Source organism: Hakea prostrata, chromosome 5, assembly GCF_041222555.1.
Source record: "Hakea prostrata isolate BN-2017 chromosome 5, UWA_Hpros_2, whole genome shotgun sequence".
NCBI lineage: Eukaryota > Viridiplantae > Streptophyta > Magnoliopsida > Proteales > Proteaceae > Hakea > Hakea prostrata.
This window is the reverse complement of record NC_142604.1, coordinates 37,134,460-37,206,548: the sequence shown is the minus strand read 5'-3', so window position 1 is coordinate 37,206,548 and position 72,089 is coordinate 37,134,460.

Below are 72,089 nucleotides of genomic sequence, written 5' to 3'. Positions count from 1 at the left end.
AAAACAGTATTAGTACTGCTATTTATAGATAGGAATTATCAGGTTGACTAGCATTAGTTGCTTGTTTTGCAGATTCAAAAGTAAGGAAGCTACGAGAAGTATATACGCCTCCGCCTCCAACCTCTAACGCAAATCCGGGCACCGGGAGCGGTCATTAAATATGACAAAAAGAGAAGCTAGAAACTCATGAAAATGCCAATCAAAACTATTTTCAATTCACTAGAACCAAAGGGCAAGTAGAATGTTCTTTCAGAAATAACAAATGTACCTTCTGTTCATTGCTTTTATGGACTTCATCATATAGTTTCCATTACTGCGGATTCAATAGTAATTCCATCTCTCTATTTCTACTCTTACTCAAATCAACGAGCTGCATCAAAGAATATGATTAACAAAGATATCAAGCAACATCAAAGGCAAAACATGCTTTATGTTTTTGCATGTAAAATTAAATCAGATAATTACAAAATAAGAGCTGCGTATGGTTACAATCAAACGGGGTCGAGGTCGAAATCTGACGCCTCATTTTGCATATATATATATATATATATATAGGTAGTATGGTTGAAAAAAAAACATATAAAACGAGTGGTCAAGATTTCAACCTCGACCACTCATAAGCTCTATCCCTGAGTTACCCCCCCTAAAATTGATGCCACCCCATGAGTGATTTAACTTATCAATCAGGTATATCGAAGCCATCCCCCTTTTTTTAGGAAATTGCAGTCAAAGGCTTATGTAAGCAAGTTAGATACGAAAAGGAAAAGAACTACCTTAAATGAAAAACCCACGGTGGACTCATTTTTTCCGTCTCCCTCTACTATCGGCGACTTTTTCCTCCTCTAATCATAAATTCTCACAAAGTTTGGGAGTTCTGTGTCATGGAAATTGTTTTTAAACCTAGAATGTGGGAATAATGTTGGAAATGGATAAGTAAATACTAACTAACGGTGTTAGTAACAGGGATTCTGTCACTTCTCGCCCCCCTTGTTGCCAAATAAAAAAGAAAAAAGGAAAGCATAAATTGAATAACTCAGGGGATGGCACTAAAAAATTACCAAAAAAAAAACATAGGGGCCAAATTTACTGAAGCACCCTTCATGCACATTTTTCAAATCCAGTAAGGAAATTCAAGAACCTAACCAACACTAAAGATCCATCAAAGGCTCTCAAAATTCACATGCTTTGAAGAGGTAGTTCCGGATTCGGTTAATGTTACCACTCTTATGCTTTAAAGCTTTGTTCTCATGGGCTTTCGCCACTGCTACGAAATCCCTCACAACCCTAACTTGGAAATCTATATTGTAGGTTTGAAGACCCGAAGTGAAAGAAGAAGACATCTATGGGCCATTCAAATGGAACCCATTGCATCTGACTTGGAACCAATGGAAGTAGATGGTGATGATGCAAAGTCAGAAACCTTGTCTGAATTCGGAATAAGATGCAACTTGAATGATGACGGACTTGGTAGGTGGACCAAGAGTTTAGTGATGACACAATTGGAAGGTCTAGAGAAACCAGGTGGGACTCCTCCATAACTTCGAAAGGGACCCAAGATGAAGTTAGGTCCTTCGGGAGACCAAAATACACTTTTGACCAAAAAGGGTACAAGTTGGTTGATTGTGGGAAATCCCCCAGATTTCTAACCCATTAACCCATGGTTTCAATACCGCAAACCCGAAACTCGAGTCGGCGACAACTGTGGGCCATTCAAGTCGAGCTTGAAGGCTCAAAAGAGGACCCAATGTTGGTGGATGGCCCTAGTGATGGCTCGACACCTCTCCTAGAATGGGCCTAGGATTATCCTTGACACATGCCAGATCTTATATCAATGGTGATGTGAGAGATTGGTGACCTAATCCCAAACCCTGGCTTGACACGACTTTACCCAACAGACGTGCTTGAGTGCTGTGAGGGAAGAGTGACTGAGACTGCCCAAAGAAGACTAGTGTATGACTTAATGCGTGTCTGCCATGGAGACTTTTTTTTGGGTGAAATCTAGCATAGAGACTTCATGATGGAGTTAGGAGCATAATCATTCATATATCATATCATTGTTATTAATTACATTATTGATATTCATGTTATATGTGTGGTGTGGAATCTTGTGAATGAATGTATGATATGATATTGAGTTGACCTCACTGAGTTCTATGGAACTCATTCCTTTTTATATGTCTTTTCCTATTAAATTATACTGCAGGTTATGATGACTTCTTCCAAATGGAGGATTCGTTGCCCACATATCTTCTTGAAGGAGTGACCGAAGAAGAAGTGGACGCGCATTGAGCTTCATGCCAGTGTTAAGACTGTTCTTTTGGCTTGGATTCCATTAGAGAACTAGTCTAGTTTAGTTTTCCTCTATGATGAAAATTACTCTCTTTTCTTTTCAAAACTCTGATGTTATACCTTTTTGATTTGAGGTAATGGATGATTGTAACCATTATTTCGGTTATGATAATTTTATATTTGAAACTTGATTTATTCTTGTCCATTTTATTTTTCTATATCATATATTGTGTGGAATAGTCACTGAACCTAGATCTTACGTTGTATCACCCCCACGAGTATTCGGGTATGACTAGATCCAGCTTGGTTGAAGTCATCCAATACCTGCAGTAAGATCTAAGAAACGTTGTCCCCAAAGGGTTGAGTTCAAAAGCACTCAGCAAGTAGTTCATTCACAAACAACAATTACAATGATTTGTATAATAGTCATGATAGAATATAATATGAGATAATAATGCGAGTATGCTACTAACTCTATATATGTTGGTCTCTATTGATAGACATGCTTTAAGATAAAACACCATACTCCTTTAGGTAGTCTAGTCACTCTTCCCTCAACCATCTTAGTATCTTGGGTTCTCCACGGTAATTAAGGTCAAGGCATCCCTCTCAGACATTCGATGGTTGGGGTTTAGGTCAAAACTATCACTCACCACCATTGGTATGAGTCTTGGTGCATGTTAGGGTTAAACTTAACTCAATGCAAGTTTCTTGGGTCAAATCAAGAACCCATATTTTGACCATGACTTTATGATTTTACCTTCCCATATGATTCTAATACATCCTAGAAAGTTCCCCGTCAAATTTCGGATCAATCCGACTTCAAACGAAGAAGTTATGACCAAATCAATTTTTACTTTTTCGTACTGACTCGATTGGTCGACTGATTGGTTGACTGGACCACTCGACCAAGCACTCGACCCAAGGAGTCAGTAGCTTCATTTTTTCCCCGATTTGATTCGTTTGCTCTCTGATCTTTTAGTTATCTTTCCTATAGTTGTATCTATGCTTGTTAGGAGTTTATTTGCTAAGTTTGGAGTTACTCTCTTTGATCTTTGGATTATCTTCGGCAATAATCAAGGTAAGGACAGTTATTTCATAATAACATAGATCGCTTACTCTCTGGTTTCTACTTTAAGAAACTCTGAGTTTGTTTACTGTTCTTGCACTTTATATTTCTAATGTACTACTGTAAGTACAGTAGCACTTCACTTATGTTTTCTTTTTCATTATTCAAGCTTATATGAATTTGTTATTACTATATTGTTTAATGATTAGATCATGATTTTATATTCTCTTTTATATGATGAGTTGTTGATTGTGTATGACATGACTGATCTGAGAATGTGTTTGATTAGGTATGGTCTGGGATTGGGGAGTGTCCTTTTGACACTTCTGTCCTTGGACATCTGAGGGAATAGTATGGGATGTTCTCCGATGATGCCCATCGACGCTTTCCCGAATCATTGGTTGTCATACCTAGGGCTGTCTAGCAGTGTTTGGCTAGGATGTCCCCGTTATATCAGACCCGAATCGGAAGGGTATTGAGACTAAACGACCCATGGCAGCAATGTGATTCATGGGCGCTCAAGACCGGTAACCAACCCGTGAGAGGACGGGAATCATATTGTGGGGGCCATTCATTGGAGGGTTGCATATGGCTAGACTTGGGCTCATGGGCGCTTCAGACCGGTAATCAACTCGTGAGAGGACATGAGAGCTTCCCGTTTACCATATGTGGATAACCAATATGGTTGATGAGTCCGTAGTCTGGGACTATTAGTGTCACACCCCGCCCGCCGGCCTCGGTTACCCACCCGACAACCCGTGGGTGCGATCCGTCACAGGATCCATGGTTTTAGTCTATCAATAATAATAAATACAAATACATGCAATCAAGAGCAAGAAAAGTGCAATAATTAATAAAAATGTTACAAGAGTCCAAATACTCCAATAAATATCCAAGAAATAATCAAAGGAAAGAATCAAGAATTAAATGTAATATCGAGATCAGCGAAAGCAAAATAAATAATTAAATAATCTTCTTTCTGGTTTTCTTTTCTAAATCTAAAAACGGGTTTTCTAAATTAAAAAGTAAAGATGTCCTCCAATCTATCTCCATACGATCATCAAAATCCTGACAATCTGCCTCTGTCGGCCGTCAATGGTTGCTAAAGGTGCACACAAGCATCTTCAGAAGGCCTCATGCTCTGCAAGTTCATGTATCACTGTCTGTGTCACATCAGCTTCATACGAGAAGGTTCTTCCATATGAATCATCTCCAACTTCCGACGTTGTGCAACCATCTGTACAACTCATATAATATATACAATGAAAGGAATGAGTTCCAACGAACTCAGTAAGGAACAAGCAATTCTCATATATATGTCAATACAATCCACGAATGCACAGATGAAATGATATGGATGGTATGCAGAAATATGAATGCTACTAAGATCTAACTATGCAAGTCTCTAACAGCTGACATGCTTTAAGATATACACCAGCCCTCCTCTGGGTAAGTCTCATCACTCTAATCCGGCAAGGACTGGTTACCTCTGTAGGGATCCTGGGCAAAGGGGTAAGTCCACACCTGGCTCTCAAACCATGGCTGGGGGTTAAGTCAACACTCACTCACCACGACCATTGGCAATGAGTACTGGCGCATGTCGGGGTTTCTAATCCAATGCAAGTCATAATGGTAACATACTATATGGAGTCCAGATACTTCCCCTATGGCACCAACCAACTCGGTTTAGTATCCTTCGCAACCTAGGAGTGAGAACCCTCACGGACTGGCTACCGCTGTTGGACTCCACTCCTTAACCCTATGGTCATCCACATATTATTGGGGCGGATGCTCTCATGACTCCTCGCGACACCCGGTCCGCTCCTTGGACGTCCATGAGCCCAACCCTAACATATGCAACCCTACCATTGCATGACTAACAGTGGACCACTGAGTCTCCGCACGGACTGGTTACCGCTGTAGGATGAAACAGAGTCACGTCACCATTGTCACGGGTCACCCGGCTTCAATTCCCCTACCGAAAGGGTAATAGCATGTGGGGTACCTAGCCATGCAATTCTAGACTCTCCTAAGTATGTCATCAAGTAATCATGATAGTGCTAGAGGCATCAGTGAGCATGTGTCCCATACCACAGCCCTCTAATATCTCCAGCCAAGATATCCCAATGGAATACCCCTTCCATCACAACTACACTACATTCCTCTTTATCATACCATGAACAGTTGTGCAATATCATAAAAGATGAAGTACATCAAGGAACACCACAAACAGCAAGTATACAATAAGATTCACATGCTTTATACAATTACAACAAGTTACATGATCAAAGAATAGTAAATAGAACAGCTGAATCATCATGTATATGTAATTGCATATAAATAAGAATGCATGTCCTTACCTGTAATTTAGTAGAAGTCCTCTAACTTGCAATCCAAAAACTATTATAAGACTTTTACTTGAAACAGAGAACACCTAGGCATAGGCTTACAAGAATATATAAAAGTCAAGAGTAAAAACAAATCCAAAATCAAACTTACACAGACACTTGAAACCGGCCGGTCGCTTGAACCCGTCGCTTAGGTTGAGCGACCGCCACTAGTGATCGCCCCAAAAACAGAGAGTTTCAATCCGAAACTCAGGCTTTTGATCATCCGTTTTCAATCCGGATTTCGAGTGATCATGGCCTAAGTCTCGAATCTAACACTCCTAAAGACAATAGGTGAAGGGAAAACTAACAATCATCAAATATGGATTACCAAGAAACTCTCCCCTTGACTGGATCTATCCATTAACAAATGCAGGGATTCGTTTCTGGACAGGATCTCATCAAGAACATTAGAAAGGGAGTACAACAAATCAATTGGGTGACCACTAACAAAAAGGGGATGGGTTAATATCAATTAGAGGTTAAAAAGAAAAGAATTGCAGATGGAGATTCATTACCTTAACCAGAATCACCAAGAATAGAAGAGAAAAGGTTCCATAACATTAATAGCACTTCAAACCTGAATCTCGCACGTTTCCACAGTCGCCTAATCGCCCAAAATAGCAATCCCGAACATAATAATGTGTTAATAGGGCGAGGGATGCTATTTATAACGAACAAGGGGCAAAACCCCGAAAACAGACCGGGCGGTCGCTCCAGGCGGTCACTTGGTTCAATCGACCGCCACTAGCAACCGCTGTGAAATCCCGCCTAATCCTAACCTTGCTACTGTGCCAAATCCATACCTACCATATACGTTGTTCGATTTATTCTCTGTCGTATGAGTTGCCTAGTTTCACTTGGTAGAAGTTTACCCCGAAGCTGATCTATTTTCCCAACGATTTCTTCTTGTGCCTTCTATTCCCTTTGATAGGAGGGTGGCCCTAAGTCATTCCCATGACTGATCCTTCTAGCCCTGCTGTTCTAGAGGATCTCCATACACCCTATAACCTTGTGAATTCTCCACATGATGATTTCGAAGAAAAATCAAGTGTGATCTTCATGATTTGTTATTCCCTCTAATTGTTTCAAGACTTTAAACTTTTCATCTCCTGTTCCTCAATCAAAGGTTAGTAATCTCTCTTGTGTTGTATTGATCTACTCTTACTATGTTTTATTCTTTATGATTGAGACTTAGAAGAAGATGCCGCATTCTTGCAACCATCTCTTCTACAATCTCCTATCATTCTTATGGTTTTATGATCTTCATATTGATCTTCGCCATGATCCTTGTGAAGTCTTCATGAAACCATGATCATACTTTTGATTTGATTTCAAAGCATGTTAGATTTATTCCTTGTTTCTTATAAAAGACTTATTGTTAATTGTTTTCCGAAGATTTTGGGAGAAGAAAGGTCAAGATAAAAGCAATGTCCTCCATCTCTTTAGAAGCCTAGTACTCTCCCAATTTCGAGGACAAAATTATTTTAAGGGGGAGAGAATGTAACATCCAGCCCAAACCTAGCCCGGACACCCTATTTATTTTGGGATAAAGAAAGACTTGTTCAATGTTAGACCTTAAAAGTTGGACCTTAATTTCAATATTATTATCTTTGAAAACCTTAGGAAGTCATGTCAGACCTTTCCCTTAGGGTAGATCTGTAATGTCTGGCCTCATCCTAACCTTGGCCCGGTCCGGAATCTATTATGTTTATAGGTCCGAAGACCCGAAGTGGGGGAAAAGATACTTGTGGACCCTTTTGGTTGATGATTTGGTGTTGGAACCCAAGCCCGTGGACATTGACGATGATGCCCCTCACTTGAGAGCATTGTCAGTGTTAGTTTTGAATCTGCGCACCAAAGAGGGGTGAATTAGTTGAAATACCAAATGAACTCCTGTGCCCAATCCAAATAGGTCTATAACAAAGGGGTTAGGATTTCATCATACATAACCTATGGCTCTCATGGAAAGGCTAGGGGGAATCAAGATTCACCCTAGGGAAAGAGAAACAAAGAATGCACAATCTAAAAAGGTGTTGGGGAGTTTCCAACCGATAAAAGAACATAGGGTTTCAGATATGGTTACCTCTCATGAGAGTTACCCATGATTAATTCTCACAAAAATAACCCAAGATAGATAAGGGAACATTTCATAGTATTTCAAAATAAAGAATGGCATTAGGAAGGGTCTACCAATGAGAGAAAATAAGGTTCTTAATTAAAGTGAAAGGATAGAAATTCTAATCATACGATTAGGGACTTACTAACAAGAATCCGTGTATCCCACGGAAAGACTAAGGAGAATAAAGATTCACCCTTAGGGCAAAGAATTTACAATCAAGAAAGGTTTTGGGGAGGGTCCAAATAATTAACAGAAATAAAAGGGTTCCCAATTGGTTACCCTCTCATGAGAGTTACCCAAGAATTTCCCCTCAAAATCTCTCCCCTTAGGTTTCCAATGGTCCAAGGAATATCAGGGATCAACTCCTCAATCATGAGGACACAAGGGAAGGTCATGGTAAAAGTATGAGACCTTTCCCACAAACATAAAGATAGGTAGAAAATTAGGGAAAATGTCATCAAGATCATTGGTGGAGTCAAATTCAAGGATCATTGCCTTATGGCTTCAAGAACATAGAGTGAATTGGGGGATTCACTCTAGGGCTAAAAGAATTAGACAAGAGGTCATTACAGTAGTGTAATACCCTTCTCATAATCAGAAGATTGGAAGTAGAGAAGAAAGAATGAATTAAAGAAGAAGTGAATTGAATACCAACCTTTTAGAAGAGAAACCGATGAAGAAATCAGAACAGATGCTTGAGGATCTTCCTTGGCTTCGAAGGAGAGGTTCTAGGGCTTTTCCCACATTCTCCCAAGGCTTAGAACAGATTGAGAGTGAAAAACATGGAGTTCCCCCTTTTAAATAGCATAAAGAGTTCAAGAATTACTAGGATTTCACCAAACTGAATAAACTGACCCTGTTGGTTGATTGGTTGCCAAAGAGGAAGTTCTAAGGTCCTTCCCACGCCATCAAGAGGTTTAGAAACATAGTGGGATAGCTTAACACGAATTTCAAAGAAATAAAGCTTTTAAAAACCTTCAAAACAGAAAATACCAAAATGCCCCTGCCTGACAGGCTTGTTCAAAAATAGGGATTTAATGGGCCTAACTTCAATATTTTTGGATGGGCTTCTTTCAACACATCATACTACTTACCTAGTATGGAGGGATGTCTTCAAACCAGGTCCAACTAGGCTTTAGGTCCATCAACCAAGTTCTTCTTCACAAATGAGTAATTCAACTCCAAATCAAATAAGGTTTCCATAAGGAAACACCATCATCAATATCCATGGGTTTTGGGTCAAACACCATATCTTCTACTGAGATGGCCCACAAAGACTTCTTCTTTCATTTTGGGACATTGGATCAAACCTAAGGGAAAGTTCTGACATGGCTTCCTAAGATTTTCAAAGACAGCAAAACTGAAATCACGGTCAAACCTCAAAGTCAACATTAAACAAAACTGAAATCACGGTCCAACTTCAAAGTCAACATTAACAAACCCTAATTCACCCAAAACAGGTCGAGTTTTCGGGCTAGATTTTGGCTGGGTGTCACAATTAGGACTCTAGTGCGAAGGATATCGGAATGGATCGTCAGGGACGAGGAATGGACGTATCTTTTACTGAGTTGATGTGACTAAGTAGATGACTTGCATTGAGCTAGGCTTAACCCTGACATGCGCCAGTACTTGATTCGCCTCTCTCTACTTCTTTTGATATCTTCGGATATCTAGTATCATTTTCCACACTCTAATTATATTGATTATTCATTTCTTGATTTTAAATCTTTTGTTTATAATATTTAAACCTTGATTATTTCCTGTTTATGATTATGTTATTTTATATGTGGGAGGATGATTTCCTCGATACTTGATCTTCGGGGCTGTGGATCACACTCCCGGGTATGCCAGTTAGGGTACCGGCTTTAATACTAATTCCTTCAAATGTCAAATATGTGCTAAGCAAGGCCATTCGGCCAATAGATGCTATTTCCGTTATGCCCAGAGCCGAAATAATCCTAATCCACCACCTAACATTCCTTATGCTGGCTTACATGGTACCCAAAATACCCAACACATTACACCACAGAATGATGCACAGTAGATACCGGATTCAGGTGCTACCAACCATATGTCATTTGATCCAGCCATGCTACAATGATCTGCCACTTAAAAAGGAGAAGACCAGGTTTCAGTTGGTGATGGTAAAAAGCTCCCTATAACTCATATAGGCTCCTCAACTTTGAAAACAAATTCAAATCATTTATCTCTTAATGACATACTAATAGTTCCCCAATTGTCAAAGAATTTAATTTCCATTTCTGAACTTACATCTGACAATAATTGTTCTGTTGAATTTTTTTCATGGGGTTTCTATGTTAAAGATTTGGAGTCAGGCATCACTCTACTGAAGGGTCTAGTCAAAGATAAATTGTATTCTTTCTCGGCCAATGTTATGCCTCCTTTGGCTCTTTATGAAAATAAAGCTTCTTCTGATATTTGGCATCGCCGGCTTGGTCATCCTTCTTTTGCAGTACTTACTCATTTGAGAAATAGTGTTTTATTTAATTCCTTTGAAACACTTGGATCCAATAAAATTTGTGACGCTTGCCAACTTGGCAAACATCACAAATTACCCTTTTCTATTTCAGTTAGTAGAACTACTTAACCATTACAGCTTATTCATTGTGATCTGTGGGGTCCCAATAAAACTTTGTCAATTAGTGGATTCAATTAATATATTATTTTTGTTGATGATTTCAGTCGATTTACTTGGTTTTATCCTCAGCGATTTAAATCTAATGCAATTCATTGTTTCAAGCATTTTAAAAATATGGTTGAAAACTTGCTTTCTACTTCTATTGAATTTTTTCAAACTGATTGAGCCTTAGAGTTAACAAGGGGAGCTTTCAAAAACTATATTGATGAATGTGTCATTGTATCTAGGATTTCATGTCCTCATACTCCATAACAAAATGGAGTTTCCATACTCCAGAACAAAATGGAGTTTCCATACTCCAAAACAAAATGGAGTTTCAAAAAGAAAACACAGACACATTACAGAGATGGATGTATCCCTTCTATTCCAAGCTCACATGCCCAAAGAATATTGGTTAGAAGCCTTTACTACTGCTGTCTATTTAATAAACCGGTTACCTACACCGGTATTGCAAGGAAAATCTCCTCATGAAGAACTGTTTGCCTTAAAAAGCAGATTATTGTTTATTGAGAGTTTTTGGCTGCCTTTGTTACCCCAACTTGACACCCTACAGAGAAGACAAATTATAGCCAAAGTCCAAGGCTTGTGTTTTTCTTGGTTACAGTCTCTATCACAAGGGTTATAGATGCTTAGATAAGGACACTGGAAATGTATATTTATCTAGACATGTTATTTTTGAAGAAAATGAATTTCTCTTTTCAAATCTCCCATCACACCAATCATCTAACAAACCACCAGTCAAACTTATTTCTCTACCTGTTTTCATCCCACACACCCCACCAAATGTGCCTCCACTCACTTCACATTCTTCTTCACCTATTTCAAACAATCAACCATCACAAACAGCCCCTACAACATCATTACCAACCATATCAATGGCAAATCCAACCCAAGATGTTAATCAATCCCCACCAATAATAGACCAACCACAGCCCCAACCATCTCATCCTATGATCACTAGGAGCAAAACCAATTTTGCCAAACCAAAAACCCCTCTCTCTTTACTCACTATTAAACACCCAATACCTCAAACCTTTCTTACCACCATCTCCAACATCCCAACTGAACCTAAAACTTATAAATTAGCCTCAAAAGACCCAAACTGGATTGATGCAATGCAAAAAGAATACAAAGCCTTGATAGACAATCAAACTTGGAACTTGGTGCCTTATTCCAAGGGTACGAATATTGTAGGCAGTAAGTGGGTGTACAGGATCAAGACAAAAAGTGATGGTTCCATTGAAAGATACAAGGCACGATTAGTTGCCAAGGGGTTCAACCAGCAGGCAGGAGTGGACTTTCATGAAACATTTAGTCCTAAGCCAACCACCATTCGGACAGTATTAACCGTTGCACTCTCAAAATCATGGCCAGTATATCAACTTAATGTGAAAAATGCCTTCTTGAATGGCAACTTTGCAGAAGATGTTTACATGGAACAACCACGGGGGTTTGTTTTCACATCTAAACCAACACATGTTTGTCATCTACAAAAAGCAATTTATAGTCTCAAGCAAGCTCCACGAGCTTGGTTTCACAGATTTAAAACGTACTTACGAGGAGAAGGTTTCAAACAAAGCGTGGCAGATTCTTCCATGTTTACAAGCATAACCCAAGGTACAATGACAATATTGTTGTTATATGTAGATGATATAATATTGACAGGAGCCAATGAAGTTGCAATTCAAGAGGTTATTCAAAGCCTGAGCAAAGAATTTGCAATAACATATTTGGGACACTTACATTACTTCTTAGGAATTGAGGCTAATCGAAGTTCAGATGGTCTTTTACTCACTCAAAGTAAATACTCCATCGATTTATTAAAGTCTACAGGAATTGAGACTTCAAAGCCATGCACAACCCCAATTGCAGTTGGAACAAAGTTATCATCAACAACAGGTTATCCCCTACCTGATCCAACACCATACAGACAATTAATAGGAGCCTTACAATATCTGACGATCACTAGACTAGATATCTCCTATGCAGTCAATCAAGTGTGTCAATTCATGCAATCTCCCACAGAAGATCATCTACAAGCAACAAAATGTATTTTACGTTATGTCAAGCATACTATTGGTGTTGGTGTTCTCTTGAAACCAACCCAACTTTCTTTCATAGCTGCTTATACTGATGCAGATTGGGCACGATGTCCAGACACACGCCGATCAATTAGTGGGTTTTGCACTTTTCTTGGGGATAATTTATTATCATGGTCTTCCAAGAAACAACCTACAGTATCTAAATCAAGTACAGAAACTGAGTACAAATCCCTTGCCATCACAGCATCTGAGTTACTATGGCTTTCTTATGTTCTACATGATTTGCAAGTACAACTTCCAAGAGGAATGAAAATTTATTGTGATAATGTGTCTGCAACACAAATGGCTGCAAATCTAGTGCTACATGCTCGCACAAAACATATAGAAGTGAACTATCATTTTGTCCAAGACTTGGTTCAGAACAATACCATAAAAGTGCACTTTGTTCGATCAGATGATCAAACTGCAAATGTGTTTACCAAGGGCTTAACATCACAAGCTTTATTCAAGCATATAGACAAACTCTTGCACCTACCAATGTAGAGTTTAAGGGGAGATGAAAGGCCATACGGATCTGTTATGGTTTGAATTTGATTTTTGAATTCAAGTTTTTAAATTTGAATTCAAGTTTTTAATTTTGAGTTCAAATTTGAATATTGTAAATGAATCTTATTCAACAGCTCATGTTTATTTATAAACATATAAGACTTACCCATCAAGGTAAGCAACCTACTTATCAAAATTAGAGTTTTTCTTTGCATTCTTTCATAATGGTTTGTAAACTGAAGCCAAGAATCTTTTTTTTTTTTTAAAAATTAAAAAATAAAAAATAAAAATCAAGCTAGGAATGTATACATAATTTCTCTATTGACATATTTGATACTATAGTACAGTAACTATGGCACCTCATGAAGTATTTCTTTGCCAACGGATAAATGAATGAATACAATCAAGTACCTCTCATTTAAGAAAGAATAAATCATGAGAGTCCGCATAGTAGACTTTATTTCATTTGTTATGCCAGCCACCCCCCCCCCCCCAAGAATATAATTGCATGTCAAGACAAACAGGAACTTCCAAGTTGACCCTAATTTAGTATCAAAAGTTTTGGACTATTCATATTTCAAACTACTGAAGACACTTCCATCAGGAATAAGTGGGTTATATAGTATCTTATATTCAATACTCAATTGTTAAATAGAGGTAGTTGGAAGCATGATTGTAGAATCTTTGGCAATAGCAGGGCAGGGTGAGAGGCAGGTCTGTATAAATGGCTGAGAAGCTCCAAGGTAAGAGTTGTGTATGTCCTTGGCTTGGTAGAGGGTATGGGTATCTCTTCTTTTCCTGGTTCCTTCATTCTAGTAGTCCTTATGTGTGTCTTCTTCTTCATGGAGATGCAGGTGGGAATGGTTTCTGCAGGTATGAATAGTTATAATCTAGTTTGCTTTCTGACAAACAAATGTAATTTCAGCTTTCTTACTTGAGGAAACTTCTTCATATGCTTCAGCCAATGTACCTGTTTCATAGATAACAATTGTGAACTCTGGTTGTTTATTTATCAGATTCAAATGCAAGGATGCTGAGAAAGATACCTGGGCCGCCTCCTCCTCCAATTCCAAACCCAAATCCGGAGAGGCAGACCCCTCGCTAAGCGAAATCCAGAATGATGATGAACAAAGAGGCTTTTAAAGATCTATATGCTAGAAGGAAGGATTAAGAGTGCCAACAAAGTCATAGTCGATTTGCTTATGGTTATTATTTCTTAGTTCACTGGACCAACTAGAGTGTTAATGTATCGTTATGTGAGGGATCATACGTAGCTTTTGTTCATGGCTACTTGGATTTCATCTACATGTATGTTTGCTTATTTAATATTCAATAATAGTTCTACCTTCCTAAGATTCCTATTCCTTTCTCAAATTTTAAGGTCAAATTGAATATAATTATTGAGAGTAAAATATGACCTACTAGAATGATTTGTATGATTTTCCCCTCTACAATTGTCGAGATATTTTGATCCAATATAGTGACTCATGTACGAGGAAAGTGAATAAGAGAATATCTATAAGATGGAATCTTTTGAGAGAACTGTACAAAAGAGGTATTTTTTAATGGAAAATGTATATTGAGTTCCTATATGTAAAAGGAGCATGATATACATAAATAAACCCCACCCCAAGTAGAGTATCTGAGATAGCACCTACAGATAGGCGAATTCTTTGTAAAGATTTTGGCTAGTTGTTCCTAGGTTCAGGTTTTAGTAGTTGCTTGTGAACAACTGATTGCGCTAGTTCTTGATTTTCATGTTTTTTTTTTTTTTTTTTTGATACGAAAGAGAAAAACTATATTACTTAAAAACAATTACACATAACATATACGGGATCAATAGCCCCAGTGTTTCCTAAGGAAGATTTTAGAGCAATACTAGTGATCCATTGTTGGATCATAGGAGAAGGAAAGTCACCGAACTTCATCTTTTGTGTTCTAGTAGCCAAGTCCATTAATTTATCTATTACATTTAACGGCCAAAATGATAAAGATGGTTTGGGTAGGAAGTCCTTAAGAGCCCTATGGTTACTCCAGACTTCATTTACTTGTAATCCCATAGTGTGCACTGCATTAAGTCCATTGTGCAAACCAACCAAAGTTGCCTCCAACGAATCTTCAGTACATGTTCTTCCAAAATTGACAGACTTTATATGCCCATCTACTGCAACTCCCATGCTCCAGCCTGCCACTTTTACCCGTTTGTTAAGAATCCTATTCCATCCTTGATTTTCATGTTACTTGTGAGGATACTTTCCTCGTTCTGTATTGACTTATGGGTTTTTTTCTTACTTTAAGTGTTGGAATTTATTAATATGATTAATAAATTAAATGCCCAAGGGCAATATTGGAAACTCACTATTAGGGCGGTTACAAAATAGGGTTATATATTTTGGTAACCACCGCATTAGTGAGTAACTGAGTGATTCATTCGCACGAGATTTATCTCTGAGAAACGGCGGCTCCATCTCTCTCTCCCTCTCTCTTAGAATCGCAGGCTTGGAAATTTTTCATTTCCTAGTTTTTGATCTTCATTCCATTAATCCACGGCATTTGGGTTGTGGATATTATTCCCTTTCCCAGTGATTGTGGAATCTCCCCGATAAAGCTTTGGTGGTGGAAAGAGAATGTGGATCTAGACTTCCGCTGCGAATACTTCAAGTAAGGGAAAGCGAATCCAGGTAAGGAATCTTTCCCCCATCAATTAATTGAATTGAACTATTTTTGAAGTATTACCAACATTGGCATCAGAGCCATTGGTTCCCACGGTTCTTTGTTCCTCCCCATTGTTTATTTTAATTGTATGGATCCAATGGGAGGATCAAGGGTTTAATACGAAACCCATGGGAGAATTGATAGGGTTTATGGAAACCCTTATTTTGGTTCGGATCCGAGTGGGAGATCCTTGTGAATTTCCCTAATGAAGATTTGCATGAATTGATAATCCATGATGATAATTTTTTGTTTAAAATTTATTGTTGGATTTTTTTCATGTGTTTTTGGATGATTTTTTGAGTGAAAAAACGTGTTTTACCATTTTTTGGAAAAATTTCGTTCATGAAAAATCCAGAAAAAACGCCGTTTTTTGGTCACAGAATGCCAGACGGATTTTCCGTCTGGGCAGACGGTCATCCGTCTGGTCACAGAATGCCAGACGGAATTTCCGTCTGGGCAGACGGTCATCCGTCTGGGCATAAAAGGCAGACGGAATTCCGTCTGGGCAGACGGCAGTCCGTCTGGGAGATGGATTTTTTTGGATATTGGTCTGTCCAGTTCAGAATGTGTTTCTAACTTACTGGACACCAATGGCCCGACAATCTGGTGGATGTTTGGGCATTGAGGGCCTATTGGGGCCTAGTGGGAGCTAATGAGGTAGAAGTGTTCTGTGTGAACCACCTCATAGCTTTAACATGATTGCATGTTTTATTTTAATAAAACTATTTTTTATTTTGGGTCTATCAATCATGTTTCTTGCACAGAATGAAACTAGTGTATAAGTCTATGTGGGTTTGCATGAGAATTTGATTGAATGTTTGTTAGCATATCTTTTGGTTTAAATGTTTATCCCATAGGTTGACTATGCTAGTGTGATTTGTTGTTGCTTGAGTTGTGTTTTATGCTAGAATAGTTGAACTCATCCTAGTATGTAATGTCTTTAGAATAAATGGCTGCTACCAAGAGCATTGTTGCTAACTTCGCGAAAGGAGATAAACCGAATGAGAGGTATTATGACCTTTGGCACCGAAAGGTGTAGTATCTCCTAGAAGAATAGAACATGCTGGAAACCGTAAACTAGACCATGTCCCCACCTGAGGAAGGTACCACTGCACAGTATAGCAGGAACCTTGAGCTTTACAATGCCTGGAAGAGGAAAGATTGGGTAGCCAGGATTACAATCCTGAGCTCCATGAGGGATGACCTGATGCTTCGTTATGAGAAGCATAGGACTGCAAAGTCTTTGTGGGAGGCTGTGAAGTTCCAGTATGGAGGGACTTCCACCACAAGAGGCCGCCAGCTCGGACTCACCTTTGACGGTTATAAGATGCGCCAGGGTCACACCATGAGGCAGCATATAACCATCATGTCTAACATGATTAGTGAGTTGAGCGCATGTGGGCGCCAGAAGACTGATGAGGAGCAAGTCTCCGCAGTCATCAGGTCATTGCCAAAGACTTGGGAGCATATGAAGATCTTCTTGACTCATGTTGATGAGGTCAAGACATTTGATCAAGCTGCCAAGCACCTTGAGCTAGAGGAGGATCGGATGTTGGCCGATGTCCCTCACACTGAAGTAGTTGCTGCTGAAGCAAGCACTAGTAAGGGTGCAGGCTTCAAGCGCAAGAAGGAAAGAGCTCAACCTCAGTGGTCTAGGCACGGTCTAGGCAAAGTAACAGAGGTGGGAACAGAAACAAGAGTGGTTTATGAGATATGGTTTTAGAGTTGTATTTGAAAACAATTCTTTGGTTTTGTATCTAGGTGATACAGTTTATGGTTATGGTTTTCTTAATAATGGTTTCATTGTATTGGATACAATTGATTATTCATTTAATTCTAGTAGTGCTTTTGTTTGCCAAGATACTGTGTGTATTGATTCTAATTTGTGGCATGCTAGACTAAGACATATTGGCTTAGATAGGATGAACAGATTGGCAAGAGAAGGTCTCTTAGGCCAAGGTTCACTATCTGATTTGCCAACCTGTGAGTCATGTCTAGCAGGAAAAGCAACTAGAAAACCATTTAAAAAGGCTTTGAGAGCTTCTCTTCCTTTAGAACTTATCCATTCACATGTGTGTGGACCCATGAATGAGCATGCTAGAAAAGGACAGGCTTATTTCATCACATTCATAGATGACTATACACGGTATGGTCACATTTATCTAATTTCTCATAAGTCAGAAGCTCTGGAATGTTTTAAGAAATTCATGAGCTTAGTTGAGAATCAGTTAGATAAAAAGATTAAAACTCTTAGAACGGATAGAGGTAGAGAGTATCTCTCCGATATGTTCAAAGGGTTATGTGATGAAAAGGGGATATCTAGACAACTTACTATTCCAGGGACTCCACAAAAAAATGGGGTTGCCGAGAGGAGGAATAGAACCTTGCTAGACATGGTGAGATCCATGATGGCGCAGGCAAATCTACCCATCTCTTATTGGGGAGATGCTTTGCTGACTATGGCCTATATCCTCAACAGAGTTCCAACCAAATCGGTTCCTTCCACACCATATGAGTTGTGGACCGGAAGGAAGCCAAATTTGAGTTACTTGCGCGCATGGGGATGTGCAGCATATGTTCACTCTACTTCTCACCAATATGGAAAGCTTGGACCCAAAGGAAGAAAGTGTATCTTTGTGAGATATTCTGAACCCTCAAAGGGCCATGTCTTCATTGGACTAGATGAGAGTGAGAGGAGAACGGAACTTGAGTCTAGGGATGCAACATTCTTGGAGAATGATTTTCCATCTCTTTCAGGAGTTAACAAAGAATCATCGGAATTCTTTGAGATACAAGATAGTGGTCTTGTCACTCCAGGGATTCAGATTCTGGATAATGAACCTGGGGTTCATCCAGAAGATCCTAGTGGGAGTGGGAGTGCAGATGTGATAGCTACCTTAGACGGTGAGCAATCTGACATGCACTTGCGCCGTAGTGGGCGCGGGCTAGTTCCTCGTCGACGTTTCGACATAGAGGATGAAGCCTACATGGTAACTCCTGAAGAGATCGACTGTGAGATGATTTCAGTCGATGAGCATGAACCAAAGAGCGTGCAGGAAGCTCTTGCGGGGTCAAGCTCAAAGGAATGGTTGAAAGCAATAAAGGAAGAGTTGGAGTCGATGAAAGTTAATCATGTCTGGGACTTGGTTGACTTGCCGCCAAGCCGAAAGGCAATTGGGAACAAGTGGGTTCTCAAGATCAAAAGAAAGGCGGATGGATCTATTGAGAGATTCAAGGCTCGTTTAGTGGCTAAGGGCTACACCCAACGAGAGGGCGTTGATTATGAGGAAACTTTTTCCCCTGTGGTTAGGTTTGCCTCAATTCGCCTCATACTAGCCATTGTTGCTCAGTTGGACTTGGAGCTTTATCAGATGGATGTAAAAACTGCTTTTCTCAATGGAGAACTTGAGGAAGAGATCTATATGGATCAACCTCAAGGCTTTGAAGCAAATGGACTTGAGCGCAAAGTGTGCAAGCTTAAGAAGTCCATATATGGCTTAAAGCAAGCATCTAGACAATGGAATGTGCGCTTCCACCAAGCTATGATGGAAAATGGTTTTTCCATGCTTGAGGAAGACCACTGTGTTTACACCAAGAGATCTGATAATAATTATGTCATTCTGACACTGTATGTAGATGACATACTTATGGCTAGCAATAGCAAGGAGCTATTGGAAACCATTAAGAAATGGTTGTCCTTCGTATTTGATATGAAGGACATGGGTGAAGCAAGTATGAAGGACATGGGTGAAGCAAGCTATGTGCTTGGTGTCAAGATTGTCAGAAATAGGCAAAAGAGATTACTGGGTTTATCTCAAGAGACCTATATTGACAATGTCTTGACGAGATACCAGATGCACAACTGCAAACCAATTGATACTCCAGTGGAGAAGGGTTTGCATTTGAGCCTTGATATGGGTCCTAAGACTCCAGAGGAGAAAACCAAGATGGAAAGAGTTCCATATTCCAGTGCAGTGGGTAGCCTTATGTACGCTATGATGTGTACTAGGCCGGATATTTGTTATGCAGTGGGTTTGGTTAGTCGGTACCAATCAAACCCAGGCATAGAGCACTGGAAAGCAGTCAAGAGGATATTGAGATATCTCAGAGGAACGAGTAACTACATGTTGTGTTACCAAGGATCGAATTTGCGGTTAGTTGGCTATAGTGATGCCGACTGGGCTGGAGACATCGATGAGCGCAAATCAACCTCTGGATATGCTTTCTTGCTGAATGGCGGGGCCATTTCGTGGTGTAGCAAGAAGCAGGCTTGTATATCCCTCTCGACCATGGAAGCAGAGTATGTGGCATGCTCAGCTGCGGTTCAAGAGGCTGTTTGGTTGAGGAGATTCCTTCGACATACTGGGATTGTGATGACATCCAAAGAGGCTGCCCTTGTCTACTGTGATAGTACGGCAGCTCTTAGCTATGTCAAGGACCCCAAGTATCATGGGAAGACCAAACATATACAGTTGAGATACCACTTTGTTAGAGACATTACATCAAGGAAGAAAGTTGTGCTTAAGCACATATCTACTAGTTTGATGGTAGCTGACCCTCTTACCAAACTTATAGCCAAGGATGTTTTTATTTCTCATGTAAAATCCTTGGGCTTGCGTAGATTGTGACTTATTTTTTGTACTGAGACTTTCTTGTTAATGAGTAATATGAGTTCATTCCAGCATTTCTTTTATTCACTTTCTGTGTGATTGTGTTTTGCTAGCATAAAACAAGATATGTCAATAGGCAAGAGAATGGCTCACTCACATGAGCATTCGCCTCTGGCGCCTTGGAGGCGAGCAGAGATGAGACGGATTGTGAATGACTTTGTGTAGGTCAATTCATAATCATGATGTCGCCTTGATTTGGAATCAAGATGAGTTTCTCTATTGTGAAGAGAATCGATATGAATGTTCCCACTATTCATGTTGCCTATAGGGGCCAGGTGCGAGTACTTTACGTGGCGCTAGGGTGGCGACAATAAAGAAACTCGGGTTAGGTGCAAGAGGTTGCGACTAGACTAAGACCTGTATGGTGTTGAGATGGACATACATTCTATTGTATATAGAATGCTCCACCATAGCACATATATCATACTATGTGTGCTTAGCGATCATTGGAAATAAGAGGATGGATCCCTGCTCCTCTCATTGTGTGAGTCCTGGACCTTATGGTCCATTAGTGTTCTTAGTGACTTTCGACGACATCATGAAACGAAGGGTTGATGTGGCTACTTTGGGGTGTTACCTATGGTCATGATTGATTCGAACTAAAGGGGCACTACCGGAAAAGGAGTCAATCCTAAGTGTAGTGATGGTCTGGGGCGAAAGGAAAGGTTTGATTCAACTGCACCCTAAAAAGTGTTTGCTGGCGCCAACTGTATGTGTTACAGTAGTGAACATTTTAAGGGCAAGAAGGTGATCTCTCAGAGGGATCGAGATACCTTTAGTCTGGTGAGTTTGAATAAACCTAGGACACTGTGTTATACTAATGCTTATTTGATTTGTTTCTATGAGTGATGTGCCATTCTGGCCTTCTGGGAAGGTTTCTAGTTTGGGGCTCACGCGTGCAGGTATATCACCGGTCGCACAACCCATTTTGCCAGTATGATTTGTGGATATTAGTGTCTGGGACACAGGTGGTCTATGTATCTGGGATACATAGTGAAGAGATCAATATATATGTATATCTGGGATATACATGTGTGTCTGGGACACAAGAGGTCTATGTATCTGGGATACATAACAGAGAGATTGAATATGTATATCTAGGATATACATGTGTGTCTGGGACACAAGAGGTCTATGTATCTGGGATACATAGCAGAGAGATTGAATGTGTATGTATATCTGGGATATACAAGTGTGTCTGGGACACATTGAAAGATTAACACTTGCCCTTGTGCAAGTGGGAGCTGTTGGAATTTATTAATATGATTAATAAATTAAATGCCCAAGGGCAATATTGGAAACTCACTATTAGGGCGGTTACAAAATAGGGTTATATATTTTGGTAACCACCGCATTAGTGAGTAACTGAGTGATTCATTCGCACGAGATTTATCTCTGAGAAACGGCGGCTCCATCTCTCTCTCCCTCTCTCTTAGAATCGCAGGCTTGGAAATTTTTCCTTTCCTAGTTTTTGATATTCATTCCATTAATCCACGGCATTTGGGTTGTGGATATTACTCCCTTTCCCAGTGATTGTGGAATCTCCCCGGTAAAGCTTTGGTGGTGGAAAGAGAACGTGGATCTAGACTTCCGCTGCGAATACTTCAAGGGAAAGCGAATCCAAGTAAGGAATCTTTCCCCCATCAATTAATTGAATTGAACTATTTTTGAAGTATTACCAACATTAAGAATACTTTAAGAATAGAGACCTCGCACTTAAAGAAAATGCACGGGAAACACGATTGGTGGGAAAATGAGCAATTTGATATTCTTACATTTAAGTAGACTTGTAACAACCACCCCGACCAAAACAAAAAAAAAAAAATAAAAAAAAAAAATTATTTTTTTTGTCAAAAAAACATAAAAGCCTTTGCATTTAATATACACACCCACCCACACACACATATATATAGATTTTTTTTTTTTTTTTTTACCCCCCTCGCCTTCCTTTCCTTTCTCCCCCCTCTATTTTTCCCACACACACACTATTTTTTTTTTTTTTTTGGTTTCTTTTTTGTTAACCCATACCCGGCCCGCGCCCCGGCCGGGTTTTTACCACACTTTAGATCGTGCCCAAGAAGCTCCAAATTAAAGCTTCTATTTGGAGCTTCTTAGACACGGGCACAAATCTGTGGCGAAACGCGGGGCACAAGTGAGAGCATGATGTTGTTTAGGGGTATTAAAGTTTTTTTGTGTTTTAGACATCAAAACCCCTCAATGTTCCATCTTCCTCTCGTTTCACGAGTTTCATGTTCTGGCTCTCTGTGACACTCTTCTCTAGCTCTAGCTCTAGGTCTCGCTCTTGCTTTCAGTGGTTTCAACAAACGAACACAAAATTTATTGGGAAAATCCCTACTATCGACGACTACAAAGAACAATGTATGTTGATCATCCTTTTTCTTTTCCTTCTTCTTCTTCCTTCCTACGAGTCTGGACGAATTCTGTGTTGTATTTTTGCGCAATCTGTGCTATCTCCTATAAATTTCATTTTATGCATTTTTCTGAAATACCAACCAACCATTCAAGAAACACAACCTGCAGTTCAAATTCTGAAAATAAATTATGCAACATACAATGGATTCGTAGGATCTGGGTCTGCCCTTTCGAATTGCACTGAACTGAGTGAAAACTAAGATTACTACTTTCATAGGTTATGCGCATGTTTATCAATCATGCCCAGGAATTATGCAGTCGAAAGAGACTTGAACTGCAAATTCAATGGCATGGATTTTATCTAGATTTAATCACTATCCAATTTCGGATGCACAAGATTAATCTATAAACTTACGCTACTTCAAACACAGAATCCTCATCCGATAAAATGTATTCATATCCTTTACAAAATTCTTACTCATGCATCATTCTAATTTAAAGAAGAAAAAGAGGCAAAGTAGAGTAGAACCAACAAAATAGTAATGTTACATCACCAGAAGGAACTACAATAAATCTCTGTCCCACAACAAAGTGATAAAAGTATCTATTCAAGCATTCACTTTCTTTAAGTAACAGATTATATAAGCATTGTCCCTGGAATACCAATTACTATACTGTTTGCAAAATAAAATAACCGCAAGCGCATAGTATCGTGTACCTAACCGGTCGATCTCAGGGAGATATGCCGCTTATAATTCAACTTCTTAATAGTAATGCGAGAGTGAAATGATTCAATTTTTGTTAATTAATTACTTAAACAAAACCAATGATCCTAATCTATACATTTAATGCAATCGAATTGAAACGAAAAATAAAGCAAACATAACCAATGCATAAATAAAAGACAGGAAAAATAATACGAACAAAGAAATTGCAGAAAGAAATAACAAAGCAATAATAGCAAAAGGGAAACCTTAAATCCAAGAGAGGCACGACTGTAGGCATCTTTGATCAAGGACCCAGGGAGAAGGGAGAACAGTAATAAATGCTGAAATTTAAATCCTAAATTAAGAATATGGAGGGGTAGATAGAAGCGGGAATGGAGGAGGGAGAGAAGGTTATTGAAGAATCTTAATTACTTGCAATTTCTAAACAAAACTTGAATAAACGATTCGAATCTCAACCAACCCTAACAACCAGATCTAGAGCGAATCCTCTTGAAACTTGAATTTGAACTTGAACTTGCATTGATAAAACTAAAGGAATTACACTTGCATAAAAGAAAAATTACACAACTTCAAACTTCCTAAACATTTAATCTAAAAACTAGAAACCACAAATTAATCAAAGATGTAAAACCCAGCCCTAACCTTGACCCGGAAACCTTGTTATTTGTAGGTCCGATGACCCGAAGTAAAGTAAGAAGTCAGCTTTGGGCCATCCCAGTAGAGGACTTGGTGTCTGGCTTTGAATCCATGAAAGTTGATGATGAGGTTCTATTTATGGAAACTGAATCCTGATGAAGATCTAATTAGTTGACGGACTTGGAGTGCTCACTATCTTGGTTTGAAGGCATTTCTACCTATTAGGTAAGTCACTTGACTTGTGTGCAAAACCCCTTTAGGATTGGATTTGATCTGGACCTTCAATTCCCTGTTTTGGTCTTGCTGTCAGCATTGGTCGACTGATTGGTCGATCGGGCCGATCGACCAATCCACTCGACCAATGAGTGTTGTCTTTGGCAATTAGGTTGTTCTTGCTCTATTTAAGTCCAATCTCGAGTCCACTTCGTATTTGCTGCCTCCAAACTCTCTGGAACGAACCAAAGACCTCTGCAAGTCATCTCTCTTGCATCCTTGGTGTTTTCTTGACGGATCTTCGTCGAAACTCTTCTTTTTGCATCAAAAGGTATGTCTACTCTCTCTTCTTCTCCTCCATCTTTGTTTTCTTTCCTTTTTGAGTTGAGACAGTAGAAGAGATGCTGCATTCTCTGTTGCAAACATCTCTGAACATGTTCTCATGATCATCCTAAGGATTTGAGGCTAGAACAATGATCTTAACCATGATCATTGCAAGCTTTTGAAGGAATCATGATCAAACCATGATCTAATCTTTGTTAAACTCCTAATCTGAATTCTGATCTCTTTGGATCTTCTATGTTGATCATGTTAGTAGTTAATTACTGTGTTTTCCTTCCATGATCCATAATCTATAGATCTCTAGTGTTCTCTTCTACCTTACTATGTGTTCTTCATGATGCATGGTAGTTACATATATGGTAGGTTTTATTTCCTTATTTAGATTGATGCTTCTAAGCCTTATTCCATGAAGATCTATGCATGTTTTCATGATACCCTTACCTGAAGCAAAGATCCATCCTCCTATTGTTCTTGTCTTTGTTTTCTATTTCAAATTCATCAAGATCCATGGTTGATTTAATTATGGAAACTTTTGTTTCCTAATTTGGATCTTGATATCTTGATTGGATTAGTGTTTTGAGGTCCCCTATATGTTAGAATACTACTGATGTAGTCTACCCCTTGATTAGTACCCTTTTGAACCACCAAATTCGGATTTCATATCTTAAAACTCTGTTTTTTTTAGGCTACTGTCTGCATTGGTCGACTGATTGGTCGACTGGACCAGTCGACCAATCCACTCGACCAATGAGTACAGCAACTCCAGAATTGGTCTATGTTGGATGTTTTGGTATCTTTTCTATTAGGGATCTTTCCTAATATGTTGTATATACTTGTTTAGGACCTTCTTCTCAAGTTTGCCGAGATCTTACTTGATTTCTTAGGATTCCTTTGCGAGTTATAAAAGGTAAGGATGGTTATTTCCTTAATTACATAGATAGCATGATTCTAGTTTCTATATTTGAATATCATAGATATGATTCCTAAATTAGATTCTTACAATGATATACTACTGTTGCATAACTTTGATTACAGTAGCATTACTTATTCATATTAAATTGATTCATGTATGATTTACTTACCAATGTTATACAAGTGATTGTAATTATTGATTTCTTTCCATATATGAAGTTACCATATATGTGATGATATGAATTGATGCATGTGTATGCTTAAGTATGGTTTGGAAAGGAGAGGTGTCCTTTTGACACTTCTGTCCTTGGACTACTACGGGAATATTATGGGATGTTTCCGGAGATGCCCTCTGGACACCTTCCTAAACTGTTGGATGACATATCTAGGATTGTCTAGTAGTGTTTGGCTAGGATGTCCTGTTATGTCAGACCCTAATCGGAGGGGTATTGAGACCGAACGACCCGTGGTAGCAATGGGGATTCATGGGCGCTCAAGACCGGTAACCAACCCGTGAGAGGACAGGAATCACATTGTGGGGGCCATTTATTGGTAGGGTTGCATATGGTTAGACTTGGGCTCACGGGCGCTTAAGACCGGTAACCAACCCGTGAGAGGACGTGAGAGCTTCCCGTTTACCATATGTGGATGATCAATAGGGTTGATGAGTCCGTAGTCAGGGACTATGAGGACTCTAGTGTGAAGGATACCGGAAAGGATCGTCGGGGGACGAGGAATGGACGTATCTGGATCTGACTTGATGTAACTAAGTAGAAGACTTGCATTTGGCTAGGTTTTACCCGACATGCGCCAAGTCCTTGTACCAAATGGTTGTGAGAGAGTGTGTTGACTTAACCCCCGCCAAGGTTTGTCCCGAGGGATGAAGGACCCATTACCAATCGGCTGCTCAAGATCGGTGAAATGATCCGTGAGAGAATCCAAGATATCTTAAATGGTTGAGGATGTGAGTGGACTTTCCTAAAGAAGTACGGTGCTATGACTTAAAGCATGTCTCCGCAATAGAGACCAAGCATACATAGAGTTAGATTCATTCATTCATTGCTTGTCTCATATCATATTGCATTTATGTTTGTTCCGGAATCCACGCCATTTATGTTATTATGGATTTTTAATCGCCTTACCGAGTTTCTTTGAAACTCATTCCTTTATTGTACAATGTTGTTAGACTATCCTGCAGTCTTGAGTACTATGACGGTCCCTATGAAGAAGCGCAAGGCGAAGAGGCATATCTCCGGGAAGGTGATTGCGGTTACCACAATTACTACGAAGATTCCGCGAGTGGTTATGCTCCGTACGATGCTTAGTCCGACCATTGAGTGGAAGCGTCCTTGTGCCATTTATGAGATTTACACTTACAAGGATGTTGTCTAAAAAAGGGGGGGAATTTTTTGTTAACCCTTTTTCTCCCCTTCGGGGGGGGCCCCGGATTAGGTTTTGTCTAGTTTATTCTTTAGATCTACTTTTCCGCTGGTTGTAAAGTGGGATTTTTGCCTCACTTTACTTATCTGTTTGATACTCGATTATATCTAATTCTGATTCATTTATGATTCATTCTTTCTTTATTGGATCTATGATTTATCTTCCGCACTTTTATTATGATTGTTCATGATTATGTTATTGTTTATGTGGGAGGTTGATCACTCGATACCTGATCTTCGGGCTGTGGATCACACTCTCGGGTATGCCGGATAGGGTACCGGCTGGGAGGGCGTGATGATTGGTATCGAGCCCAAGGTTTGAGGAGATCCTAACCACAAAAGACAACAATCGAACATTCCCGAGTCATTGATCCGAAATGACTCTTCTACTCTTAGAAGTGAATAATAGAACACTGAATTAGAAACTTGACCTTTGAGGCATAACGAACATTTCTGAATAACATACCATAATTATACTTGAATAAATGTCACTAATGCAAGGAAAAGAAAGTTGCATAACATACAATAATTAAAGAGGAACAAAATGAACTTCATTAATTTCAAAGGTTTTTATGACGATTACATCTGAAATGCATAAATGGAAATCCTAAGGTACAGTGTATCTAGGTGATCTGCTCCGATCTCTCGTATGCTCCGAACTCCTCTGCTAGCTGAGTCACCCGATGCTCTATCCTATCCTCGTCGTGACTCCATCCTCTCGTACATCTGCTCTGTCCGACCTCCATTCTCTCTAGCATGGAAGTCATCGATCTCATCTCGTGCTCCAAGATCCGAAGTCTCCGGAACGCATGTAAAGGGCCACCTAACTCGAAGTGTGATGAAGGAAACTCGTGATGCACAGAGCTCAGCCTCGCGCATATCTCGCATCATCTCCGGCCCGATCATCACTATCGGGACCGATATCCTCTCCTCCATCCTCCGATCCCTGATCCTCATCCTCCGATTCATCATCATCCTCACCCTCCGGACCGGGAGATCTCTCGAGCTCGTTGTAGTCTCATCCGACGAATGGTCCGAGTCCCAATAGGGTATCCCCGTGATCTAGTGTCCACCGGTGTATCCTCGAAACTCACCCCGAAATGCCCGAAGATCAAAGTCGGTAGCCTCCCATAGCAAAGGTTCCGCATGCTAGGCCGCAGAACTAAGTCCAGCATGACCTGCTGAATGATGTAGGAGAGATCGATCTCGAAGCCCATGTAGATGCGGTAGATGACTAAGGCCTCCATCACCGTGACCCGATGGTGATGTCCGGCTTTCGGCATGATGTTTCGGCCGACTATGCGACCGATAATCCGTGCAGAACCCGTCATCCGTCCGCTAGTCCACGGAGTGAAGCATCGACGGCTATCCCATATCGTAGAGCATATCTCGCGAAGCTCGTACGGCATCGGATGGCTGTCCGGATCTGCTCCTGCAGGTATCCACACACACTGCTTGTGGATAGTAAGGAACCCGCAAGATCTCAGCCGGTGTCCGGGTAGAGAAGCGAATCTGAGTCCGGAAGACCACCGCTCCCGAGGACAAGTCTAAGTGGATGTCCTTGGCCTCGAGCCTCCTCGGTGTAAGTAAGGTTGCTGAAGAACAACATCACTAGTTCCGGTATACCGGTAGATCCTCGGTGAAGAGATGAGTCCACCGCAATGTGTCGAACCTCTGCCGAATCCTAAAGGCTCGAGCTGGCGTAAGTGAAGTAGACATCCCATCTCGATATTGCGATGACTCGAAGTAGGCCTCGTACAGGAACTCGGCTCGAGGTGTGTCAAACATGTCCGGTCTCCTAACCTCCTCGTCTAGGCTCGGAAGGAACCCGACCTCTCGCCCCTAAGAGCACCTACAATGCGACCACGACCTCTACCTCGTCCTCGCCCTCCCCTTTGCATAGTGTATCCGTGAAAGAGACAAGAGACAATTCCAATTAGTGCTATTTTAAGATTTGAGCCAAAAGGGTATTTTCGTAATTTTTCGGAAAATTTCAAATTTGGGGGAAATTTGATTTGAACATACTAGCATGTGCGCAATACTTGGAATTTCATGTCTATGAAGTTTGTTTGATGAAAATCGATCGAAAACTTGGATTAAAGCGAAAAATTCAGCAAGAAGGAAATTTGGGGATTTTGCAATTTAGGTCAAAATTGGATTTTTAAAAAGTTGAAATTGGTTAAATCAAATTGTATGGACCTATCTATAATGTCATCTTGAGCATGTAGCATTTGATCTCGTGCGAAAATTTCAAGCGATTTGAGAGAAAACGAAATTTTTCTAAAGATATCGATTTCGGTATAAAACTTTGCGAGATGAGCACCAATGTGTTAAAACTTGTTGTCTATGCATGGCATTGTGTTTAAAACCTAAGGAGTATGTTTCTAAGCATTCCTAAGCATGATTTCTAGCATTGGATACAAGTAAAGCATGGTTTTATTGAAATGCAAGCATGAGAAGATGAAAATGGAAGGAAGATTAAGAGGTTTACCTTGTTTGTGAAGATGGTGTGTTGTGGTGTTGTTGTTGAAGCACGAAATCACCTCAAGAACACTTGTGAGAACTCTTGGAGATTTTTCCCTAGAGCTCTCTCACCTTTGGAAGAAGTTAGAATGAGGTTGGAATGTGAAAATGAGGCTTATAATGCGAATTTTCGCATTCTGTCTGCATTGGTCGACTGGGTCACTCGACCAATCACTCGACCAATGGTCACAGAGACCTCATTTGCTATTGAATTTTTGGAAAATGTGATTTTTGCCTTATGGAATATTGTTTGATGACTATATGGATATATTTGAGCATGATTTAAGTTTTCAAATCATTTGGACTTGTGGTTTATGTTGAATCTTCGAAATTCGGTATTTTGATGTTCTCGGTTTTGCGGAATGGTTACTACGAGAAGTGGGCGTGGTGAATCCGGTGGTCATGGAGGTGGTGAAGTACCTCAGGGAGGTGGTGAAGTACCTCAGGGAGGTGGTGAAGTACCTCATGGAGGTGGTGGGATACCAAATGTTGATCAGGGTACCCATGAGATCCCTGGTGCCCCGAATGTTGGAAGTTTCAGGAGATATTGCCAATATTATGGGCAATATGATGCAGCGAGCAAGCGGCTCGGTTCAACCGAGATGTTGGTGGGTTTCATGACTCTACATAATGAGACCCGGGCTGGTGCTAATGCGAATCCTCATGCCGCGATCCCCGAATGCGGGAGGTTTAGCTGGAACTCCTCATACTACTTTGATGGAGAGTTTTCCGAAGATGCAAGTACCCACTTTTACTGGAGTTACCAAGGACCCCTTGTTTCCTAACAAGTGGCTTCGTGAGTTGGAGAAGGCTTTCCGACATCCGCAATGCTCGGAAGCTCGAGAAGATTTTGTTTGCCGAACAGAAATTGCAACAAGAAGCTGATGCATGGTGGATCTCCACTCGTCTGTTTTGGAAGGTTTGCATGCGGAGTTGTAACTTGGGAGTTATTCAAAGAGGCTTTTTGTATGAACTACTTTCCCGAGGCGGTGAAGGATGCGAAGGAAGCTGAGTTTATGATTCCGACTCAAGGAACTCTGTCCGTGTTGGAGTACCAACGAAGTTCGAGGAGCTTCATTTCTTTGCTCCAGATTCTCCGAAGGAAGACCTCGCGAAAGCAAAGAAGTTCTTCAAAGGACTGCGCCATGCCATTAAAGCTTACCTCACAGTCCAGCCTATAGTGAGCTATGCTCAAGTGGTGCGAGAACTCGAAGAAGTTGGAAGAAACAGAGAGAAGGAAAGTGCTCGTGTGCAAAAGCCTTGGCGATCAAGGAATTCTGGTTTGGTGGATCGTAATGACCGTCGTTTTGTGAGACCTACACCCTACCCCACTCCTACCTTTCGGGCTAAGAGTGTAGGTCGAACACGGGTTTTCAGCAGCCCGGCCGGTTTAGACAATATGGCGGAAACCGACCACCAGCAAGTGCAAGTGCAAGTGCAAGTGCAAGTGCAAGTGCAAGGCCTTTTGTTCGAAGCCCCCTGTTGCAGCCACCCTTGTTGGATCCAGCAATCCGGTTTGCTTCTACTTGCAAGCAAGCTGGTCATTTTGCTCGTGCTCGTCCCGAAGCGGCCTGCCCAGCAGCACTGCCCCGTGGTGAAGAGTGCTCCTGCTCCTCCCTCCGGTAGAGTTTTCAGTATTTCCGGTCTTGAGCGGGATCCAAGCCATGAAGTGATTACGGGTACATTGTTAGTCGCTTCTATTTCCGCATTTGTCTTATTTGATACGGGTGCATCTCATTCGTTCATGTCATCTGCATTCATCAAGAAGACTAACCTAAGCCCCGAGAAGTTGTCTAGTTGTTTATTGATTAGTACACCTCTTGGTCTGTTGTGAAACTAGATAAGGGGTTAGCTAAATGTCCTCGTGTTGATTGGTGAGAAGAACTTGGAAGCCAATTTTGTGATTCTTGACATGAAGGACTTCGATGTTATTTTGGGAATTGATTGGTTGACAGCCCACAAAGGCTGTGTTCCTTTGTTCCTCAAAGAAGATTCAGTTCCATATTTGTGGAAGTCCGGTCTTTGAATTTCGGGGTGAAAAGAGAAGGGTTTGTAAGAAGGTCTTTATCTGCTGCCGATGCAAGTCTATGCCCTAGTGGATGATGCTTCATCCGAAGGCAAGGGTATAGTGGAGAAAAGAGTCGATGAAGTCGAGTTGTGCTGCGACTTTGTTGATGTCTTCCCCGATGATCTATCGGGAGTGCCTCCGGACAGAGATGTCGAATTCTCTATTGATCTCGTCCCTGGTGCTGCTCCGGTATCTAAAGCTCCGTACGGGATGGCTCCTCCTTGAGTTGAAAGAGTTGCAAAATCGGTTGAATGAGCTCATAGATAGAGGTTTCGTGCAGCCTAGTGTGTCACCTTGGGGAGCTCCGGTCTTGTTCGTCAAGAAGAAAGACGGTAGTATGCGCTTGTGCATCGACTACCGTGAGTTGAATAAGTTGACTATCAAGAATAGATATCCGCTGCCCGAGAATCGATGATCTCTTCGATCAGTTGAAGGGTGCGGTTGTGTTCTCAAAGATTGACTTAAGGTCCGGATATCACCAATTGAAAGTGAAGTCTAGTGATATCTTCAAGACAGCTTTCCGAACGCGGTATGGTCACTACGAGTTTAGAGTCATGCCCTTCGGATTGACCAATGCTCCTGCGGTGTTCATGGACCTCATGAATCGAGTATTTCATGATGTGCTTGATAAGTTTGTGATTGTTTTCATTGATGACATCTTGATCTATTCGAAGAGCGAAGAAGAGCATGCGAGTCATCTAAGTTTCACCTTGCAAAGGTTGCGAGAAAAGAAGTTGTTCGCTAAGTTTAGCAAGTGTGATTTCTGGCTTAAGAGAGTGGTATTCCTTGGTCATGTAGTTTCAGCCGAAGGTATTCGTGTCGACCCTCGAAAAAGGTCCAAGCTGTGGCTGATTGGGAGAGACCGAAGTCAGTAACGGAAATAAGAAGTTTTCTTGGATTGGCGGGTTACTACCGAAGGTTTATCGAGAACTTTTCTCGGTTGGCTGCTCCTATGACTAGGTTGACCAGGAAAGAAGAGAAGTTTGTTTGGTCTGACGCTTGTGAGAAGAATTTCCAAGAGTTGAAAGATAGATTGACAAGTGCCCCGGTTCCGACTATACCGATAGTTCCGGTGGTATGACGATTTATACCGATGCGTCAAAGATTGGTTTGGGTTGTGTACTGATGCAACATGGCAAGGTCGTAGCCTATGCTTCTCGGCAATTGAAGGATTATGAGCGGAATTACCCCACTCACGATCTAGAACTTGCCGCCGTTGTCTTTGCTTTGAAGATTTGGAGACATTATCTTTACGGTGAGAAGATTGCCATTTTCACGGATCATAAGAGTTTGAAATACTTCTTTACCCAAAAGGAGTTGAACATGAGACAAAGGAGATGGTTGGAACTAGTCTCCGATTATGATTGTGATATTCAGTATCATCCTGGGAAAGCAAATGTTGTTGCTGATGCTCTTAGTAGGAAGAACCGGAAGAAGACTTTGGATTTGAATGCTTTGAGTTTACCATTGTGGTCTTCTATTGAGAGTTTTGATTTGGAAATCGTTCCTGAGAATTCTGAATTTATTCTTTCTGCCATGACGGCAAGATCTGGTCTTAGAGATAAGATTGTTACTCTGCAGAGTTCGATCAAGAGTTTTTGATCAAAGTTGAGAAGATTTCTTCGAATCTGAGTCGGACCCCGACTTTGGTATATCCATGGATGGTGCTTTGTTGTTTAGAGGAAGACTGTGTGTGCCTACAAACGAAGAAGTTAAGAAAGAAATATTGAAGGAAGCACACCGGTCGGTCTTTCTTGTACACCCGGGAAGCACCAAGATGTACAAGGACTTGAAGGAACATTTTTGGTGCATTGGTCTAAAGGCGGATGTTGATGATTTTGTTGCCAAGTGTGAGACTTGCCAACGTGTGAAAGCCGTTCGACAACCTCCATCTGGATTACTTCAGCCTCTTCCTATTCCTAGTTGGAAGTGGGAGGATATCTCCATGGACTTTGTGACTAGCTTGCCTCGGACAAGTAAAGGCAATGACACCTGTGTGGGTGATTGTTGATAGGTTGACCAAATCAGCCAATTTCATTCCTATGAAGATCACTCATACTCTGGATAAGCTAGCAAGGCTTTATGTGGATAATGTGGTTCGTCTGCATGGTGTGCCATTGAGTATTGTTTCGGATCGTGATCCTAGGTTCACCTCAAGGTTTTGGAATAGTTTGCAGAAGGCCTTGGGAACCCAATTGAACTTGAGTACAGCTCATCATCCACGGTCGATGGACAATCGAGCGGACAATTCAGACATTGGAAGACATGCTCAGATCTTGCGTGGTGGATATGGGTGGTAATTGGGATGAACACCTAGCTTTGGTTGAGTTTGCCTATAACAACAGTTATCAAGCAACAATAGGCATGGCTCCATTCAAGGCTTTGTATGGCAGTACTTGTAGGACACCTTTGTCTTGGATCGAGACAGTTGAAAGAAAAGTCTTAGGTCCTCGAGATGATTGAAGCTACAAGTGCTATGGTAGATATGATAAGAGAAAGGATTAAGTCTGCCCAGTCGAGACAGAAATCTTATGCTGATAAGAGAAGGACCGATTTGGAATTTCAAATTGGGGAGAAAGTCTTTCTGAAGGTCTCACCAATGAAGGGTGTGATGAGATTCAATGTTAAGGGAAAGCTTAGCCCTCGTTACATTGGACCTTTCGAGATTTTGGAAAAGGTTGGACCTGTTGCGTATCGATTAGCATTACCTCCGCCTCTTGCTGGTGTGCACAATGTGTTTCATATTTCGATGCTCCGAAAATACATAGAGAATCCGGAACACATTTTGCAGCAAGCACCTGAAGGACTTAGTGCTGATTTGACCTATGATGAAGAACCGGCCGAAATCTTGGATAGGAAGGACAAGCAGCTGCGGAATCGCACCATTCCTCTGGTGAAGATTCGGTGGAAGAACCATACCCCTGAAGAAGCTTCTTGGGAGAAGTTTCCTTACCTCTTTGGAAGCACAGGTACGCTTTCAATTTCAGGGACGAAATTTCTTTAAGGGGGGGAGAATGTAAAACCCAGCCCTAACCTTGACCCGGAAACCTTGTTATTTGTAGGTCCGATGACCCGAAGTAAAGTAAGAAGTCAGCTTTGGGCCATCCCAGTAGAGGACTTGGTGTCTGGCTTTGAATCCATGAAAGTTGATGATGAGGTTCTATTTATGGAAACTGAATCCTGATGAAGATCTAATTAGTTGACGGACTTGGAGTGCTTACTATCTTGGTTTGAAGGCATTTCTACCTATTAGGTAAGTCACTTGACTTGTGTGCAAAACCCATTTAGGATTGGATTTGATCTGGACCTTCAATTCCCTGTTTTGGTCTTGCTGTCAGCATTGGTCAACCGATTGGTCGTTCGGGCCAGTCGACCAATCCACTCGACCAATGAGTGCTGTCTTTGGCAATTAGGTTGTTCTTGCTCTATTTAAGTCCAATCTCGAGTCCACTTCGTATTTGCTGCCTCCAAACTCTTTGGAACGAACCAAAAACCTCTGCAAGTCATCTCTCTTTCATCCTAGGTGTTTTCTTGACGGATCTTCGTCGAAACTCTTCTTTTTGCATCAAAAGGTATGTCTACTCTCTCTTCTTCTCCTCCATCTTTGTTTTCTTTCCTTTTTGAGTTGAGACAGTAGAAGAGATGCTGCATTCTCTGTTGCAAACATCTCTGAACATGTTCTCATGATCATCCTAAGGATTTGAGGCTATGATCTTAACCATGATCATTGCAAGCTTTTGAAGGAATCATGATCAAACCATGATCTAATCTTTGTTAAACTCCTAATCTGAATTCTGATCTCTTTGGATCTTCTATGTTGATCATGTTAGTAGTTAATTACTGTGTTTTCCTTCCATGATCCATAATCTATAGATCTCTAGTGTTCTATTCTACCTTACTATGTGTTCTTCATGATGCATGGTAGTTACATATATGGTAGGTTTTATTTCCTTATTTAGATTTATGCTTCTAAGCCTTATTCCATGAAGATCTATGCATGTTTTCATGATACCCTTACCTGAAGCAAAGATCCATCCTCCTATTGTTCTTGTCTTTGTTTTCTATTTCAAATTCATCAAGATCCATGGTTGATTTAATTATGGTAACTTTTGTTTCCTAATTTGGATCTTGATATCTTGATTGGATTAGTGTTTTGAGGTCCCCTATATGTTAGAATACTACTGATGTAGTCTACCCCTTGATTAGTACCCTTTTGAACCACCAAATTCGGATTTCATATCTTAAAACTCTGTTTTTTTTAGGCTACTGTCTGCATTGGTCGGCTGATTGGTCGACTGGACCAGTCGACCAATCCACTCGACCAATGAGTACAGCAACTCCAGAATTGGTCTATGTTGGATGTTTTGGTATCTTTTCTGTTAGGGATCTTTCCTAATATGTTGTATATACTTGTTTAGGACCTTCTTCTCAAGTTTGCCGAGATCTTACTTGATTTCTTAGGATTCCTTTGCGAGTTATAAAAGGTAAGGATGGTTATTTCCTTAATTACATAGATAGCATGATTCTAGTTTCTATATTTGAATATCATAGATATGATTCCTAAATTAGATTCTTACAATGATATACTACTGTTGCATAACTTTGATTACAGTAGCATTACTTATTCATCTTAAATTGATTCATGTATGATTTACTTACCAATGTTATACAAGTGATTGTAATTATTGATTTCTTTCCATATATGAAGTTACCATATATGTGATGATATGAATTGATGCATGTGTATGCTTAAGTATGGTTTGGAAAGGAGAGGTGTCCTTTTGACACTTCGTTCTTGGACTACTACGGGAATATTATGGGATGTTTCCGGAGATGCCCTCTGGACACCTTCCTAAAGCTGTTGGATGACATATCTAGGATTGTCTAGTAGTGTTTGGCTAGGATGTCCTGTTATGTCAGACCCTAATTGGAGGGGTATTGAGACCGAACGACCCGTGGTAGCAATGGGGATTCATGGGCACTCAAGACCGGTAACCAACCCGTGAGAGGATAGGAATCACATTGTGGGGGCCATTTATTGGTAGGGTTGCATATGGTTAGACTTGGGCTCACGGGCGCTTAAGACCGGTAACCAACCCGTGAGAGGACGTGAGAGCTTCCCGTTTACCATATGTGGATGATCAATAGGGTTGATGAGTCCGTAGTCGGGGACTATGAGGACTCTAGTGTGAAGGATACCGGAAAGGATCGTCGGGGACGAGGAATGGACGTATCTGGATCCGACTTGATGTAACTAAGTAGAAGACTTGCATTTGGCTAGGTTTTACCCTGACATGCGCCAGTACTTGTACCAAATGGTTGTGAGAGAGTGTGTTGACTTAACCCCCTGCCAAGGTTTGTCCTGAGGGATGAAGGACCCATTACCAATCGGCTGCTCAAGACCGGTGAAATGATCCGTGAGAGAATCCAAGATATCTTAAATGGTTGAGGATGTGAGTGGACTTTCCTAAAGAAGTACGGTGCTATGACTTAAAGCATGTCCGCCAATAGAGACCAGCATACATAGAGTTAGATTCATTCATTCATTGCTTGTCTCATATCATATTGCATTTATGTTTGTTCCGGAATCCCGCCATTTATGTTATTATGGATTTTTAATCGCCTTACCGAGTTTCTTTGAAACTCATTCCTTTATTGTACAATGTTGTTAGACTATCCTGCAGTGTACCGAGTACTATGACGGTCCCTATGAAGAAGAGCAAGGCGAAGAGGCATATCTCCAGGAAGGTGATTGCGGTTACCACAATTACTCTGAAGATTCCGCGAGTGGTTATGCTCCGTACGATGCTTAGTCCGACCATTGAGTGGAAGCGTCCTTGTGCCATTTATGAGATTTACACTTACAAGGATGTTGTCTATAAAGTGGAGAACAATTTAGTTACCCAATGTACTTGCTGCTGGGATTAGGTTTTGTCTAGTTTATTCTTTAGAGCTACTTTTCCGCTGGTTGTAAAGTGGGATTTTTGCCTCACTTTACTTATCTGTTTGATACTCTGATTATATCTATTATTCTGATTCATTTATGATTCATTCTTTCTTTATTGGATCTATGATTTATCTTCCGCACTTTTATTATGATTGTTCATGATTATGTTATTGTTTATGTGGGAGGTTGATCACTCGATACCTGATCTTCGGGCTGTGGATCACACTCTCGGGTATGCCAGATAGGGTACCGGCTGGGAGGGCGTGACAAAAGAACTAGAGAAAACCTAGAGCAAATTAAAGAGAATAGAAAGTGCAAGACTAAAGTAAACTAAAGAGAAAATCAAGTGTTAACTAGACCTAAGAGGGAGGTAATATTTATAGAAGAAGGAGAATAATTTACAAACAAGGAAAAATAATAATAAGAATAAGAATAAAATAGAAAAAGAAAAAGTCAAATAAAGGAGCAAAAATTCGTTAGAAATAGAGAGAGAGAGAGAGAGAGAGAGAGAGAGAGAGAGAGAGAAAATAAGTGGAGAAATTAAATAAAAAAAAAAGAAAAAGAAAAAACTTGCTTTTGAAGTTCATGTGGAGACAAAGTACTTTCTTTAAGGTATTTAGACACCCCGAATTGTGCAATACGGGTTCTAAAAGTGTCTTCACCCCAAGATCAGTCAGCCCAAACCCTTAAGGTTGCACCCCAGAAAGGTTTACTCAAGGTATAATCAGGTTATGTTCATAACAGAATAACAGGGAGAGAGAGAGAGAGAGAGAAAGAGGAGGAGGAATTCTGTGTGTCAAGAATGAGCACGAAATGGAGTTTATATAGAGCCCCAAAGGCTGTGGGTGAAAGGGTAAGGCTGTGAGGGTACCTTTCAGCTCAACTCTCTTCAGCAAGGTACCTTCAGCTGACCTCCCTACAGGAGAGTGCCACTCAAATGGCATCTCCACGTATTCACCCAGTAGTGGGCTTTCCAGAATAGGGCCCAAGAATAGGGCCCATGACAAACTGGGCCTTCCGGATCAAGCCCAAGTCCCAAGTCCCAAGTCCCAAGTCCCAAGTCATATAGATATATTAATTTATTAATATTAATATATATATATATATATATATATATATATATATATATATATATATATATAATCATGGCAGGGTCACTATAGGGTATCAAGTAAATTAATAATACCTAGGCTCTTACTATATAAAAACCATATAATCAGATCCTCTCCACCCGATGTGGGACTAAATAAAACCATGGATAAAAGACACTATTAAAATAAATAAAATATTTATATAAAGTTTTAAACATATTTACAACACAAAGTGGAAGAAAGAAAGAAAAGTGGTAGAAGGAAAGAGAAAGAAAATAAAATAAAATAAAAAATATATATATATTTTGTTAACAAAAATATAAGTGGGTTGGTTATTAAGGAAATAAGAAAGTAAATAAAATAGAAAGTGGGGAGAGAGAGAAAAAAAACTAATTAGAGAAATAATTAAAATCTAGAAAAAATAAAATCTTTTAAAATAGAAAATCCTAGTCTTTGACTACTTGTGGGCCCCATACAATTACAATTACAATAAAGAAAAATAAAATAAAAATCATAATCTAATTTTACAAGATATTCTGGAGTTGGCCCATAATTGCATATCTAGCCCATCATGCTCCAAATTAGGCCTACTTTCGCACTTGAGAATTTGAACGGACCTCTTGACATGTAAAAATTCATGTTTAATACCCAAAACTCCAGATATTCGCTTAAGTCCTAAAAATTCATAAAATCTGCAAAAACAACAAAAAACCCAAGGTAGCTCCACTCAAAGTGTGTAAAATGCATGCTTTATGCCCTAAGATTTCACACATAAATGTGCTCATCAGATTCCCCCACACTTAGACTAAGCTTGTCCTCAAGCAAAAATAAAAGAAAAATACAAATGAAGGTAAGAAACTAATGCAACAAAATAAAAATCCTAACTCACTTTCGTAGGAATCACGGTTATACTTAGCATGTGCAACAAGCCTTTAAACCACTAGGTTACCCCTAGAGGACGAGTTTTGTCTCGTGGATGTTTGCAGAGAATATACATCCAAAATTCCAACTAAGCTCAAAATAAAACATTACAAATTTCAACTCTAACAATTGGTAAGTACTTACAGAATCAATAGCTATGACAATTTTCCTCACCATTGATTTAAGATTCCCCCACACTTGAACTTTATTACCCCATATTGATTCTTGAGACTAAGCATATATCTCAATCAATGACTCACCTTATATCTTTCAAGTACATCTCTCCTTTAAGCAAAACCACTAATAGAGTAAGAGGACCAAGGACTAAGGTTTTGAAGTATTTTTGACCAAACATTTCTACCAAGGCATTGATGACACTTGCATTTATTTCTCTCTTTTTTTCTTCTTCTTCTTTCTTTTGAGTAGTGAACTCTATTTTACTCCACTACGGTTGGCTTGAATAACATGGTGGAGCAAACACCAGAAACCTAAGTTACTTTGTAGCTTTGCTTTGCATATGCCCACATAGACAATGATACGAGAGTTCTTTTCAATAATATCATTCCTAAGAGTTTCGATCAAGTCACCTCGATTCCTAAGTCGGAGTGCCCTGTCTAGTTCCAAGAAATTCAACTTTTACTTTCTATTTTTATTTTTTTTTTCTCATTTCTTTTTGAACTTTTGTCATGCCATACAAAAAATGGGTCTCAACTCCTAGCCAAAGAAACAAAGATCCACAAAACCCATAAATGGTCCAACGCCTCAAGTTAAGGGCCTCTTATTTTTCTAAGGAAATTCTCATCTCAACATACATACAAGTTACCTTCCTCTCAACAGGATTTTTATGTGTTCACGATGATTACCAAAATCACTCTCATTTCACACATCATAACAATTGAAATAGTATGTACACTAACCAAAAGTCAAAGTTAAAAATTCACAAAGAAGCCAAAGGTATTCCCCCCATACTTAAGTAATGCAATGTCCTCAATGCATGCATGAAAAGATAAACAAGGAAGACAAATGAGGGGTATACCTTTCAGTCAAGATGTACTTGATCATGTGAAGCTTTAGTCTTATCTTCAGTATCAATGTATGATGGGGAAGACACTTCAAATAAGAAAAACCATGAATAGAAAAGTCATCCCTAAAGACTTTAAGAAAAACCTTCACAATGGAAAAGAAAATACTCATCATACGCTGAGGTTTTCTAAAATATTTGGCATCATTCATAAGATGAATATGAGCTTGTACAATGGAAGAGCTTACACCTTTGACATTAGTGATAGATGAACCCAATGCTTCTCTATTATCACTCAATAGTGTGATCAACTCTTCTGCTTGGTCAAAAGTTAAATCAGAGACAACAAGAATAGGAAGAGTATTATCTTGTCCCAATAAAACATATTTCAAAGTAGAAGGCAACTCTTTCAATTCTAGCTTGGGGGATTCAATTATTGAGGGTTTAGGAATGGAGATGGAGATGGATAGGGGTTTAATAGGCTCCAAAGGTATGTAAAAACTTGAGACTTCAGAAAAGAAGGTTTCACTATCATCATCCAACATATCCAAACATTCTTGAAATTCATGATCAAAATCAATCTCAAAGTTGGTAATCAAATCATTAGGAAAATTCAAAGACTCCTCAAGCATATTGATTTTTTCCTCAATTTATGGTTGTTTACCATTCCTGAACATATTAAACTCCACAGTTCGATTGCTAAAAGACAACCGTAAGAGGCCATTTCAACAATTGATTAATGCATTACTAGTAGCCAAAAATGGTCTTCCTAGAATTATTGGGATTTCATCTTTGATTGAAAAAGGTTTAGTATCTAACACAATGAAATCAACTGGGAAAATAAAGTCTCCCACCTTCAATAAAACATCTTCAACCATCCCTTTAGGGATCTTAATTGACCGATCCGCCAACTGAAGAGTAGTTTAAGTTGCTTTCAATTCTCCCAATCCTAGTTGCTTATGAACATGGTATGGCAAAAGATTCACACTTGCACCAAGATCAAGTAAAGCATGTTCAATGTGTGTATTACCTATGACACAAGCTATGGTAGGGCTCCCTGGATCTTTATACTTTGTTGCTACAGGTTGAGTAATTATGGAACTGATGTTACCTGCCAAGAACACCTTTTTGGGAAAACTAATGATTCTTTTATGAGTGCATAAGTCTTTCAACAGTTTCGCATAGGCGGGAATCTAGGATATGGCATCTAAAAGAGGGATATTCACTTCTACCTTTTTGAAGACATAAAAAATTTTCTCCATAGTTGCAGTTTTCTTCTTATTAACTAGACAGCTGGGAAAAGGGGCCTTAGGAACATAAGGACTCTCAGGTGAAATTTGCTCTTTTCTCATTGTTTCAACTAATGGTTCAACAAACTTAGGTACTGCTACAGTAGTTGGCTCATCTTCAACTTCTATGGGTTTCTCAGACAAACCCTTTTTAGGAGGTACTTGAACATTATCCTCATCACAGTGGTCACTACTCTTGCTCTTTTTATTAATATGTGACTCACCTGTTAAATTCCCTTTCCCACTTCGCAATGCAGACACATAATTTATTGAAGATAAAAAAGAAGGGGAGAATTTAACTTGGTTGACTTGATATGGTAAATTTGATGGTCTTTGTTGAATCTGAATCCTAGGATTTAACTCAGGTTGGCTAGGCATTTTACCATTTTCTCGCTCAGATAAAGCACTTGCAAGAGTGAAAATTTGTCTTTCCATATTATGCATAGAGGTCATGAAGGTGCTGGAAAGTACTTCCATATTCTTTTCTAAGGTAGAGAGACGAGAAAACTCCGGATTAATACCTCTGTTGAAACCAAGTGTTGATTCATTTTGTGTAGTGAGAGGCATATGAGGCACAATAGGTGGATTGACAGGTCTAGCTAAATTGGCATTTTGAAAATTTGGTGCTTGAGGAAACAGGACATTTTGATTATGAAAAAATTGTGCACTTTGTTTTTGAGGAGCACCAAATTGATTTTGTGTGGAATAATTGTTTGATCCATTTTGGTTTTGCCCTTGAGAACATGAAAAGTTAGGATGACTCTTCCACCCAGGATTGTACGTGTTACTGTACGGGTTTGGGAACATCGCACTAACATTTTCATGTTGGCCTCCAGAATAGCTAGGGCATTCCCAAATTACATGTGTAGGAGACTGACACCATGCACATATAGCAACAGATTTGTCAACAAAAAGTGATTGATTTGGTTGTGGTGGTACAACTTTTACTACCAAAGTCTCTAGCTTTTTCAAAAGACTATCTATTTGTGCATCCTTATGAACTTGGCTATCAACAAAATATCCTCTACTAGTCCTTTCAGATTCTTGAGTTGACTCCCATTCTCTAGTTCTATCGCTAGGTTTAAAAGAAATTCCCAAGCTTTGGAATCATCAGTGAACGATGTAAATCCTGTGGGGCACATAGATTCCAAAAGTTGCTTAGTTTGATAATCAATACCCTCATAAATTATTTGGCATAAATGCCACAATTCTAAACCATGGTGAGGGCATTCTTGGAGGAGGCTTTGAAACCTCTCCATTACCATAGCAAAAGACTCATTGGGTTTTTGACGAAATTGAAGAATGTCAATTCTTATCTTATTCGTCTTGGAGAAAGGAAAGAATTTCTTCAAGAATATGACAGTGAATTGTTCCCATGTGGTAATGCTATCCAAAGGTAGGCTATAAAGCCACTTTTTGTTTGGTCATTTAATGCAAAATAAACCGTAGTCTTACGGCATCATCAGTGAGTTGTTGTACCTTCATAAGAAAACAAACCTCTTCAAACTCCCTAAGGAACAAATATGCATCTTGATCAGGCAACCCATGAAATTGGGGTAACATAGACAGATAATTAGGTTTAAGTTCAAAGTTGTTACCCCTTACATCAGGTAAACGTATACAGGAGGGTTATGCAGACCGAGTTGGGTAAAATCTATCCCTAAGACTCTTAGGTGGAGGTATGTCGCCCATGGTCAAGGTAGATACTCGAACAAGTCGATTGGTGGAATCACGAGTCCAGACACGCATGCACTAACCTCTTAATGCAATTAAAGGCTCTTACGGAAGATGAGTTTTTTTTTTTTTTTAATAAAGAAACTAAAGAAGAAAATAAAATAAAATAAAATAAAACGAAAAACAAAAGGGAAAGTAATGGATTTCCCCACCACAAAGATTGAAACAATGATTCCAAAGCTGTAAGGTTGCCATATAGCTGAGCGCTGTATAGGTTTGACAGCAAGGGAATCCGATAGTCTTCGGAGCCACCTACAATCGAATCCTGGGGATTCTGCAGTAGAGTGGAGACTACTATACGTTTTTGTTTCTACTCAAGTTAAGAGTAATATCTTTGAAAATAAAAATAATATTTTTTTTAATTTTTTTTAAATCACTTCGATTTACCTAAGAATGAGAAAAATAAGATGAACAAATATCTCCCCGGCAACGGCGCCAAAAACTTGTTTTTACAAAATAAAATAACCGCAAGCGTACATTATCGTGTAGCTAACGGGTCGATCTCAGTGAGATATGCCACCTATAATTCAACTTCTTAATAGTAATGCGAGAGTGAAATGATTCAATTTTTATTAATTAATTACTTAAACAAAATCAATGATCCTAATCCATACATTTAATGCAATCGAATTGAAACGAAAAATAAAGTAAACATAACCAATGCATAAATAAAAGACAGGAAAAATAATATGAACAAAGAAATTGCAGAAAGAAATAACAAAGCAATAAACAAATCAATAATAGCAAAAGGGAAACCTTAAATCAAAGAGATGCACAACTGTAGGCATCTTTGATCAAGGACCCAGGGGGAAGGGAGAACAGTAATAAATGCTGAAATTTAAATCATAAATTAAGAATATGGAGGGGTAGATAGAAGCGGGAATGGAGGAGGGAGAGAAAATTATTGAAGAATCTTACTTACTTGCAATTTCTAAACAAAATTTGAATACACGATTCGAATCTCAACCAACCCTAACAACCAGATCTAGAATAATCTAGATCTGCAATTGCTAGACCCAGAGAGAAAGCGAATCCTCTTGAAACTTGAATTTGAACTTGAACTTGCATTGATAAAACTAAAGGAATTACACTTGCATAAAAGAAAAATTACACAACTTCAATCTTCCTAAACATTTAATCTAAAAACTAGAACCCACAAATTAATCAAAGAACTAGAGAAAACTTAGAGCAAACTAAAGAGAATAGAAAGTGCAAGACTAAAGTAAACAAAAGAGAAAATCAAGTGTTAACTAGACCTAAGAGGGAGGTAATATTTATAGAAGAAGGAGAATAATTTACAAACAAGGAAAAAAAATAATAAGAATAAGAGTAAAATAGAAAAAGAAAAAAATCAAATAAAGGAGCAAAAATTCGTTAGAAATAAAGAGAGAGAGAGAGAGAGAGAATAAGTGGAGAAATTAAATATAAAAAATAAAAAGAAAAAACTTGCTTTTGAAGCACGAAAAACGTGAAATATATATATATATATATATATATATATATATATATATATATATATATATATATATATATATATATATATATATATATATATATATTTTTGTTAACAAAAATATAAGTGGGTTGATTATTAAGGAAATAAGAAAGTAAATAAAATAGAAAGTGGGGAGAGAGAAAAAAAAAACTAATTAGAGAAATAATTAAAATTTAGAAAAAAATGAAATCTTTTAAAATAGAAAATCCTAGTATTTGACTACTTGTGGGCCCCATAAAATTCTCAATTACAATAAAGAAAAATAAAATAAAAATCCTAATCTAATTTTACAAGATATTCTGGAGTTGGCCCATAATTGCATATCTAACCCATCATGCTCCAAATTATACCCACTTTCACACTTGAGAATTTGAACGGACCTCTTGACATGTAAAAATCGCATGTGTAATACCCAAAACTCCAGATATTCGCTTAAGTCCTAAAAATTCATAAAATCTGCAAAAACAACAAAAAACCCAAGGTAGCTCCATTCAAAGTGTGTAAAATGCATGCTTTATTCCCTAAGATTTCACACATAAATGTGCTCATCATATACTATCAATAGATGGCCGCTGCTGGATAGAAAAAGAGTTCAATTTCTTGATATAATCATTGTCCCAGGGTTTGCAAATATTTTATTAAAAATGCGATAAAAGAGGAGAGCTTGTGTAATGCCCCAATCTCCATGTTAGTATTGATCAAGGATCGACGTTACTTAGGCCGTGAACCAAAAAAATCTGAGAGGGTTATCCTTAGACAATGTGAATAAATAAAATTCACCAAAAACACAATAGATTGCAGCGAAAATTATTTAAATTTAAATTTGAAATGCTTCCATGAATTGTCTCATAATTTAATGAAATCTAAATAAACATCTAAATTCCAAGAATTACATCAAATAGAAAATTTTAAAATTAATATATCCTAAGAAATGTAGTAGACATGATCTTGATCTTCATCCCCTAAATATCAATCATCCCTTTGATCGAGTCCATCCTCTATAGAAGTAAGGAGTAAGTTTTGGGAAAAAACTTAGCAAAGTACAACCTAACACATATCAACAATTTCCCTTCTTTTTATACTTGTTATTTAATTAAATAATAATTTTATAAAAAAAAATGAAAGTCATGATATACCTAATGATATGTATGAGACTCAATGATGCTAAGATATAAATAAACCACACCCTCATTGGTCTAGGATTGATAGGATGTCCCATACCGTTACATGGCCTGTGCACGTTATACAGCTCAACATCCAACTTCCCGAACCAAATGTTTTCCAAACTCAATGTATGTTACATGCCGTTACATGGCCTACGTCCGTTACATAACCCTAACATATATTCTTATTCAAAAACACAACTACCATCTCATATGCATACATGGTCTAAGGTCAATAGGATGTCCAATGCTGTTACGTGATCTGCACATGTTACACAACCCAACATCCACCTACCCTAAACAAATATTTTGAAATCAATGTATTCTATGCCGTTTCACGGCTTGCGCACGTTACACAACCTTAACATACATTCTCATCCAAAACACTTACTATCTTAACATCACAGATAATGCTAATATAATCATGACATGTCTTAATGAATCATATGCAAACAATGCAAATCATATGGAAAAATGAATTTCGATATAATCTATTATCAAATCGATAATACAACAATAAACAGCACAATAAAACACAAATCAAAAGACACATTCATGCTCATAGAACATATTAGTAAATTTGAGGAATAGATTAATTACTGGTAGATCATAGTAATCTCATAAAACTAATCTAAAAATAATACATATATATACTCAAAGACAATATGTTAATAAATCAAGATAGGCATAATCTAAAATGTGTTCATACTCAAGATCAAATTTTTAAATGAAAAGAACAAATCATTTACTAATAAAATTATGTAAAACTAACATCATCTAAAACGTATCATACCCAAAATCAAATTATTTAATTTAAAGAACAGATTAATTACTAATGAATCATATAAATATATTATTCATCTAAAATGCATTTATACTCAAGATCAAATTATAAATTAAAGAAAAGAATCAATTATTAAGAAGTCACATGAAACTATAAACGTGATCGTAGAAAAAGAGAACAATAACATGTTGAAAACATGAAGATTGTACTTATTATGGCGAAATCACAAAAAGAATAACCACCCTTAGATAGAGGGCCTTCAATGCTCTATATTATTCTCTTGTATTCTCTACAACCTTGTCTTTCGTCTTTATTATTGCTTAATCAATATGAAATTCTTTTGTTTAATATACTCACCATCAGTTACTCTCTCCCCTCAATATTCTTTCCTCTATGTTTTCACCATCAATCAATCTTCTTTCTCCCATCAATATTCCCTCACTATACTCTCCTCTTAAAATTTCTCATTTTCTTGTATTCCAATATTTAGTTTCTTTCAATATTCCTCAATATTCCCTCCATATTTTTTCCTCATAAATTCCCACATTTTCTTGTTTTTCCATACTTTTTAGTTTTCTAGATATTTGCTTCCCTTTTCTACAAGATTCCCATATTTATGGGATATTCGCTTCCCTATTCTACCAATTTGATTCTTATATTTGCAATATTTGATTTGTCTTTTATTCCCCTACTTATGCATACGTTTCTATTTATGCAATACTTTATTTGTCTTCTATTTCCCTCTTTATGAAATATTTTTATTCCCTTATTTATGCAATATTTTTTACCTCCAAGCATGAAATCCCTTAGATTCCAAATTAGATATGGGTGGGGTCAAAACAATACCAAAACGTCTAAGTTATGCAGCTAAGGCATTGAACCTTGGACTTCCTTCATTATGCAAGGTGATTGTTAACTGTTTAGTTAATCGTCAACTTATGATTGAATTTAGCAAATTAATTCTATTAAGTATGTTAATCCCATACCAGTTCGGCCTTTAAGTTTAAATATTTGAATATCAAGACAAAATGCCAACACTACCCTTTTGCTTTAGTCACGGGTGTTACATTCCTCCCCCCCTTATAAAAATTTTGTCCTCAAAATTTTGTTCATAGAAGATCTGGGAGGGTAGAAAGCATATATATCTACTCAAAAATCGAAGGGCTTGAAGGCTTCTTTTGCACATTTATCTATCAATCTCTTGATTCCTCAACATCTGACAAAGCCGGTGGTAGGGCAAGTTGATAAGTTATTGTTCCTACCTTCTTTAGAATTTCAAAATGTCCAATGAATCTAGGGCTTAGCTTGCCCTTCTTCCCAAATCTGATTATGCCTTTCATGGGTGAGACCTTCAAGAACACCTTGTCACCTACCAAGAGCTCCATCTCCTTCCTCTTCATATCCGCATGACTTTTTTTATTGACGATCCTGAGCTACCGTCAATCTCTTCTTAATCAAGCTAATCTTCTCTTGGGCATCAACAATTAAATCAGGACCAATCACCTTTCTTTCTCCGACCTCAACCCAATATAGTGAAGAGTGACATCTTCTACCATAAAGAGCCTCATAAGGAGCCATACCAATGGTTGCTTGATAACTATAATTACACGTGAACTCCACTAGAGGTAGGTATTTCTCCCAACTCCCTTTAAAATCTAACACACAAGCCCTTAACATGTCCTCAATGATTTGGTTCACCATTTCTGTCTGCCTATCTGATTGAGGATGGAAAGCAGTACTGAAATTCAACTTGGTGTCCATTGCTTCATTGATGCCCCTCCATAATCCAGAGGTAAACCTGGAGTCTTCGTTTGATACTATTGTCAAAGGTACACCATGTAGTCGAACAATCTGGTCCACATACACCTGTGCCATGCGATCCATAGAATATGCCATGGAGTAGGGCAAAAAGTAGGCCGTCTTTGTCATGCTATCAATACAACCCATATAGCATCATGTCCCTTCTAAGTCTTGGATAATGCAATTATAAAATCCATGCTGACAGAGTCCCATTTCCATTGTGGAATTTCATATGGCTGCAATAGACTGGATGGCCTCTGATGCTTAGCCTTTACCTAGTGGGAAATCAAGCACCTCTTTACATAGTTGGCAAAGTCCCTCTCCATATTCTCCCACCAATAATGCTCCTTTAGATCACGGTACATCTTGATACTTTCAGGGTGTATAGAATATGGAGTAATATGAGCTTCCTCAAAGATTCTCCTTTACCTTATCATCATTAGGCACACAAATTCTCTTGCCATATCACAACATCCCATCATCACTGATGTTGAATATTGACCCATTCCCTTATTGTAGTGCCTTGCCAGCCTTACTCATCAGTTTTTTGTCCTTCTTTTGCCCTTCCTTGATTGAATACTTTAATGCACATGCTCATATCTACAGAGTAATCAGCTAGCTTTTCAACAATTATGCCCAGCTATAGACTTTCAATCTCCTCTTTCAACTTAATTTGAGTAGTCAACATTGCTGTAGACAAGCCCTATGATTTCCAACTGAGTGTGTCTGCAACAACATTTGCCTTGCCTAGGTGATACAGTCGTAATCTTTTATCAACTATACCATTTGCATTACCTCGTGTTTAACTATTTTTAAGTAAAGAAATACTTGAGGCTCTTATGGTCAGTGTAAATCTCAAATTTCTCCCTATTCAAGTAATGTCTCCAACTTTTAACGGCAAAAACTATCACATCCACCTAGCCAATACCCTATTCGTAGTACTCGAGTGTGTGATCCATAGCCCCAAAGATCAGTTCGAGGAAATCAACTTCCCACATTTACAATAATACAATCGAGAACAAGACTAAATCAATGTTTAAGTATTATAAATGAATAATCATGTAAAGATTCAAGAGAAATTACCGTTTGATCAAAGTGCGGAAAAGTTACCAAAAGAATAAATCAAGTATAGAGTGTAGTGGAAAATCACCCTATAATAGCAGACTCACAGGTTGGCAAATCAGATAGTGAACCTTGGCCTAAGAGACCTTCTCTTACCAACCTGTTCATCCTATCTAAGCCAATATGTCTTAGTTTAGCATGCCACAAATTAGAATCAATACACACAGTATTTTGGCAAACAAAAGCACTATTAGAATTAAATGAATAATCAATTGTATCCAATACAATGAAACCATTATTAAGAAAACCATAACTATAAACTGTATCACCCATATACAAAACCAAAGAATTGTTTTCAAATACAACTCTAAAACCATGTCTTAAAAGATAAATAACAGAAACAAGATTTCACCGAATGTCTGGAGCATACAGCACATCATGGAGCAACAACGTCTGGCCACCTCACAAAACTAATTTGCATGTGCCTATTCCATGAACCTTCATGCTTGAGTTGTTCCCCATCGTTATTCTTTTGCTTCCTCTTGGAATACGATGGTATTCCACGAAGCTCGAGCGTTCCCTTGATATGTGTTATGTTGCACCTGAATCAACAATCCACAAAGGATTTAGTTCAACAAGCATAGTAGAACTTGTTACATAACAAGATGAGGTATAACACATAGTACATACCTCTTGCTCAGTGCAATCACGAGCAAAATGACCAGGCTTTCGGCACTTGAAGCAAATCAAAGCTGATTTCTTCTTGCCAGCACTAGTCCCCCTTGAACGCTTGGGGCCACTCTTGTTTTTGTTCCCACCCTGGTTATTTTGCTTAGACCGCTGAGGTTGAGCTTTCTCTCTCTTGCGCTTGAAGCCTGCACCCTTACTAGTGCTAGCTTCAGCAACAAATACATCAGTTTGAGGGGCATCGGCCAACATCCGATCCTCATCAAGCTCAAGGTGCTTGGCAGCTTGATCAAAAGTCTTGACCTCATCAGCATGAGTCAAGAAGATCTTCATATGCTCCCAAGTCTTTGGCAATGACCTGATGACTGCGGAGACTTGCTCCTCATCAGTCTTCTGGCGCCCACATGCGCTCAACTCACTAATCATGTTAGACATGATGGTTATATGCTGCCTCATGGTGTGACCCTAGCGCATCTTATAACCGTCAAAGGTGAGTCTGAGCTAGCGGCCTCTTGTGGTGGAAGTCCCTCCGTATTGGAACTTCACAGCCTCCCACAAAGACTTTGCAGTCCTATGCTTCTCATAACGAAGCATCAGGTCATCCCTCATGGAGCTCAGGATTATAATCTTAACAACCCGGTCTTTCCTCTTCCAAGCATTGTATGTATCAAGGTCCCTACGATGCTGTGCAGTGGTACCTTTCTCAGGTGGGTTCATGGTCTGGTTTATGGTCTCTAACATATCCTGCTCTTCCAAGAGATATTGCACCTTTCAGTGCCACATGTCATAATTCCTCTCATTTAGCTTATCTCCTTTAGTGAGGTCAGCAACTATGCTCTTTGTAGCAGCTATTTATTCTAGAGATATTACATACAAGAATGAGTTCAATAAATCTAGCATAAAACACAACTCATACAACAACAAATCACACTAGCATAGTCAACCTATGGGATAAACACTTAAACCAAAAGAGATGCTAACAAACATTCAATCAAATTCTCATGCAAACCCACATAGACTTATACACTAGTTTCATTCTGTGCAAGAAACATGATTGATAGACCCATAAAAAATAACAGTTTTATTAAAATAAAACATGCAATCATGTTAATGCTATAAGGTGGTTCACACAGAACACTTCTACCTCATTAGCTCCCACTAGGCCCCATTAGGCCCTCAATGCTCAAACATCACATAGATTGTGAGCCATTGATGTCCAGTAAATAGAAACACATTCAAAACTGGACAAAAAAACAACGTTTTTTTCATGAACGAATTTTTTTTCAAAAAATGGTAAAAACACGTTTTTTCACCCCAAAAAAAATCATCCAAAAACACAAAAAAAATCCAACAATAAATTTTAAACAAAATTAATTATCATGGATAATCATTTCATGCAAAAATTTACAAGGGAAATTCTCAAGGATCCTCCCATTCGAATCCGAACCCAAAACATAAGGGTTTCCAAAAACCCTATCAATTCTCCTATGGGTTTCATATTAAACCCTGGATTCTCTGCGGGTTTCCATAAACCCTTGATCCTCCCATTGGATCCATTCATTGAAATTAAAAAATGGGGAGGAACAAAGAAGCGTGGGAACCAATGGCTCTGATGCCAATGTTGGTAATACTCCAATTAGTTCAATTCAATTAATTGAAGGGGGAAAGATTCCTTACCTGGATTCGCTTTCCCTTTTGTGAAGTATTCGCAGCGGAAGTAAATCTGGATTCACGTTCTCATTCCACCACCAAATCTCTACCGGGATGATTCCACAATCATAAGGAAAGGGAAGTATTTCCACAACCCAAATGCTGTGTGGAAAAAGGATGGATGAGTGATTTAAAGCAAATGAAGGAAACCTCCAATGAGTTTCTCTTTCCTGCGATTCTTGGAGAGAGGGAGAGAGATGGGAGCCGCCTCATTTTCTTTGAAAACTTACGTAATGTAAACTCACTCACTTATGCGGTGGTTACCAAAATATATAACCCTATTTTCTAACCGCCCTAATAGTGAGTTTTCCAAATTTGCCCTTGGGCATTTAATTTATTAATTATATTAATAAATTCCAACAGTTCTCAATGGAGATTTTGGCTAATGATACCATATTAACTAGAATCAAGAATCCTTGGCTGCACTATAGAGGTGCATCCTTTATTCATAAAAAATCTTGTGAGATACAATCAAAGACGATATGGTGAGACAAGGTACATTGTGTTTGAAATGAAAGATAAACTACTATACGTAACAAAGGTGTCACTGATGGAAATATCAATTGTCAAGATTGTGAGGCATGGTGGATCTTCAAAATGATGGAAAAATATTGGAATATGGATATCATGCCATCTATAGAGGACCTGCAATATACGGTATGAGAATATGCCATCTATAGAGGATCATGCTAAGGTGGCAAGGATCTTTAGTTGATAGAGAGGTTAACAAACTAGTGTCATGTTTTTAAATTATTCAGTTTTATTTTCTAAATTGAGCAAACGATATTTATGCCGATTTCTAGCAAAAGTGTCCAAGAAGTTTGATCTTAGTAGAGTAAATCCAGCTTTTAGTGCTTCTAGGATTTCTCTGGAGAGCCTAATATAATCCTTTTTTTGCCTCCCCCAAAAAATAGAGAAAAAATAATAAATAATAAATAAAAAAAGGTCATGCTAGAGCAAAACTTGTCATTAGATATTATAAAGGATGTTTTCTATATGGTCATACTTGGAGACAACAATTGATATATATGTGCGGTTTTAGGCATTACTTCTTGTTGATACTGTAAAAAATATTTTGTAGCATTTGGAGTGGGACCTAGCTAGGCTGGTGCATATGATGTGGTGGTGCCTAAAGTGCCCAGCATTTGATGGACACCACATGTATTCCAGTAAATCTCAGCCGAATGCAAAAAAGAATGGTTTGGTTCAGATCAAGGAAAAACTGGTTTATTTCATTTAAGTTGGTATAATCTGCACATGCTCTTTTGTGCGACTGAGATTTAATGGAATCCACATGGCGTCCATCTAATGTTGGGCACCACAAGAACCACCACATCAGATGCACCGGCTTGGCAGTAACTCTAAAATTGCAGTCAAAGCTATTAATAATTGTCATTTATTCCCTTGGAAAGTATAGCAACAATGGCTTGAGGTCCCTCAGAGCTCTAGTCATTGTGTCACATCCACCCAACCGGTACCCTATCTGGCATACCCGGGATGTGATCCACAGCCCCAAAGATCCATAGTCCAGGGACCACACCACCCACATCGACGATAACACAATCATGAACAATCAATATCAAGCTAAACAATTGATAATAATATAATTCGGAAATGAGATACCAAAGATAATCAGAGTGTGAAATAAATATCTTATCAGATAAGATAAAAAGGTAGTGGGCAGAATCCACTCCTTCAATCAATCGGAAGTGAGGTCAAATCTAATTAATTACAATCCCAAGTTATAAAGATAAATCAAAAGTTATTACAATTCCTCCAAGTTTAATGGACACAAAAGAAAGGGGATGGGCATCTACCCATAAGTCTCCTCCACAATAAATAAGTTCTCTTCAAAAGTGAACACCATAGAGATCCAACATGGCTGCTCCCAAACTATCCAAAGGCTAACCCTGATACGCCGAAGGATCTTCTTCGGTACCGTCACCGAAGTCTTCATTGTAGCTAGCCTCCGGATAGTAGTATGGGGTATCCGCGTCCGCCTCGGGGAACATACCATCAGAATAATCACCTGTAGAGTAGTCTAACACAACATTGCAACAGAAAAGGAATGAGTTCAAAAGAACTCAGCAAGGTAGTTATTGCACAACACATAAGCCACATGGTAACAAAATAAAATAATGCAAATGATATGAGACATATGATGTAATATGATTCTAACTCTAAGTATACTAGTCATCTATGGTAGACATACTTTAAGTCGTAGCACCATACTTCTTTGGGTAGTCTCAGTCACTCATCATCGGGGGGAATTGGGTCCTGCACCCCTCTCGAACAAATCCATGGTTGGGGGTTTCGGTCACCACTCTCTCACATCACCATTTGGTTTAAGTATTGGCGCATGTCAAGGTAAAGCCTAGCCCAATGCAAGTCATCACTTAGTCATATCATGTCAGTTCCAGATACGTCCATTCCTCCCCTCTCGAGATCCTTTCCGGTATCCTTCACACTAGAGTCACGGATATTACCCACCGGACTCATCAACCTTATTGGTCATCCACAAATAGTAGACGGGAAGCTCTCACGTCCCCTCACGGATCATTTCACAGGTCTTGAGTGCCCGTGAGCCCAAGTCTAGCCATTTGCAACCCTACCAATAAATGGCCCCTTTCGGGTATTCGCAATGCAATTTATGTCCTCTCACGGTGTAAAACCCAGCCCTAACCTTGACCCGGAAACCTTGTTATTTGTAGGTCCGATGACCCGAAGTAAAGTAAGAAGTCAGCTTTGGGCCATCCCAGTGGAGGACTTGGTGTCTGGCTTTGAATCCATGAAAGTTGATGATGAAGTTCTATTTATGGAAACTGAATCTTGATGAAGATCGGATTAGTTGATGGACTTGGAGTGCTCTCTATCTTGGTTTGAAGGCATTTCTACCTATTAGGTAAGTCACTTGGCATGTGTGCAAAACCCCTTTAGGATTGGATTTGATCTGGGCCTTCAATTCCCTGTTTTGGATTTGCTGTCAGCATTGGTCGACTGATTGGTCGACTAGGCCAGTCGACCAATCCACTCGACCAATGAGTGCTGTCTTTGGCAATTAGGTTTTTCTTGCTCTATTTAAGTCCAATCTCGAGTCCACTTCGTATTTGCTGCCTCCAAACTCTTTGGAACGAACCAAAGACCTCTGCAAGTCATCTCCCTTGCATCCTTGGTGATTTTCTTGACGGATCTTCGTCGAAACTCTTCCTTTTCGTCAAAAGGTATGTCTACACTCTCTTCTTCTCCTCTATCTCTTATTTTCTTTCCTTTTTGAGTTGAGACAGGAGAGGAGATGCTGCATTCTCTGTTGCAAACATCTCTGGACTTGTCTCTCATGATCATCCTAAGGATTAGAGGCTAGAACAATGATCTTAACCATGATCATTGCAAGCTTTTGAAGGAATCATGATCAAACCATGATCAAATCTTGTTAAACTTCTGATTTGAATTCTGATCTCCTTGGATCTTCTATATTGATCATGTTAGTAGTTAATTGCTGTGTTTTCTTTTCATGAACCATGATCTATCAATCTCTAGTTGTTCTCTTCTACCATACTATGTGTTCTTCATGAATCATGGTAGTTACATATATGGTAGGTTTTGTTTCCTTATTTAGATTTATGCTTTTAAGCCTATTTCCTTGAAGATCTAAGTATGTTTTCATGATACCTTTACCTGAAGCAATGATCCATCCTCCTATTATTCTTGTCTTTGATTTCTATTTCGAATTCATCAAGATCCATGGTTAATCTAATTATGGTAACTTTTTGTTTCCTAATTTGGATCTTGATGTCTTGTTTGGATTAATGTTTTGAGGTCCCCTATATGTTAGAATACTACTGATGTAGTTTACCCCTTGGTTAGTACCCTTTTGAACCACCAAATTCGGATTTCATATCTTAAAACTCTGTTTTTTAGGCTATCGTCTCGCATTGATCGATCGATTGGTCGATCGGACCATCGACCAATCCACTCGACCAATGAGTTCAAAGAACTCCAGAATTGGTCTGTGTTGGATGTTTTGGTATATTTTCTGTTAGGGATCTTTCCTAATATGTTGTATACACTTGTTTAGGACCTTCTTCTTGAGTTTGCCAAGATCTTACTTGACTTCTTAGGATTCCTTTGCGAGTTATAAAAGGTAAGGATGGTTATTTCCTTAATTACATAGATAGCATGAATCTAGTTTCTATATTTGAATATCATTGATATGTTTCCTAAATTAGATTCTTACAATGATATACTACTGTTGCATAACCTTGATTACAGTAGCATTGCTTAAATTGATTCATGTATGATTTACTTACCAATTATATACAAGTGATTGTAATTATTGATTTCTTTCCATATATGAAGTTACCATATATGTGATGATATGAATTGATGCATGTGTATGCTTAAGTATGGTTTGGAAAGGAGAGGTGTCCTTTTGACACTTCTGTCCTTGGACTACTACGGGAATATTATGGGATGTTTCCGGAGATGCCCTCCGGACACCTTCCTAAACTGTTGGATGACATATCTAGGATTGTCTAGTAGTGTTTGGCTAGGATGTCCTGTTATGTCAGACCCTAATCGGAGGGGTATTGAGACCGAACGACCCGTGGTAGCAATGGGGATTCATGGGCGCTCAAGACCGGTAACCAACCCGTGAGAGGACAGGAATCACATTGTGGGGGCCATTTATTGGTAGGGTTGCATATGGTTAGACTTGGGCTCACGGGCGCTTAAGACCGGTAACCAACCCGTGAGAGGACGTGAGAGCTTCCCGTTTACCATATGTGGATGATCAATAGGGTTGATGAGTCCGTAGTCAGGGACTATGAGGACTCTAGTGTGAAGGATACCGGAAAGGATCGTCGTGGACGAGGAATGGACGTATCTGGATCCGACTTGATGTAACTAAGTAGAAGACTTGCATTTGGCTAGGTTTTACCCTGACATGCGCCGGTACTTAGACCAATGGTGATGTGAGAGAGTGGTGACTTAACCCTCAGCCATGGAATGTCCCGAGGGATGCCGGACCCATTACCAACTGATGATGAGTGATTGAGACCTTCCTAAAGATGTACGGTGCTATGACTTAAAGCATGTCTGCCAATAGAGATCAGCATATATAGAGTTAGATTCATTCATTCATTGCTTGTCTCATATCATATTGCATTTATGTTTGTTCAAAATCCTCGCCATTTATGATATTATGGATTTAATTGCCTTACCGAGTTTCTTTGAAACTCATTCCTTTATTGTACAATGTTTGTTAGACTATCCTGCAGTACTTGAATATTATGACGGTTCCTATGAAGAAGCGCAAGGCGAAGAGGCATATCTCCAGGAAGGTGATTGCGGTTACCACAATTACACTCGAAGATCCCGCGAGTGGTTATGCTCCGTACGATGCTTAGTCCGACCATTGAGTGGAAGCGTCCTTGTGCCATTTATGAGATTTACACTTATAAGGATGTTGTCTATAAAGTGGAGAACAATTTAGTTACCCATTGTACTTGCTACTGGGATTAGATTTTGTCTAGTTTATTCTCTGTTCGAGCTACTTTTCCGCTGGTTGTAGAGTGGGATTTTTGCCTCACTTTACTTATCTCGTCCGACACTCGATTATATCTAGTATTCCGATTTATTTATGATTCATTCTTTCCTTATTGGATCTATGGTTTATCTTCCGCACTTTTATTATGATTGTTCATGATTATGTTATTGTGAATGTGGGAGGCTGATCACTCGATACCCGATCTTCGGGCCGTGGATCACACTCTCGGGTATGCCGGATAGGGTACCGGGCCGGGAGGATGTGACAGATTGGTATCGGAGCCCAAGGTTCGAGGAGATCCTAACCACAAAAGACAATAATTGAACATTCCTGAGTCATCGATCTGAAATGACTCTTCTACTCTTAAAAGTGAATAATAGAACACTGAATTAGAAACTTAACCTTTGAGGCATAACAGAACATTTCAGAATAACATACCATAATTATACTTCAACAAATGTCACTAATGCAAGGAAAAGAAAGGTGCATAATATACAATAATTAAGTGAAACAAAATGAACTTCATTAATTTCAAAAGTTTTTACAACGATTAACATCTGAAATGCATAAATGGAAATCCTAGGGTACAATCTATCTAGGTGATCTTCTCCGATCTCTCGTATGCTCGAACTCCTCCGCTAGCCGAGTCACCCGATGCTCTATCCTATCCCGTCGTGACTCCATCCTCTCATACATCTTCTCTCGTCCGACCTCCATCCTCTCTAGCATGGAAGTCATCGATCTCATCCGTGCCCCAAGATCCGAAGTCTCCGGAACTGCATGTGAAGGGCCACCTGCCTCGTAGTGTGATGAAGGAAACTCGTGATGCACTGGCTCAGCCTCATGCATATCTGCATCATCTCCGGCCCGATCATCACTATCGGGACCGATATCCTCTCCTCCATCCTCCGACCCCCGATCCTCATCCTCCGATTCCTCATCATCCTCACCCTCCGGACCAGGAGATCTCTCCGATCGCTGTAGTCTCATCCGACGAATGGTCCGAGTCCCAATAGAGTATCCCCGTGAACCGGTGTCCACCGGTGTATCCTCGAAACTCACCCCGAAATGCCCGAAGATCAAAGTCGGTAGCCTCCCATAGCAAAGGTTCCGTATGCTAGGCCGCAGAACTAAGTCCAAGCATGACCCGCTGAATGATGTAGGAGAGATCGATCTCGAAGCCCATGTAGATGCGGTAGATGACTAAGGCCTCCATCACCGTGACCCGATGGTGATGTCCGGCTTTCGGCATAATGTTTAGGCCGACATGCGACCGATAATCCGTGCAGAGTCCGTCATCCGTCCGCTGGTCCAAGGAGTGAAGCATCGACGGCTATCCCATAGCGTAGAGCATATCTCGCGTAGCTCGTGCGGCATCGATGGCTGTCCGGATCTGCTCCTGCAGGTATCCACACACACCGCCGTGGATAGTAAGGAACCCGCAAGATCTCAGCCGTTGTCCGGGTGGAGAAGCGAATCCGAGTCCGGAAGACCCCGCTCCCGAGGACAAGTCTAAGTGGATGTTCTTGGCCTCGAGCCTCCTCTCGTGTAGGTAAGGTTGCTTTGAAGAACAACCTCACTAGTTCCGGGTATACCGGCAGATCCTCGGTGAAGAGATGAGTCCACCGCAATGTGTTGAATCTCTCGCCGAATCCTAAAGGCTCGAGCTGGCGTAAGTGAAGTAGACGTCCCATCTCGATATTGCAAGAATCGCGAAGTAGGCCTCGTACAGAACTCGGCCCGAGGTGTGTCAAACATGTTTGGTCTCCCTAACCTCCCGTCTAGGCTCAAGAAGGAACCCGACCTCTGCCCCTAAGAGCACCTACAATGCGACCACGACCTCTACCTCGTCCTCGCCCTCCCCTCTGCATAGTGGATATCTGAAACAAGAGACAATTCCAGTTAGTGCTACCTTAAGATTTGAGCCAAAAGGGTATTTTCGTAATTTTTCGGAAAATTTCAAATTTGGGGGAAATTCGATTTGAACATACTAGCATGTGCGCAATACTTGGAATTTCATGTCTATGAAGTTTGTTTGATGAAAATCGATCGAAAACTTGGATTAAAGCGAAAAATTCAGCAAGAAGGAAATTTGGGGATTTTGCAATTTAGGTCAAAATTGGATTTTTGAAAAGTTGAAATTGGTTTAATCAAATTGTATGGACCTATCTACAATGTCATCTTGAGCATGTAGCATTTGATCTCGTGCGAAAATTTCAAGCGGTTTGAGAGAAAACAAGATTTTTCTAAAGATATCGATTTCGGTATAAAAACATTGCGAGATGAACACCAATATGTTAGAACTTGTTGTCTATGCATGGCATTGTGTTTAAAACCTAAGGAATATGTTTCTAAGCATTCCTAAGCATGATTTCTAGCATTGGATACAAGCAAAGCATGGTTTTGATTGAAATGCAAGCATGAGAAGATGAAAATGGAAGAAAGAATGAGAGATTTACCTTGTTTGTGATGATTGTGGGTTGTTGTGTTGTTGTTGAAGCACCAAATCACCTCAAGAACACTTGTGAGAACTCTTGGAGACTTTCCCTAGAGCTCTCTCACCTTTGGAAGAAGTTAGAATGAGGTTGGAATGTGAAAATGAGGCTTATAATGCGAATTTTCGCATTCTGCTCGCATTGGTCGACTCATTGGTCGACTGGGGTCGATCGACCAATCGCTCGACCAATGGTCACGAGACCTCTTTTGCTGTTGAATTTTTGGAAAATGTGATTTTTGCCTTATGGATTATTGTTTGATGACTATATGGATATATTTAAGCATGATTTAAGTTTTCAAATCATTTGGACTTGTGGTTTATGTTGAAACTTCAAATTCGGTATTTTGATGTTCTCGGTTTTGCAGAATGGTTACTCTGAGAAGTGGGCGTGGTGAATCCAGTGGTCAAGGAGGTGGTGAAATACCTCATGGTGGTGGTGAGATACCTCATGGAGGTGGTGAGATACCTAATGTTGATCAGGGTACCCATGAGATACCTGGTGCCCCGAATGTTGGAAGTTTCCGAGATATTGACAATATTATGGGCAATATGATGCAGCAGCAAGCAGCTCAGTTCAACCAGATGTTGGTGGGTTTCATGACTCTGCATAATGAGACCCGAGCTGGTGCTAATGTGAATCCTCATGCCGCGATCCTGAATGCGGGAGGTTTAGCTGAACTCCTTATACTACCTTGATGGAGAGTTTTTTCGAAGATGCAAGTACCCACTTTCACTGGAGTTACCAAGGACCCCTTGTTCCCTAACAAGTGGCTTCGTGAGTTGGAGAAGGCTTTCCGACATCCGCAATGCTCGGAAGCTCGTAAGATTCTGTTGCTTTGAACAGTAGTTACAACAAGAAGCTGATGCATGGTGGATCTCCACTCGGCCTGTCTTGGAAGGTTTGCATGCAGGAGGTGTAACTTGGGAGTTGTTTAAAGAGGCTTTTTGTATGAATTACTTTCCCGAGGCGGTGAAAGATGCGAAGGAAGCTGAGTTCATGATTCTTACTCAAGGAACTCTCGTGTCGTGTTGGAGTACCAACGAAGTTCGAGGAGCTTCATTTCTTTGCTCCAGATTCTGCGAAGGATGACCTCGCCAAAGCAAAGAAGTTCTTCAAAGGACTGCGCCCTGCCATTAAAGCTTACCTCACAGTCCCAGCCTATAGTGAGCTATGCTCAAGTGGTGCGAGAACTCGAAGAAGTTGGAAGAAACGAGAGAAGGAAAGTGCTCGTGTGCAAAAGCCACGGCAGATCAAGGAATTATGGTTTGGTGGATCGTAATGACCGTCGTTTTGTGAGACCTACACCCTACCCCACTCCTACCTTTTAGGCTAAGAGTGTAGGTCGAACACGGGTTTTCAGCAGCCCGGCCGGTTTAGGGCGAGTATGGCGGAAACCGACCACCAGCAAGTGCAAGTGCAAGTGCAAATGCAAGGCCTTTTGTTCGAAGCCCTTTGTTGCAGCCACCCTGTTGGATCCAAGCAATCCTGTTTGCTTCTACCGCAAGCAAGCTGGTCATTTCGCTCGTGCTCTGTCCGAGCGGCCCGCCCAAGAGCCCGCCCCGGTGGTGAAGAGTGCTCCTGCTCCTCCCTCTCGGTAGAGTTTTCAGTATTTCCGATCTTGAGCGGGATCCAAGCCATGAAGTGATTACAAGTACATTGTTAGTTGCTTCTATTTCTGCATTTGTCTTATTTGATACGGGTGCATCCCATTCGTTCATGTCATCTGCATTCATCAAGAAGACTAACCTAATCCCTGAGAAGTTGTCTAGTTGTTTATTGATTAGTACACCTACTTGGTCTGTTGTGAAACTAGATAAGGGGTTATCTAAATGTCCCGTGTTGATTGGTGAGAAGAACTTGGAAGCCGGGTCCTGTTCCTTTGTTCCTCAAAGAAGATTCGGTTCCATATTTGTGGAAGTCCGGTCTTAGAATTTCGGGGTGAAAAGAGAAGGGTTTGTAAGAAGGTGTTGTCCGCACCGATGCAAGTCTATGCCCTAGTGGATGATGCTTCATCCGAAGGCAAGGGTAAAGTGGAGAAAAGAGTCGATGAAGTCGAGGTTGTCTGCGACTCTGTTGATGTCTTCCCCGATGATCTATCGGGAGTGCCTCCGACAGGGATGTCGAGTTTTCTATTGATCTCGTCCCCGGTGCCGCTCCGGTATCTAAAGCTCCGTATAGGATGGCTCCTACCGAGTTGAAAGAGTTGCAAAATCAGTTGAATGAGCTCATTGATAGAGGTTTCGTACAGCCTAGTGTGTCACCTTGGGGAGCTCCGGTCTTGTTTGTCAAGAAGAAAGATGGTAGTATGCGCTTGTGCATCGACTACCGTGAGTTGAATAAGCTGACTATCAAGAATAGATATCCGCTGCCCAGAATTGATGATCTCTTCGATCAGTTGAAGGGTGCAGTTGTGTTCTCAAAGATTGACTTAAGGTCCGGATATCACCAATTGAAGGTGAAGTCTAGTGATATCTTCAAGACAGCTTTCCGAACGCGGTATGGTCACTAAGAGTTTAGAGTCATGCCCTTCGGATTGACCAATGCTCCTGCGGTGTTCATGGACCTCATGAACCGAGTATTTCACGATGTGCTTGATAAGTTTGTGATTGTTTTCATTGATGACATCTTGATCTATTCGAAGAGCGAAGAAGAGCATGCGAGTCATCTAAGTTTCACTTTGCAAAGGTTGCGAGAAAAGAAGTTGTTCGCTAAGTTTAGCAAGTGTGATTTCTGGTTTAAAAGACTGGTATTCCTTGGTCATGTGGTTTCAGCTGAAGGTATTCCTGTCGATCCTGAAAAGGTTCAAGCTGTGGCTGATTGGGAAAGGCCGAAGTCGGTAACGGAAGTAAGAAGTTTTCTTGGATTGGCGGGTTACTACAGAAGGTTTATTGAGAACTTTTCTCGGTTGGCTGCTCCTATGACTAAGTTGACCAGGAAAGAAGAAAAGTTTGTTTGGTCTGACGCTTGCGAGAAGAATTTCCAAGAGTTGAAAGATAGATTGACAAGTGCCCCGGTTTTGACTATACCTGATAGTTCCGGTGGTATGACAGTTTATACCGATGCGTCAAAGATTGGATTGGGTTGCGTACTGATGCAACATGGCAAGGTCGTAGCCTATGCTTCTCGGCAATTGAAAGATTATGAGTGGAATTACCCCACTCACGATCTAGAACTTGCCGCCGTTGTCTTTGCTTTGAAGATTTGGAGACATTACCTCTACGGTGAGAAGATTGCCATTTTCACGGATCATAAGAGTTTGAAATACTTCTTTACCCAAAAGGAGTTGAACATGAGACAAAGGAGATGGTTGGAACTAGTCTCCGATTATGATTGTGATATTCAGGTATCACCCAGGGAAAGCAAACGTTGTTGCTGATGCTCTTAGTAGGAAGAACCAGAAGAAGACTTTGGGTTTGAATGCTTTGAGTTTACCATTGTGGTCTTCTATTGAGAGTTTTGATTTGGAAATCGTCCCTGAGAATTCTGATTTCATTCTTTCTGCCATGACGGCAAGATCTGGTCTTAGAGATAAGATTGTTGCTCTGCAGAGTTTTGATCAAGAGCTTTTGATCAAAGTTGAGAAGATTTCTTCGAATCCTGAGTCGGACCCCGACTTTGGTATATCCATGGATGGTGCTTTGTTGTTTAGAGGAAGACTGTGTGTGCCTGCAAAGGAAGAAATTAAGAAAGAAATATTGAAGGAAGCACACCGATCGGTCTTTACTATACACCCGGGAAGCACCAAGATGTACAAGGACTTGAAGGAACATTTTTGGTGGATTGGTCTGAAGGCTGATGTTGATGATTTTGTTGCCAAGTGTGAGACTTGCCAACGTGTGAAAGCCGTTCGACAACCTCCATCTGGATTACTTCAGCCTCTTCCTATTCCTAGTTGGAAGTGGGAGGATATCTCTATGGACTTTGTGACTAGCTTGCCTCGAACAAGTAAAGGCAATGACACTGTGTGGGTGATTGTTGATAGGTTGACCAAATCAGCCCACTTCATTCCTATGAAGATCACTCATACTCTGGATAAGCTAGCAAGGCTTTATGTGGATAATGTGGTTCGTCTGCATGGTGTGCCATTGAGTATTGTTTCGGATCGTGATCCTAGGTTCACCTCAAGGTTTTGGAATAGTTTGCGAAGGCCTTGGGAACCCAATTGAACTTGAGTACAGCTCATCATCCACGGTCGATGGACAATCGAGCGGACAATTCAGACATTGGAAGACATGCTCGGATCTTGTGTGGTGGATATGGGTGGTAATTGGGATGAACACCTAGCTTTGGTTGAGTTTGCCTATAACAACAGTTATCAAGCAACAATAGGCATGGCTCCATTCAAGGCTTTGTATGGCAGTACTTGTAGGACACCTTTGTACTTGGATCGAGACAGTTGAAAGAAAAGTCTTAGGTCCTGAAATGATTGAAGCTACGAGTGCTATGGTAGATATGATAAGAGAAAGGATTAAGTTTGCCCAGTCAAGACAGAAATCTTATGCTGATAAGAGAAGGACCGATTTGGAATTTCAAGTTGGAAAGAAAGTATTTCTGAAAGTTTCACCAATGAAGGGTGTGATGAGATTCAATGTTAAGGGAAAGCTTAGCCCTCGTTACATTGGACCTTTCGAGATTTTGGAAAAGGTTGGACCTGTTGCGTATCGATTAGCATTACCTCCGCCTCTTGCTGGTGTTCACAATGTGTTTCATATTTCGATGCTCCGAAAATACATAGAGAATCCGGAACACATTTTGCAGCAAGCACCTGAAGGACTTAGTGCTGATTTGACCTACGATGAAGAACCGGCCGAAATCTTGGATAGGAAAGACAAGCAGCTGCGGAATCGCACCATCCCTTTGGTGAAGATTCGGTGGAAAAACCATACCCCTGAAGAAGCTTCTTGGGAGAAGGAAGAAGACATGAAGGAGAAGTTTCCTTACCTCTTTGGAAGCACAGGTACGCTTTCAATTTCGAGGACGAAATTTCTTTAAGGGGGGAGAATGTAAAACCCAGCCCTAACCTTGACCCGGAAACCTTGTTATTTGTAGGTCCGATGACCCGAAGTAAAGTAAGAAGTCAGCTTTGAGCCATCCCAGTGGAGGACTTGGTGTCTGGCTTTGAATCCATGAAAGTTGATGATGAAGTTCTATTTATGGAAACTGAATCTTGATGAAGATCGGATTAGTTGATGGACTTGGAGTGCTCTCTATCTTGGTTTGAAGGCATTTCTACCTATTAGGTAAGTCACTTGGCATGTGTGCAAAACCCCTTTAGCATTGGATTTGATCTGGGCCTTCAATTCCCTGTTTTGGATTTGCTGTCAGCATTGGTCGACTGATTGGTCGATGGGCCAGTCGACCAATCCACTCGACCAATGAGTGCTTGTCTTTGGCAATTAGGTTTTTCTTGCTCTATTTAAGTCCAATCTCGAGTCCACTTCGTATTTGCTGCCTCCAAACTCTTTGGAACGAACCAAAGACCTCTGCAAGTCATCTCCCTTGCATCCTTGGTGATTTTCTTGACGGATCTTCGTCGAAACTCTTCCTTTTCTTCAAAAGGTATGTCTACACTCTCTTCTTCTCCTCTATCTCTTATTTTCTTTCCTTTTTGAGTTGAGACAGTAGAGGAGATGCTGCATTCTCTGTTGCAAACATCTCTGGACTTGTCTCTCATGATCATCCTAAGGATTAGAGGCTAGAACAATGATCTTAACCATGATCATTGCAAGCTTTTGAAGGAATCATGATCAAACCATGATCTAATCTTGTTAAACTTCTGATTTGAATTCTGATCTCCTTGGATCTTCTATATTGATCATGTTAGTAGTTAATTGCGGTGTTTTCTTTTCATGAACCATGATCTATCAATCTCTAGTTGTTCTCTTCTACCATACTATGTGTTCTTCATGAATAATGGTAGTTACATATATGGTAGTTTTTGTTTCCTTATTTAGATTTATGCTTTTAAGCCTATTTCCTTGAAGATCTAAGTATGTTTTCATGATACCTTTACCTGAAGCAATGATCCATCCTCCTATTGTTCTTGTCTTTGATTTCTATTTCGAATTCATCAAGATCCATGGTTGATCTAATTATGGTAACTTTTTGTTTCCTAATTTGGATCTTGATGTCTTGTTTGGATTAATGTTTTGAGGTCCCCTATATGTTAGAATACTACTGATGTAGTTTACCCCTTGGTTAGTACCCTTTTGAACCACCAAATTCGGATTTCATATCTTAAAACTCTGTTTTTTTTAGGCTACTATCTGCATTGGTCGACTGATTGGTCGACTGGACTAGTCGACCAATCCACTCGACCAATGAGTTCAGCAACTCCAGAATTGGTCTGTGTTGGATGTTTTGGTATATTTCCTAATATGTTGTATACACTTGTTTAGGACCTTCTTCTCAAGTTTGCCAAGATCTTACTTGACTTCTTAGGATTCCTTTGCGAGTTATAAAAGGTAAGGATGGTTATTTCCTTAATTACATAGATAGCATGAATCTAGTTTCTATATTTGAATATCATTGATATGTTTCCTAAATTAGATTCTTACAATGATATACTACTGTTGCATAACCTTGATTACAGTAGCATTGCTTAAATTGATTCATGTATGATTTACTTACCAATTATATACAAGTGATTGTAATTATTGATTTCTTTCCATATATGAAGTTACCATATATGTGATGATATGAATTGATGCATGTGTATGCTTAAGTATGGTTTGGAAAGGAGAGGTGTCCTTTTGACACTTCTGTCCTTGGACTACTACGGGAATATTATGGGATGTTTCCGAAGATGCCCTCTGGACACCTTCCTAAACTGTTGGATGACATATCTAGGATTGTCTAGTAGTGTTTGGCTAGGATGTCCTGTTATGTCAGACCCTAATCGGAGTGGTATTGAGACCGAACGACCCGTGGTAGCAATGGGGATTCATGGGCGCTCAAGACCGGTAACCAACCCGTGAGAGGACAGGAATCACATTGTGGGGGCCATTTATTAGTAGGGTTGCATATGGTTAGACTTGGGCTCACGGGCGCTTAAGACCGGTAACCAACCCGTGAGAGGACGTGAGAGCTTCCCGTTTACCATATGTGGATGATCAATAGGGTTGATGAGTCCGTAGTCAGGGACTATGAGGACTCTAGTGTGAAGGATACCGGAAAGGATCGTCAAGGACGAGGAATGGACGTATCTGGATCTGACTTGATGTAACTAAGTAGAAGACTTGCATTTGGCTAGGTTTTACCCTGACATGCGCCGGTACTTAGACCAATGGTGATGTGAGAGAGTGGTGACTTAACCCCCAGCCATGGAATGTCCCGAGGGATGCCGGACCCATTACCAACTGATGATGAGTTATTGAGACCTTCCTAAAGAAGTACGGTGCTATGACTTAAAGCATGTCTGCCAATAGAGATCAGCATACATAGAGTTAGATTCATTCATTCATTGCTTGTCTTATATCATATTGCATTTATGTTTGTTCTGAAATCCTGCCATTTATGATATTATGGATTTAATCGCTTCTTCCGAGTTTCTTTGAAACTCATTCCTTTATTGTACAATGTTTGTTAGACTATCCTACAGGTACTGAATATTATGACGGTTCCTATGAAGAAGCGCAAGGCGAAGAGGCATATCTCCAGGAAGGTGATTGCGGTTACCACAATTACACTGAAGATCCCGCGAGTGGTTATGCTCCGTACGATGCTTAGTCCGACCATTGAGTGGAAGCGTCCTTGTGCCATTTATGAGATTTACACTTATAAGGATGTTGTCTATAAAGTGGAGAACAATTTAGTTACCCATTGTACTTGCTACTGGGATTAGATTTTGTCTAGTTTATTCTCTGTTCGAGCTACTTTTCCGCTGGTTGTAGAGTGGGATTTTTGCCTCACTTTACTTATCTTGTCGACACTCTGATTATATCTAGTATTCTGATTTATTTATGATTCATTCTTTCCTTATTGGATCTATGGTTTATCTTCCGCACTTTTATTATGATTGTTCATGATTATGTTATTGTGAATGTGGGAGGCTGATCACTCGATACCTGATCTTCGGGCTGTGGATCACACTCTCGGGTATGCCAGATAGGGTATCGGCTGGGAGGATGTGACACACGGAGTAGTTACCGGTCTTGAGCACCCACAAATCCACACTACTACCACGGGTCGTTTGGTCTCAATGCCCTTCCGATTCGGGTCTGATATGATAGGACATCCTAGCCAAACACCACTAGACAAGTCCTATATATGTCATCCAATAACCCGAGAAAGTGTCGATGAACATCTTTGGAGAACATCCCATACTATTCCCTCCGATGTCCAAGGACAAAAGCACTAGTAGGGTACTCCTCAATCCCAAGTTATACTTAAGCAATCACATGCCCAAGTCTATCATATCAATTCACAAGATACAACATCATAGTAAACATTCTATTCATAGCATTGATATAAATCATCATATATTGAAATTGATAGACATAATAAGGCATTGTAATAAAACTAATGTAAACACAATGCTACTGTTATAAGACATATGTAGCAAGTCTAAAATGGTAAGAACATGAGATAGAGACTATGTTCACTATGTTAGGAATATCAAGTCAAAATCACACATCCTAAGTAATTGTAGCGATAACTATCTTCACCTTGAGTTGGAGAAGAAGATGGTCCAAGATCACAAGGAAGTGGCCCAATTAGTCTTAAAACCCTAAACAAACATATATGAAGGATTAGAGAAGAAATCAGAACAATCAGAGATCGAACGAATCAAAACTAGGCAAAAGTTGCTGACAGCAACTTTGTTGGTTGATACTTTGGGTCGATGGTATCGACCAATAGTATCGACCCAAAGAGTCTCGGACAGCAAGTTGGGTTTTGGCTCAAAGCTGGTCTTTCGGGTCTCGGATTGATACGAAACTTGGGGAACAGTCTAAACACACTATAGAGACCCAAATTATCAAAGAATTAACATCATCCAATGGTCAAATTAGAAATCCCCAAATTGACATATCAAGTTCAAGAGTTGGAAATCATGGCATTGGTTATTACTTAATGCAAATTGGGGGAAAACATAGTGGATTAGGTAGGGAATAACTTACGAGCAATATTGAAATCATATGCAAGGTATAGATTAGGTTAATCATAGGCTTCATCTCAGTTTTGGTAAATAAAGTAAGTTGGTAAGAAATAAATCATGGAAATGCATAGTTAATGGTCAAGAGGTAAGTAAATCATAGCAAGATTGGGTAGAACATCAATGCATGAGGTATAGAAGACTCATGGCAAGGTGTTTGCAAGGTTGCAGCACCTTGGCCATGGTCCAAATAGTAAAAATGAGAGTAAAGATGAGTGAGAAAAAGACTAGGAGAGAGAGCCATACCTTGAGAGTAGAGTAACAGAGTGGAAGTGAGTGGTTGGCAATGATTAGTGGGGAAGATGCTTCACCATTACCAAGGAGGAGTTCTTGGGAGTCTCATCCACGTTCTCAGGTGCCTCAATGATTAGAATAGGGTTCAAAACACAAAGATGGAATAAATAGAGTAGGGAATATTGCACAGAATCTTTAAATCCGGATTCAGCAACACTGTTGGTCGATACATTGGGTCGATGGTATCAACCAATAATATCGACCAAAACATGTTTCTGCAGAATTTTTCAGAATAGTACAGCAACTTTAGGTGTAGACTTGGAGGGTTATACAAGGTCAAATTGCATGGGGTTTTCTCTATAGTTCACTCAAGAAGTCTAGTTTCGGGGAATACCTTCGGATTGTGCACAGAAGTCCGTTTGATATCTCAATTGTCTCACTCTTTATCAGTGCGTAGATTCTAACTTAACACTGATAATGTGCTCAAGGAAGGAGCAACATCATCAATGTCCATAGAATGGAGTTCCAACACCACGTCATCAACTAGTAGGGTTCACAAGTACCTTCTACCACCACTTCGGGTCTTCGGACCTACAAACACAACAATTTCCAGGTCGGGTCAAGGTTAGGTAAAAGCTGGATTTTCCACATTGTCTCTAGTCGCTTTTGGGAATGTAATAACATTGTTAATTTATTAGCAAAAAAGGTGGCCTTGGCAAGCAGTCAAAAAGTTAAAATATTCTTCTAAATTTGATAGGGTTCAACTCCTCTTTAGGAGAATATCTTGAGTCTGGATCACCTCCCATGACAGGGAGCACAATGTTCTCCTCTGAGGCTTTTTTACCACAAAAATGAGGGGGCCCACAGGGAAAAAATTATTTAAAAAAATTAGAGGTGGGACCCACAGTGTGTCCTTTGTGAGCCCCCACCCCCTATTTGTGTGGTCAAAAAGCGTCAGAAAGCACCAAGGGAGATGATCTGGACTCAAATATCTCCCAAGGAGTGCCTAGTGAGCTATAAGAAGGCGCCACATGGACAATACCGATGCAAGGGTCATTCTTCTTTTTTACCATAAGGCACTGTTTGTTTGCTTGAATAAAGGTGAGGTGGGGAAAAGGGGTCGGGAAAAAGTTTGAAAAAACAAAATTTTCCATGAAATCCCAAAAGTGTGACTTGTTTGGTTCACTAGAGTGCGAAAGTTAAGGAAGCTTGTATACTGAGGTAGCATGCTAACTTTCCCACCCCATACCTTTTCAAAACCCCATAAAATAGGTGGGATTTTGTGGAAGAGTCTTGAAAACAACAAAGTGGGACCGACATTTAACACTTTGCCACAAAATCCCTTTCTTTCCTTTCCTTCTCCCCCCATCCCATTACACATGGGGCCTACATGTTTATTTTTTCTACCCCTTTTTTCCACCCCACCTTTTGAACAAACGGTGCCTACCATTTGGGTTTCATCTTCCTCTTTTTTTTCATCTTTCTCATTCGAAGCCTACAAGACAAATACAGATAGCTTGTCGAAGAACTACTATAGATAATGATTAAGGTTTTATCTTGCCCCTTCCTTTCAAAACGATTTTAGGTCATCATCTTGCTAGGGAAACATACAGATACTGCTATCGCTGTCTCATTGATTGTGGCCGATCTTTACAGATGTTTCTATTAGAAATATTCAGTTAAATTTTCAGGTCAATTGGAATATGGCTGAAAATGTTCTTTAGAGATATTTCTCCATCTATCTTTTTCTCCTACTTTGTATGTTCTTGGATGTAATCAGAAGCGTAGTAAGAGTTTCATACTTCCATATGCTTTTTGTTATCAAGACTCAAAACCAACTCTGTAATGTAGAATTCAGGATGGGTTTTCTTGTTAGGGATAATGGATGCATGATGAGCACATTTATGTGTGAAATCTTAGGGCATAAAGTATGCATTTTATACACTTAGAGTGGAGTTACCTTAGGTTTTATGTTGTTTTTGCAGATTTTAGGACTTTTCAAGATTTAAGCAAATATTTGGAGTTTTGGGCTTGAATCATGCTATTTTACACGTCAAGAAGTCCATTCAAATTCTTAAATGCAAAAATGGGCCTGATCTGGAGCATGATGGGCTAGAGATGTGTGATTATGGGCCAACTCCAAAATATTGAAGAGATAAAGAAGGCAAATTTGATCTACGGCTGAGATTCTAAATCAAATCTATAGAGATATTATTGAGAG